A 72,089-nucleotide genomic window follows, 5' to 3' on the forward strand; every position below is an offset into this window, starting at 1 on the left:
CTTAAACACTGCCATCCCTTCCTCTTGATACACAAAAGTCTTGTCTTTCTCATTGTAATTGGCTATAGGCACAATTGCCCTAATCCGAAAGCCACAGCCGCACCTCTTCGAAGCATAAGGCTCCCGCTTCAAAGCCCGTGCCTTTTTGGCCGAGGCAGGCTCCCCAGCTCGGTGACAAGCATAATCTTTTACCTCAGCCATAAATGGTTTGTACCGGATGTACTTCTGACGGATACAGAGCACCACCTTATGCTTCGCAGCCAACTGCTGCAATCTGCTAGGGACCTCCTTGGCGGGGACCTCAAATGACTCGGTGTATTCGAACCTCCTCCGCTTAGTACGCTGCGATGACGGAGATCCGTCGGAGCAGACCGGACAGGCAGCAACACAAACCCTAATAAAGGATTCCGGAATACCATAAAATTTGGCGCCGACAGTCCACACTTGCTTGATTCTCTCGAGAGTCTCCTTAAGCCCTAGGTGCTTGAGATCGGCGTCCCCATGGAAGCTCATCACTATATCCTGCCACTGGTCGATGTGAGAGACGTACTGGTGGGAATTGTTCTTGAAGTAAAGGACCTGGTTGCCATGCTCGTCGACGTGGGCGTTGAGCTTGTCCTGGATGCGTTTCCAAGCGGTCGTATATGCTGTGTCCTCGTTCCGGTCCTTCCAGACGAGGCGCCATGACTTGAGCACGGGGCGGGGCGTAGCGACCCGGATTTCAGCGGGAGTAGCCAGACGGCGCTCCAAGATACAGCGAACCATGAGGGCGTGTGAGTCACGGTTGAAAGTATAGAACTGGGCGGAGATATGGGGCCCCGGGTCAATGAAGGGGGTGGGGCCCTCCCGCCGGGCGGTTCCTGGAACCGGCGGTACAGAAGGGGGGCGGTCAGCGTCGGAGGAGGAGGAGTGATCACTGGGACCCGGGGAAGAATTGCGCTTCTCGTTCTCGTACTCGTCTTCCTCGTCATCGTCGTCGCGGAAGACAACGATTTCCGGTAAGAGAGAGAAAGAAGAGGGAGGGAGCTCCGGGCGCGGAGGTGTGGGCACCATGGGCGGCAGGAGATGGTGGTGGAGGTGGTTGAGGTTCATGGAGTAAAAGAAGCGAACGGAGTGAGAGAGCTGATTTGGGACAGGAAGAAGAAATGAGCGCCTAGGTTTTTCCTGGTTTATTCGAGGTGAGAGAGAGGGGACAGTGCCGTTTGTCCGATCTTTGTTGTGGCTGGAACCGGAAGAAATGAGCGCCTAGGTTTTTCCTGGTTTATTCGAGGTGAGAGAGAGGGGACACTGCCGTTTGTCCGATCTTTGTTGTGGCTGGAACTGGACCATCGAGTTCACCCGTCGAACGTCGAACGTCGAACGCCGAACCAGTAAAGCAGCTAAGCGCCTGCCCATACGTTCAAAGATGAGGATAAGCTTCTTTATATGCTGCGCCTGCGGGCCCTACTTCTATTTCGCCAATAAAACGGCTAATTTCGGTGCTATTTCTCTTCTTAATTTCGTATATATCCGTATAAACTAAAAATAAAACCTAATCTCTCTAAGTTTCAGATTTATAGGCAGTAGAGTGGGAATTTGGCCTCTACCTATTTTTCCACGTAGGGAAAAAGGATTTGGTCGGATTTACCCAGAGAGGACCCGCATGTCCTGGCAATCAATGAGAGGGCCTGTCGACACGACCTTTTTAATGTTTCTAAGGTGGGCCAGACATTGACCATGAGCTTTTCCTTTTTCTATTAGACGAAATGGATGATGAGCGCACACATCTTCCTTCGCTTTCTATTAAAAGACCATTGACAGTTAAGCGTCACGGAAAAAAATAAAATAATTAAAATTTAATTGTCTTATTAGATTTTTATTTAAAAATTAATTATTTTTCAACAGAAAACTATGAAACCCGAGATGGGAGTACTCTCTTACCGAATGACTAGATGTTCAACTCCACCGCCGAGTGTAGTGGCCTCTGATAGAGATCAAGATGATCACATTAAGAGAAGTTGAGAGTGTCTCAATTTCTACCTCTACAGTCATGTACATATGTAACTCTACAGTCATGTACATATGTAACTCTACATTCATGTAAATCCTTTTATCATTTTGTAACTATAAATATGTGTATCACTGAAAGTAATAGATCAGGAAATTATTCTTTTACCTTCTTCTATATGGTATCAAAACTTACGATCTGATATTTTTTTTCGCTCTCTCTGCTGCCCCTGCCATCGCCACCACCCACGATAGGTACCTGAGCCTCGGCATCCCGACACCGAGCTCAGTCTTTGGTCCTCTCTGTTGAGCCCCTCCACTCTGTCCCGGAAGGTCTCTGTAGAGCCCACCTGAGCCGTTGCTACGCACGCCGTTGCCGCCCCGGCGAACTAGGTATTCTTCCTGATTTTTATTTTCCTGCGACCTTCGGTTTAATCCAAGGTCGGTTTAATTTTCAGGAAGAAGGAGATCTACGCACGTGTGACATTTACGCATCTTCCAAGTGTGATTTCCACACGTGCAAAAAAGATTCTCGTATGACTATTCCCAATGCTCATTACCCAACCACACCGCTGACGGTACTCCACATCCACAACTCGGTCAAACTCACCTCCACAAATTATTTTAGCTGGAAAACTCATATAGAGGCTATTATTTTTTGTTATGATCTCCTCAAGTTCGTTGATGGTTCTTACTCTCTGCCGCCTGCCACAAAGATGTTCAATAATCATGTCATTCCAAATCCCGAACATACTACGTGGCTTTACCAGGATAAACTTATTTTTGGTGCTCTTATCAGTACTCTCATGTCATCTATTATTCCAGTTATCACTCACTCAAGTACCTCTCATGAAGCCTGTAATATTTTGGCTACTACTTATGTTTGCCCCTCGCGATGTCACATCAAACAGATCAAGGAGCAACTCAAACTTACCACTAAGGGATCTCAATCGATTTTCAAGTATATGCAGTATATTAAAACGCGAGCTGATGAACTTGAGACCCTAGGCAAACCCATGAATCAAGAGGATCTCATTGAGATAATTTTGGATGGGCTAGATGATGAGTACAAACCACTTATTGATAATATCAATGGTTGTGACACGCCCATATCTTTTGATGAGCTGCATGAAAAACTCATCAACAAAGAAGTCTCACTATGTGTTCTATAATCTCACTCCACTTTGGTTCCAACTTCTACAAATCCTGCTAGTACTCGGTCCAATTCCGGTAGGACCGATAATCGCAATCACCGACAGTAAGGGGCTCCTTCATCATGCTCACAACCAGGTACTACCTCCGGTCTCCACAATATAGTCACTCCAGATGGTTGATCTCAACCTCGACCTTATCTCGGTTGTTGCTAGTGGTGCCGAGAAAAAGGACACAACGTTCCACAGTGTCCTGTCTTTCGCCATATACAACAGTCTCAGATGCAACAGTCTCTGTCACCTACCCAGGCTCCTCACACCACCTCTCATTGGCAACATCGTCCTGCGACATCATGGCAATCACGTGCTCATCTTGCAACCACCACCGCTTCTACTGGTTCTCCTTGGCTTCTGGATAGTGGAGCATCGCACCATGTCACCACCGACTTGAGTAATCTCTCTCTTCCTACTCCTTATGACGGTTCTGACGACATTATGATTGGTGATGGCACGGGTCTTCCTATTACTCACACTGGTTACAAATCTCTCTCTACACCATCTCGTACATTTTTATTAAATAATATTCTTTGTGTTCTCACCATGCAAAAGAATCTTATTTCTATTTCTCAGTTTTGCCAAACTAATCATACTTCTATTGAATTCTTACCCACTTCTTTTCGTGTGAAGGATCTTCGTATGGGGGTAATACTTTTGCAGAGTTGAACTAAGGATGGTGTGTACGAATGGCTATCGTCCCCAGTTTAGTCTCCACCAATAATTGCTTTCTCTAGTGTCAAGACCACTTTATCTGTTTGGCATCATCGTCTAGGTCATCCATTGTCTCCGATTCTAAGGCATATCATGTCCACTTTTCAGTTAGACTCATCTCATCCTCTAAATTTTAATTTTACTTGTAATTCTTGTCAGTGCAATAAGAGTCACAAATTATTTTTTTCCCACTCCACACTTGTCTCTTCTTCCCCTCTTGATATTATATTTTTGGATGTCTGGACTTCTCCAATTTATTCTATTGATAATTTCAAGTATTATATCATTTTTGTGGATCATTTTATAAAGTATATCTGGTTTTATCCTCTCAAACAAAAATCACACGTACTTGATACCTTTATCCGATTTAAATCTATAGTTGAAACTTTCTTTGGTAAACAGATTAAGACACTCTACTCTGATAATGGGGGAGAATACAAAGCAATGTCTTTTTTTTTGGCGTCCAATAGTATCTCTCATCTTACGTCTCCTCCTCATACACTTGAACACAATGGGTATTCTAAACGCCGACATTGTCACATTGTAGAAACATGTTTGTCGCTTCTTTTGCATGCCTCTATACCTCTCTCTTACTGGTCATATGCTTTCTCCACTGTTGTCTATCTCATCAATCGACTTCCCACTCCCACACTAAGTCTTCTTTCACCTTATGCCAAACTTTTTGGCAATCCTCCCAACTATTCTAAATTACGTAGTTTTGGTTGTCTTTGTTATCCGTCGACCATACTCTTCTCACAAACTCACTCCTCATTCCACTCCGTGTGTTTTCTTAGGGTATTCTACTACTCAAAGTGCATATCTATGTCTTGATCCCACTACATCTTGCCTTTATGTGTCGCATCATGTTAAATTCATTGAATCTATTTTTCCCTTCACTTCACTTCAGTCTCATCTTGACCGCCCCTCATCTGACACACTCTCTCACTAGTGTTCCTCTGTGTCCCTCCCGACTACTGGCACATCATCTACAACTTTGATCCCTACGGCCCCAGCCAACCCTGTTCACGATCCCCCTCCTCAACCCTCTCCATCACCACTCCCCACTCCAACCCACAGTCCCACTTCGGCTGACCCACACCCATCATACCTATCTACTTCATCCCCCCCCCTCTCCCTCGTGTTATTGTCACTAGATCCAACAACAACATTTCCAAACCCATCCACCAACCGTGAACCTACAATAGTAACCCAAGCTCTCACCAATCCTGAATGGCGTCAGGCTATGTCTGATGAGTATGATCCTCTTGTTCAGAATGGTATATGGGAACTTATTCTCTCGGATCCCTCACAGAATCTGGTTGGTTGCAAATGAATTTTTCGTACTAAATATCATTTTGATGGCTCCATTGACAGGTACAAGGCTCGTTTAGTTGCCAAAGGGTTTCACCAGCGCCCTGGAGTTGATTATCATGAAACATTTAGTCCTGTTGTCAAGCCTACCACTATTCGCATTGTTCTTAGCCTTGTAGTAAGTCGTGGCTTGTCGCTTCGCCAACTTGATGTTAATAATGCGTTTCTCCAAGGCACTTTATCTGATGATGTATTTATGACACAACCACCGGGTTTCATTGACCGTGATAATCTGAATCATGTCTGCAAACTTCGCAAGGCTATCTACGGTCTTAAGCAAGCACCTCGTGCTTGGTATCATGAGTTGCACCAGTTTCTCATTATCTCGGGCTTCTCCAACTCTCATGCAAACTCATCTCTATTTATCTCACACACATGTTCAGATGTGTTGTATATTCTGGTCTATGTTGATGACATTATTATTACAGGAAACAATGATCAAGCTATGACGACATTCATTCACCTACTTGCTCAGAGATTCTCACTCAAGGATCTTGGCCCTTGGATTATTTTCTCGGTATTGAAGTTGTTCCTCATTCTCACGGCCTTTTCCTCTCTCAACGCCGGTATATCTGTGATCTCCTTGCTCGTACACGCATGACCAATGCAAAGCTTGTCGCTACACCCCTTGCCACATCATCTAAACTCACACTGTAGTCTGGCACGACACTATCTGATGCATCTGAATATCGAACGGTTGTTAGAAGTTTGCAATATTTGTCTCTCACTCATCCTAACATTGCTTATGTGGTAAATAAGTTATCACAGTTTATGCATTGCCCCACTACTGATCATTGGGATCCTGTCAAGCGTTTGTTATGATATCTCTGTGGGACTTTGGATCATGGTATTGTCTTACATCGACAATCTACTTTGTCCCTTCATGACTTCTCTGATGCTGATTGGGCAGGTAACAAAGATGATTTTACTTCAACCAGTGCCTATATTATTTACCTCGGTCACAATCCTATCTCTTGGAGTTTTAAGAAACAACGAACTGTGGCTCGATCCTCTACCGAGGTGGAATATCGATCTGTTGCAACCGCTGCTGCTAAGATTCGTTGGATTTGCTCTCTTGTCACTGACCTTGGTGTTTTTCTTCCACAAAAACTGGTCCTTTATTGTGACAACATCGGTGCTATCAATTTATGCTCCAATCCAGATTTTCACTCGCAAATGAAACATGTATCTTTGGATTATCACTTCATTTGAGAACACGTTCAGAGTGGTGCTCTTTAGGTGACTCATGTATTATCTGCTGATCAATTAGCAGATGCTCTTACTAAACCGCTTCCCCGACAACTCTTTCTCTTCATGAAGACCAAGATTGGAATCTCGTCTCGGAGCTTCATCTTGCAGGGGCATGATAGAGATCAAGATGACCACGTTAAGAGAAGTTGAGAGTGTCTCAACTTCTACCTCTATAGTCATGTAAATGTGTAACTCTACATTCATGTAAATCCTTTTATCATTTTGTAACTATAAATACGTGTATCACTGAAAGTAATAGATCGGGAAATTATTCTTTTACCTTGTTCTATAGCCTCTTGTATAGAAGTACGTATGAAGAGGAACGAGGATGAGCACATTAGCTGTCCATGGTCAAACACATCTAGTCATTAGGTGAAAAGAAGATAAATGATACAGGAGAGAGAGAGCATAGGAAAAGAGCAAGGATCCCTCACAAGTAGGAGTGGCATCGAATCGAGCCAACCTTGAACTTGCCTATGTTTGAGGTGGGCTTAATTTAAATATTTCAAATTCGAGCTCGCCTAAAATTGTAATCGAACTCGAACCCAATAATTTTAATCAAACTTGGGATCGGAGCTCACCGATCCCAAACCTGCCTATGTTTGAGTTGGGTTTGATTTAAATATATCTAACTCAGAGCACGAGTCAAGCCTAGGTTTGAGCCTAAAATTGTAATCGAGCTTGAGCAAAATAATTTTAATCGAGCTCGAGTCGAGTTCGAGCTCCAACCTATATTTAAAACTTTGCATAAAATATATGTCAAATAGACTGTACATAAGATAATGCATACATTTTACATAAAATTAGACATGAGCTCTGCCTAAAATTGGGCATAACCACTATACATTAACCCTATATAAAATTATTTATATACTATGCATAAAATGGATCAGAAACACTGTATAATATTATGCATAATCTTAATTCAATAATCTAACACAAAAACATCATTGAAATATCAATATCAATTTGTAATCACTCAAATAAAAACTATAAATCTAGTATAAATTTATAAACTCTAGCTCTCTCTCTTTGTGCTAAAAAATAATATACGAAGTCCCCATTCGCATGAGCAAAATCTTCACATATGACAAACAGAAAAGAATAAAACTTATTATTGTCTGATAAAATAATACTCTTCCACTACTAATTAATTAATGCAGTGAAAAATATTAAAATTATGAAGATGACAAAAAGATGAAAAATCAAGTAATTGGTAGCATTATCTCCACTATCTTCTTCTTAGGCTGTAATCAGCAAACAAAAATTTAATAAATAAAACTTAAAATATACCAAAAAATATCATAATAAATAATTATTCAAAAGTAGTTCACCTTTCAATTTTTTTTGACACCGTGAAGAGCCCGAACGCAATCACTACTACAAATAAAAGTTTGAACTGTATTTGGTGCCAAGGAAGAACGATATGAGTCTATTACTCTACTTCTAGCACTAAAGGTAGACTTAGAAGCTACTATGGATATGAGAATTATAAGGATGTTTGCTACCATCTTAGATAATACCCGAAATTTTAAATTATTCACTTTCCACCATTCTAAAACATCAAAATCATATTGTGAACTTTCCTCACAAATATATTGACCTTGGTGAATTCACTACTTTCACTTGTTTCACGTAAATCATTAATTTTGACTAACTAGAACTTGATGAAGAATGTAACCTACGACTTGTGGAAACACCTGTGGAGCTAATACATGAAGCAATCCCTTCATTACTAATCTCCACATTATATATGGATACATATTCATCATAAATCTCATATAAGGTCCGTCGAGCTAAGTTTATATTCATCGTAGCTTCCTCTTCATAATATATCTCTGGAAAACACATTTCAATCAACTTTAATTTGACCCTTGGATCCAAAATTGAAGCAACAATCATCAACAAATTGCGTTCACCCTTGTACTTCTCAAATTTCTCTTTCATTCTACAAACCATTGTCTTAATGAAAACAATTTCATTTGTAGAATAAAAATTTAGAACTTGTTTTACCCTATGTGCCTCACTAAGGTACAAATTAGAAGTAGGGTAGTCACTCCCAAAAATTATATCAGTGGCTACATTAAAAACTTCTAGAATCCCATACCATTTTTACCCTTTCCCATTCATCAAGACTTGGCTAACAATTATAAGTTGGTTCTCTATCTTGAAATCTAGAATATGCATCTTTGAATTTTAATGCAGAAGACGACATGTCATAAGTGGAGTTCCAATGAGTTGGACAATCAATAACCAACCTCTTTTCACCTAGTTGTAGTTGTTGTACAATTTTTGAAAAAGTGTGAAGTTTAACCTCAGAACATTATGAATTTGACACTCTCAGACACACCCCAATGATATCCTTAATCTAGTCAAGACCATCTTGGACTAATAAGTTTAGGATATGAGCAAAACAACGCACATGAAATAACTTTCCACCACAAACCAATTCTTTTATTGAAAAAACATCTTTTAAAACTCTTAGACAAACATCATTATATACAAAATTATCAACTGAGATACTAAATACTTTATTTTTGATTTCCCAATCTTTTAAATACTTGTAAATAGCATCTACTATGTCTACACCACAACGATGAGGAGGAACATGCACAAAACTCAAAACTCATTTTTGTAGCTTCCAATTACTATCAATAAAATGCCTAATAATAACCATGTATTCGATCTTTTAATTTTAGGACTTCCAAAGATCCGTGGTAAGACTAATCTTCTTAATCTCTTTTAATCAAATTTTCAATTTCTTTTTCTCTGACTCGCACATCTCCATGCACTCCTTCTTAATGGTGTTACAGGATGTTTTTTCATAATTCACATTTTCCATTTTCATTACAAAATTAAATCCCTCTTCTTCTACTATAATGAATGGATGCTCATGCATAAAAATCTAATGAGCAATGAGTACTCTCATTTTAGCCTGATCATATTTGCCTTCAAAATTCATAGAAGGAAGTCCAAATAGACTCTAATCAACACTAGACCCCAGTGGTTGAAAGTTTATGGTTCTTTATTTTCTCATTTCCGCTTTTCAACTAGGACAACGTTTCAAATGTCGACTCATATGTGTGGTCACTCTACACTTAATAATACTCAAATTGGTTTTACAATGAATACATTGAACCTTTTTTGTACCATCTACAAGTGAGACATCTTTGAATTCCAACCACACATGAGACCTTTTTTTGTCTTTTTGAACTATGGATAAAGTTACCTTCTTCCTCATTTAGCGTACCTTCATCCAAGCTCACTTCTGTTACATTAATATTTCTAGAGGGATATGACTCTGGTGGATTTGAGTCTTTATCTATGGCCACACTAGAACTAGTGTTAACTACTAATGTCAATTGAGCATGTTGGAAGATAGGGCCCAAGCCCACATGACCAAGGAAGACCCACATATCCAAGTGTATTAGAAGATGGGCCCAAACCCATAAGACCAAGGAAGATCCATACAACCTAGAGATATAAAAGATGGGCTCAAGGCCCACAAATCAAGGAGAAGGCCCATAGGCCTACATACAAGATGGCAGTATGGTAAATAAAGGGTCATCTCATAGAGATGGCATTGATGTAATTAAGTTAAAATTTTAGGGTTAAAATCCTAAACCCTAAACCCTAAGTTCAGGGGTATTATTGTAATATAGTAGTTTCATAAATCTATAAATAGAGCTTTAGGGGGAGGGTTAGGAATCATGTCCATAACCCTTCTTCCTCTAGTTTTCTTCCAATGAGTTTCTCTCCCTTTTTCTCCATGAGCTAAATTCATGGAGTCCTGGAAATCAACATGGTATCAGATAATTGATTTTCAGGACTCGTAGTATGGTTTTCAGAATTCCAAGAAACCCATTATTTTTCTTTTCTCATATTGATGTTCTTTTTTTTTATAGTTGTTGAATTTAGTTTTAAATTTTTTTACTTGTTTTCTTCTTGATAAGAAAAATCAAAAGTGGAATTAAGTTTACTTTATTCCTGTCGTGAGCTTAGTGAAAAGTGTTTGATAATACCAAGTCAAGTTCCGATCATGGGTCTCTTGGCTCAGTTCAACTCGGTTGTGGAAGAGTTCTGTTCGGAAGGGCAGCCCATGAGGAAAGTCCAAAGGCACGTTCCTGAGAGTCGGGGAGGGGATTGCCACTGCAGAGCAGGATGCAACCAAGTTTACTGATAATAATTGACACTCAGATCACGTTCTCTATTTGGTATCTCTGTTCTACTCCAGCAATCAGAAAATTATCAAAATTCTTCGCCTGTCTTCACTCTACTTTGCTGGTAGCTGTTATGCACGCAATAACATTATTATTTTATTTTTTTCTTTAATTTACTTTATTTTATTTCAGTTAAAGAATTAATAGGCCACAAGGGTATTTTTGGAATATTTTATTTATAAGGGTATTTTTATAATATGTTATCTTAAACCTTGTAAAGGTGAATCCTATTTAAAGGGTAAGAGTAATGAGAAAGACAAATATTGATTTAGAATAAACAAAGGTTTTGAGTTCTCCTTAACGAGCTCAGGGGTGTGCGTTCTCCTCAAAGAACCTAGGGTTTTCAAGCTTCCCTTTGGCTTGATTTTCTTCTTTCTTTTCTTTTTCCCTACGAATCCATGTGTCAGATTTTGAACCGTAATAGTAGCCTCTGCTGCAAATAGAAGTATTTTTTTTCGTTGCTCCAGAGAAGACAACTTCTTGGTGAGGAAGTCACCAAGCGTTCCTTCCGATTGCCGTCCAACTATATATTTTTTGGTGCCAGAAAATTTTCTGCCCCATCAACTTCGATAATCTTGCAATATCTCCACCATCTTGTTTTCGTTTTGTATTGTTTCCGCCTAGAGTCCATTACAGCTTCGGCGTCAGGGAAGACAACCCACTGTTGCCGAAGAAGACGCACTGGAAAATATATCTTCTACGGGATTGATTTTCTACTTCGGAACATTCTTGAAAACTTTCAGCTGGCGGGAGTTATCATCGGGCAAAAATTTTCCTTTTTCAGCTGTCAGGATTTATCATGGGGTTGGAAAGTCTCCTTCTGGTTTTTTCCGTTCTGTTCGGAAGCGGGGAGGAAGACAAAGTTATTGTTTAAAAATTGAACATTTCCTAACTTAGGAAACGTATTAAAGCCGGTTCAACACCTACTGACCCGCTTTGTTCTGCCGAGACCCGGACTTGCCTGAGTCAATTCAGCGAACCAGCAACCCGAGGGTCTTTGTTCTGGCCAGACCAAGTCAACCCCGATCACTTATTTTCTACCTCGGTATACATGCCCAAGTTTATACATATTTTGGCGTGACTCGATAAGTGTTTCTTTGGCTGGATTATTATTTTTGAAGCATTAACAGATTATTTCTTGGTCAACATATTATTTATAACAGATATGTGCTTTGGATTATTTCATTGGTTATTTTACAAGTATTATTTTGGTTCGTGTTAAATGGGCCCAAGCCCATTTCAGCTGCTACTATTGTGTCTCTTTTGATGAGACATTATTATTGAAGAAGAGGTAGTCTCATACCATTATTTATATGTTCTCGTAAAAAATATCAAAATTATTTGTGGTTGGGAGTCCATGACGCAGGAACTTCATCCCCGTCAAAAATATCAAAATTATTAGTGGTTGGGAGTCCATGACGGACGAAGTTCACCCCCATCAAAAATATCAAAATTATTTGTGGTTGGCAGTCCATGACGGAAGAAGTTCATCCCCGTCAAAAATATCAAAAATATTTGTGGTTGAGAGTCCATGACGGAGGAACTTCATCCCTGTAAAAACTTTCAAAAATATTTGTGGTTGAAAGTCCATGATGGAGGAACTTATTATTATATTGATGCCCCTCCCCATCAATATCATATATTACTCTACCACTTGAGAGTCGTTGTCTTGTGGAGGGACACGGTGGTGGAGGTGGGCACTTCAGAGCAATGCCGATAGACACTGTTACAATGTGGGACCCACCATGGTGCACGAGTTGGTGGGATTCCAAGAAGAGTCCTCACCCAAACTAGTATGAGTTAAGAAGATAATAAGCATAAGCTGAAATGAGTTAGAAGACTTGAAGATCAAGTGGGACCCACAATGATACCACAAGTTGGACTCTGATCAATATGAGCTCGAAGATCACGTGGGATCCACAAGGATAAGGCCACAAGCTCACCTCCTCCATTATTTCCGCGTTATTAAAGAAGAGTTATAGTTCAACTTATATTAGAACTTTATTAGATTGTGTTATCCTTTCAAGATAGACTTTACTTAGAGAGTTAGAGTTGGAATTTAATTAGGATATTTAAAGGTTAATTGTATAAGGACTCTATCACTTCCTCTACTATAAATAGAGGTGTTGTAATTCGGAATTAATCAAGTTCTACAATTCTCTCTTGAGTACATCTCTCTCTCTTTACTTGGCACACACCTTGTTCCTCTTCTCTTCTTCTCTCTACCTGAGAGCCTTTTTCCCCCTTTCTCCTTTTTCTTTCTCTCTTCCCTTGCTCGGAATATTGGAAAAGGGATCCTAAATTCAACAGAAGATAGCGTGTGCCCTACATCCAACATGAGTTATGACTAGAGTATGGAGCAATGTCTTAGTGGCTAGGAGTGATTTACTCTCACTGATATTATGCCAGTTGGGCCTCATGAACGAGAGCACCAGCATGAGGGGGAGTGTTGGAAGATGAAGGCATATTGGAAGATGTTCCATTTTATACAAAGATTTTATACATCATTTGTAGCAAGCTTGAGGGGGACTATTGGAAGATAAAGCCCTATCCCACACGACCAAGGAAGGCCCACATATCCAAATGTATTAGAAGATGGACCCAAACCCATAAGACCAAGGAAGACCCATGCAACCAAGAGATATAGAAGACAAGCTCAAGACCCACAAATCAAGGAGAAGGCCCATAGGCCCACATACAAGATGACAAGATGGCAAATAAAGAGTCATCTTATAGAGATGGCATTGATGTAATTAAGTTAAAATTCTAGGGTTAAAACCCTAAAGCCTAAACCCTAAGTTTAGGGGTATTATTGTAATACAGTAGTTTCATAAATTTATAAATAGAGCTTCAAGGGGAGGGTTAGGAATCAAGTCCATAACCCTTCTTCCTCCAATTTTCTCCAAATGGGTTTCTCTCCCTTTTTCTTCATGAGCTAAATTCATGGAGTCCTGAAAATCAAAAGAGCAGGAGGTATGGACATTCTTACTTCTACCAAAAAATTACAAATTAAAAACATAAAGAAAAAATAAATCCAAAAAACATTAGTAGTTCTATGCAAGCTGGGTTTAAGCCCCAATTGAATAGGATAGATACAAAAAAAAATGATTAATACTAAAAACTGCTAGTTATTCTTCCTAGTTTAAATTCATAAATGTACACTATCCTAAATCTTGATTCTTGATCACTAAAAATGAAGATCCTTTTAAAAAGTTAGTAAATACCTTCAAGCGAGTGGTAATTCAGCTTTGAAGCTTCAACCAACAAATTCAAGAAAACAAAAACTTCTGCCTTCTACCACCTCTGCCCCGATATCTCCAAGGCTAAAACACCACCACCAAAAAAAAATTTGATCAAGTTGCCTGCCTTTCTTCCAATTGACAAATCGGGTACTTGCCCAAAAAAATACAGTTAATTAATCAGTAGCCTCAACACCCCCTCTTCATGGGGACAAATACATTCCAAGCAAAGACATTCAAAAAATAAAGCAATTAAATATTAAGACCATAAAGAATTTCAGAAATGGGATAACTAATAGTGGCAAGAATAAAAAAAATGAAAACTTAATCAATCAATACCTGAGGGTATTTTTCCACTTTAGTTTTAAAATCAAGAAAAGAAATGTGTTTTATTGGCCTTGAGTGGATTTTGAGCAGTTCATGTTTAGATTGGAAAACTGTTTACATATTAGACTATGTTAAAAAATGTGCATTTAATCCATCATGCACACTATTTTTTTTATGAAAAAGAAGTGTGTGCATGACGGGTTAAATTACACACTGTGTTTCTTTTTGTATATAAAAAAATGAAGCTCTTTTACTTGTAAAACATTCTACATGTGAAAAACTGTCATACCAAATAATTAGTCTTGTATTGAAAAAAAAATAACAACAGAAAAGAAAATCAAGTATTGGCTAAAATAAATGAAACACTCTCTGACCCCATGACCAATATGTGCAAGCCGAAGTTCAAACAATTATAGCTATACGTCGCCATCTTAGTAAGCAAGGCATACTCAAACAAAACAATACAATGGAAAAATAGAAAAATCAACAAAATAATAAGAGCTAAAAAACTGAAAAAATCAATAGAATGGTAAGAGTCATTACCTCCAAGAAATGAGTAGGAAGAATCTCCTGACAGCATGAGGGATTCGTCCATAGCAGTTTTAATGCAAGATCGAAGAAAAATAATGGAATACAACATATCCATAGCAGATACAAATGGAAAAAAACCACTGTTTCGTCGACGATGAAAAAACCCAGAAGATAAAGAATAAAAGAACTTACCTCTGTTCCATCACTTCCTTCGGCGAGGAAGAAATCGAAGAGGAAGAAGATCAGAGAGGATGAAATTGAAGAGGAAGAAGATCAAAGAGGAGAGGAAGAAATCGAAGAGGAAGAAGATCAGAGAGGATGATATTGAAGAGGAAGAAGATCAGAGAGGAAGAAATGGGAGAGAAACAATGAAGAATAAGAAGACGAAATCGAATAAAAAACCAAAACTTACCTAAAGGAGCAGATTGCACTCCGATTTTTCTTGCCACCATTCAATTTTCTTTCGATCTTCTCGAGCCCCAAATCCCCATTTCCGCTCATGAACTTGATGTTGTCGAATCCCGAGTATCCTGATTCCTAAGAATGAAACGAAGAATCGCTTCGTGACTCCGTCGCTAGTCGCTCGGGCCTTCATAAAGTTAACAAGCCAGCTCACGAGCTTCTAAACCGAACCATGGTTCGCTCAAGGTCAGCTCATTAACTTATACAAGCCATATCTCGATCTCGAATTAAGTTCCAGATTGAGATAAATCGAATCGAACCGAGCCATATCCGAGTCGAGCTCAAGTTGACAATCGGTGTTCATTGATATTAATTATAAAAATAATGGTCTATTAAAAATATAACAAAGTAAATACGAAATAAAATTCTTGTGACCAGGGGTGGCATCGAACCAAGCTGAGCCATTATTTTTTATCATTAATATCAATGAAAACCAATTGTCAATGTATTGGAGAAGAAAAATGTAAAATGAGAATAAATTAAATTTAAATAATTTAATTCAAGTTTGATTGTGAATTTAAACATTGGGTGAATCCAACTTGGATGAACCTAGGTTTCTATTGTTGCATTGCAATATAATTGAAACAAAGAAAAAATGCTAAATTTTACATGTTCTGGCTATGAAGACTTACACCAAGGATGGAAAAAAGGAGAAATTTTATTGAATCAGTTGATCTTGATATTAATTGGAGCCTATTTATAGGCGGGCCATAGAAGAATTTGAATCATCAATCAATGCTCCAAATTTCCTTGAATTTGGCAATCGAGCCAATCAATAATTCCTTAAAACAAATATGATTTTAAAGGATTTTTTAAAATTAAAAATGATAAAAAAATTGTTAAAGTGGGAAAGAAAGAAATAATATTGTATATTTACGTGGATTAAATATCTAAATATATGTGAAAGTTGAGTAAAAATAAAGGAAAATTGGTATAACTGGACTCGTTTGTTGTTGAATATCAAATTTGGTTAGGTTGGATAAGAAATAAGCTGAAAAATAAAAAAAAATAAATAGATTAAATTGAATTCCCTTTTTTGGACCATGCAATCGGATATGCAGATCAATATTCTTGGAAGAAATGAAAATGGCAGTGTGGATATGGTGCTACACATTGGGCTACACATGCGAATTTGAACCATCCAACTTTTGGTTTTGTATTGCTGATTTGATACCGTATTATGTAGTGCTAGACTTGGTTCTTATAGCAAATTGTAGCAAGCCAACATGGCTATTGTGTGAGCCTTGCTAGTTCATCTTCTACCTTTTGATGTTCAGTGAAGCAACACCTAAACAATGTATATAAAACATATAATTAGAAAAACTACCATAAATATTTTAACTAACCCACAAAAAAATTTATGATTCATTGTTATTTTCTAACAAATTTCCCTTAAACAAGAGACATTATTTTTTTATGCAAAGTAAAGATGGTACTAGCAAGATCTCAATTGAAATAATTTTGATGATAACAAATATTTAAGTTAACAATGACATGCATTAAGTTTGTTATTAGATAAAAAAACCATAGGAGGAAAGTTCGATTGGCCAAGGATTGTCCAAATAGCTTATACAAAAAAAATGAACAAGCAACTCATATTAGAAAGTACAACTTTGCGTCACCATTTGACCATACCAGAGAGCTCGACATAGCAATCAAGTCAGAGTCATTCAATCTGACATCCCTTGCTTGGTCAAATAGAAGAGAAGAAAAGGCTATGAGAAATCTATTTGTACACACATCTAAATGATGAGCATAACGAACACATACTTTTATGTTTTTGAAGAGCTTCATAATCTTCTTCTATATGATTGCTCTAACTAGTTGTGGTTGAATACCAACAATTGCTTTATTCTCTAGAACACCAACAACTTGATTCATATTAATTGGTTTCCCTTGTAGATTTGAACAATTCTCAACAAGGTGGTTTATTTATTTCACAATAAGAACAAATATGAGGGATAGAGAAGTGTCTAGAGGTGGAATAATCTCTAAAAACCTCTCCAGAGCTACAACCTCTGTCCCCTACCACTACTAGTACTTTGCCTCACCATCTACCTGAATAAGTTTGTCCTCTATCTTAAGTAAGCATGGCTGATGTGTCAAGAGTTTTAATCTTCAACTCTATTGACTTGGTTGGAATTTGAAGCATTGTAGCATATATATATCATCAAACAAGGGTTTGGTAGAAGACATTAAATTTTGAGTCTTGGCAACATCAAGGCAAATAGCTCCACCTAATTCTTTTCTGTCTTTCTTGGACAATAATGTTTGTGGAATATGGATGAACTAGCTTCCATTCTTGTAACCTAAAAAACATCTTATGGCCTTTGTAGACCTTCAATGCTAGAGTAGAGATTGATGAATTTATCCCATATAACTTTGGCAGTCTCTAATTGCACAACATTGCTAGCCATAAACTCTTACATACTATTAATCGGTCAATTAAATACTAATATGTCTTCTTTGGCCACTTTTTTTTAGTTAGTATCCTCCTCATTAAGAAAAAGAGGAGACTTTGTGAGATGACCATCAAAGTCACAAGTAATGAGAAATATTTTGATAGATTGAGACTAAGACAAATAATTGGAGACACCTTTTAATGGAATTGTAGTTATTTTTAAGACAACATTTTCCCAAAATTCAGAAGGAGAAGGTGACATTTCATCCATGATTGAGGATGATAACAAGAGTATTCAAAAATTAAAAAACTCAATAGAAGACCAGGGATTTAACTTATGTAGTCCCACTATCATTGACAAAGACAATTACTTATGATAGGAATTAAGAACTACTTGAAAACAAGCATGTAAGAGCAAGTATATATGTAAAATTCAAATTCCCAAGTATCAATATGAAATTCATGTTTTTTTAACTTAGGAGAATATTCAATTGATGCAAAAAATATCTAGGAACTCGACTAAATCAACAAGATAAAAAACAAGAGCTCTTACATGGACTTAATGGATTATTCGATGGCTGAAAGTCTTGAAACCCTAAATTAGGGTTTCAAGCTACTAATGATGCTAAAACTCCCAAGTCACAAACAAGATTGAAGACCTATTCAAAGGAGTTGTCAAGACTTTAATGGCTATGCAATAATATCAAAACAAGCCTGATCTAAGGTCACCTAATAATGAACAAAAAATGAGTTTATATGGAGTAAAACCCTCCTAAGGAGCATGAAAAAATTAAAAAAATAAATAAAGCTTGATAAACATAATTGGGACATTTTTTTAATCAATGGATGATGGTAGAAGGATGATTTTATGAAGTCTTATCTACTTGAAAAGGATTTCTCTACATCAAGTTGTTCGTGTAGGTCGAGCTATATACTCGACTTCTATGTTTTTAATGGCATAAAAGTTGAGTGTTTTATATGCATGAACAACTTGAATAGCTAAAAAAAGTTAAACCATAGATTCCCTACTCTGATACCATTTATGTTCTAGAGTTTAATTCATAAAGGTGTACTTAGTTGTGAAGAAGGAAAGAGAAGTGGAAAGAGAGGAAGAGAGAAGAGATGGAGTTAGCGAGTGAGTGTGAGAGAGAAGGAAGAAGATGAAAGAGAGCTTGAAGAAGAACTCCAAGAAGAGCTCTTCCTCACGTCATAATTAGGGTTGGCTCATCCCTTTATAATATTTATAATGAAAATTTCAAGAAATATTATAAGAATGCCCTTGAGGCTGCTTAAGGAAAGGAAAAAATCATGAAAAAAAAAAGACAAGCTCAACTTATTACTCTATAATCTTTAACATAACTATGATTACACTTATGTATGGTTCTTTAGTTCGTTCGGTCTGCCCATATTGTAACTAATGAGTAATCCTAAATTACTCAATCTTAGAGCAATTTTAACCTACAAATTTTAAAATGCAAATGTGAATGTTTTACACTAATAATAAAATAAAAAAGATATTTTTTTTAAAATACATATCATCTCCTCTCAAATGTTCATAAATAACTCTGTTCCTATGGTATGTCAACATATTTTTTTTCTAACAATTTTAACATTTACTCTAGATGTCTCTGCAATTTAAAATTAAAAATTAGTGAACAAAAATAATTGAAATTTTTGTATACAATTTTATTGATTCTAGTTATTTGAAGCCTCTCTCCTAAAAAGACATCTAACATAGCCACTGCCAATCTTGAAGGGAAACCTCTCCATAGGGGGTGGACTGTGCAACATGGTGACACCTGTGCTTCCTATACCTGATGTTCATGTTGGTCTAGTACTATTGAACACAACACCCCATATCGAGTGTATGGCGACATGCGCCTCCACATTATTTTGAATATCAACATCAAAGTTTTCCTTCAGATAAATAAATAACATAGAACAAAATTATTAGCAAACATAAACAATAAAAGAAGTGTAAAAAAAAGTTAATTGTCAAAATTTTAGTATTTTCCTACTTTATCGATATAGACCTTGAAAGTATCCACCCTTAGGTCCATATAGTTCATAAGCACATGACCTACCCAATGGATGAAGAGGGGACTATAACTTACAAATGCCCTCGTCTATGAATCCCTAAACTCCATAGTGGTCTTCCTTCCTTGCTCTCTGATAATGTTGTCTACTCTGGAGCCCTTCGACTAGCCACTTCCTCACTTGAGAAATGATGTGGATAGAGAGACATCTACATGCGTATAAATTATTCACAACGTAAATAAATAAACTACAATCAAAAGATAATTTTAAGTTAACAAAACAAACTTGTGTTGACTTTAATACCATGGATCTCTAAGACATGATTGTCCTTCCTAAGAAGCTCATTGTCATGCATCTCTAATAGAGGATTTATGAAGGAACCATCATTAGATGATGTAAGATGTGTGGGTGGTAGCCTAGGTGGATTGGAGGTATGAAATAAGATGACTTGCATAATGTTAAGTTGTGGAGCCTAATTAAGGCTTACGCTGAGTCGGTACGCAGGTCGACCTTCGTGGTAAGGTCTTCGTGGGGGTTTGAGGGGGTGGGGAGCCCCCCTCCTGGGGGTGTGGGAGCGGAGCGCCCGCCAAGTCCACAATATATTAACTATTGTTTCATTGTGGGCAGTTTGGGAATTTTACTCTTGTATCGCGGTTGCCCTAATTTTTCAAATCGGAGTTATCTACAAAGAGAAATCGATATTTTAATGAGCAAAGGTCAGATTGCAATAGAGGTTTGAGCAGCAGCAGAAAGCTTCAACTTCCGAGGTCAAGAAGGAGACTTTATATGGAGATATATATATATAAAATTAAATATCTATAAGTCTATTTTCTTCAGTATTCAACCAATTTTCAATCGAATTTATCTTCACAGAGAAATCGATATTTGAAACAGCGAAGGTCAAATTGAAAAAAAGGTTCGAGTAGTAGCAGAAAGCTTAAACTTCCGAGGTATTTTATGCTATCAAGAACGAGACTTTATATGGAGAACTATATATCAAAAGAAATATTTGTAAGTATATTTTGTTACCTATTCAACCAATTCTCGATATGAGTTTTTTTTATAAGGAGATATTGATCTTGGAATTATCAATGGTCATGCTGGGAAAAAAAGGAGAAACAATGCTTAGTTTGGCCAGATGACACAGAACGAAATCTTTCAGATTATTTTGTTGAGGTCTCAATAGCTCACCCAATCACCCAAAGGAGTCGGCAATGATTCACTGAGTTAATTACTTTTAATTTCAAATTTATATTGCTTTAAGTATAGTTTTTCATTAAGTATGTAAGGATGCATGTCGCAAGGGCAGAATTGTCAATTTTAAGCCCTAAACTCTAATGACGTCAAACCCTATTTAGGGGGGAGAGGAGTAGAAGAGAAGTAAGCATTGAATTAGGTTAAACAGGGTTTGGAGTTCCTTGATGAGCTCCAGGTATAATCTCTCTATAGATTTTGGGTTTATTCTTTCCCTTGTGAATTTTGTATTGCATTGATCTTACCGAAGCCAAGGGGGAAGGTTTGTTCCTTGTTTCCAAGTTCAATCAGAGGCTATAGCCTCCCATACATCCACAGAAACAATTTGAGGGCTTCTCTCCCTCATTCCGAGCAAGGGTCGGGGCTTTCTAGCCCAAACCGAGAGCAACCTCTAAGAGAGGTGAGTCAGCCTCTAATCCAGCAAGGAGCAGAATTAGGGATACCTAATCTCTCAGACGTGAATAGAAGCAATTAGCCGAGAGGGTCGTAACCCCTCTTAGAAGTGAACAACCAAGGGTTCAACCCCTTCCTCTCCGAAACCAGCAAGAGTGCTCAACCCCTACCGAGAACAGCCAAGAAAGGAGATTCCTTTTCATCCTTACTGAGAACAGCCAAAGAAAAAAGACTCCTTATCATTCTTACGGAGAGCAGTAGCTCTATTACAGTGATGGATTCACAAATCCCATGCTAAGTTACTCAATCCATGGCTAGGGATCATAATAACTTGGTAGTAGAGCAGGGTAACATGGGGGATCCCAACAATGGTGAGTTAAAAGAGTTGACGATCAGAGTGCAACAGGCACAAGAAGAAAAAAAAGCAGAGAATGAAAGAAAGTTTGCCCTAATCATGGAGAAGTTGGAACAACTTCTAAATATTAATCTCCAGATTGATATACTTTCTAGAATGATGGGAAATATTACGGTTGGAAGAAATTCAACCGTAGAGCAAAGAGTAGAGGACAACTCGCACAACAGAAGGGTAGACTAGTTTACAGGGCGCACTGCCTTTCTTGACCAGACGAGAAATTTCAACCAAGGAGGAGGCACTGTACCAATGTATACAAAACTTGACTTCCCTACTTTTAATGGGTCAGATGACCCCTTGATTTGGTTACATAGGTGCAAAATATTTTTTACCCATCAGAGAACATAAAAAATTGATAAGGTGGGACTGGCTGCCTTCCACATGCTCGATGAAGCACAACTCTGGTTTCATCAAGTAGAGTTGGATAAATTGGTGCTGGATTGGGAAGATTTTAAGGAATTATGCACTATACGGTTCGGTCCTCCAGCCCATAGTAACCCCTTGGGGGATTTGGTGTTGTTACGACAAACTAGCCCAGTGGAACTATATCAAAAACAGTTCCAAGAAACATTGGCATGAGCCAGTCGGATGGTTCACATAGACTAGCAGGTCAATTTATTTACAACTGACCTTAATGAGTCATTAAGGTTAGAGGTGGAGCTCCACACACCTGATGACTTTGCTCGAGCAATGAATCTAGCTCGTGCACTGGAAACTCGACAAAAATTTTAAAACAAGAGGACAGCTTGGCCAGGGGACCGGAACACTTCCAATAGTTGGCAAGGGAGGTGCAACACTAACCCTCAGATAACTTTTCCAATAGGGCAATAGGTCAGAAATCATCCCAGTACTACTCCTGCAGCAGATACACGACCCAGCAACCCGCCCGCCTAGTATATTAAAAAAACTACTAGTGTGGAGATGGCTGACCGCAGGGCAAAGAACTTATGTTACAACTATGATGAACCATACAGAGTAGGCCATCAGTGTAAATGGTTGTTCTAGTTAGAGGTTGATGAAATCATAGAATCACAACAAATTGATGATCCTATGAGGAGGATACACCAGAAATTTCTCTGAATGCCATTATAGGACTAAAATTCGCCTAAACTATGCAAGTCCGGACTCGGGTGATGGACCAGGACCTTTTCAGCCTTGTGGATTCGGGAAGTACACATAATTTTCTCAGTTTGATCGCTGCTCAACATCTTCAACTACAGATACTTCCACACTCAACATCAACAGTATTGGTTGCCAATGGAGAAAAATTTCCTAGCCACGGCATCAGCAAAAACGTAAAATTCTCAATCGGTACAACTTTCTTTCATTCAGAATTTTTTGTCATACCTCTAGCTGGGTTCGATATGGTATTGGGTATTAAATGGCTACAAACATTAGGCCCTATTTTATGGGATTTCACTACTTTAACTATGAGTTTTGAAACTAGCAGACAACAAGTACTATTACAAGGCAGTCACGTGGACAAGCCAACATTCATACGCTTCACACACAAGACAATCCGAACAACAATATAGAACATCTTGTGGATGAATTCTCTAACTTGTTCCAAAAGCCCTCTGGGCTGCCTCCCTTGAGGCACTATGACCATCGGATATGTTTAAAACAGGGCTCAAAAGTGGTGGTTGTTCGACCTTATCGATACCCACACCTCCTGAAAGATGAAATTGAACAACAGTGCCAAGCCATGTTACAACAAGGCCTTATTCGTGGCAACCATTCACCATTTTCATCACCAGTCCTCCTCGTTTAGAAATATGATGGTACATGGTGATTTTGTGTCAATTATCGGGATTTGAATGACCAAATGGTGAAAGAAAAGTTCCCTATTCCTATGGTGGAGGAGCTTTAAGATGAATTGCACCGGTCATATATATTCACAAAATTGGACTTGCTCTTCGGATATCATCAGGTTCGTATGCATCCAGATGACATCAAGAAAACTGTCTTCCACACTCATCACGACCACTTTGAATTTGCAGTCATGCCATTTGGGTTATCCAACGCACCATCCACAATCCAGGCGATAATGAACGAGGTATTCTGCAACTCTCGTCACAAATTTTTACTTGTTTTCTTTGATGACATACTCATTTATAGCAAGTTCGGACCTCAACATTTAGAGCATTTAAGATTGGTATTTCAACTGTTATGTGCCCATCAATTATATTTAAAAAAATCTAAATGCTCATTTGCAACATCATATGTGGCCTATCTCAACCATATTATTTCCCATGATGGGGTCACTGTTGATTCCAGGAAAATTCAAGCTACTGCCGATTGGCCGCAACCTATGAATACCTCTGCTTTGAGACATTTTTTGGGATTGGCAGGATATTACAGAAAATTTATCAGGAACTATGGACCGTTAGTAGCACCATTGACAAATCTCCACAAACAAACGACCAAACCGAGGTAGTTAATAGCACTATGGAAATGTATCTTCGATGTCTAGTGGGCGATCGTCCTAAAAATTGGGTTCATTGGCAACCGCGAGCTGAATATTGCTATAACACTTCCTTCCACACTGCACTATAGTCTACTCCCTTCAGCATTCTATATGGCAGAGATCCTCCTCAGCTTCTCTCATATACTTTGGGGTCCACCTGAGAGGACTCTATTGATCAAGCACTCATTAAGCGGGACCAGGTGCAACAAAATATTTCGGCTTGCCTCCTCAAAGCACAAGTTTGTATGAAGGACTTCTACAACAAGGGACACCAGGATATCGCATACAAAGAAGGAGACTATGTCTGGTTACAACTCCAACCTTACCGCCAACACACTAGTGGGCCAACACCGTCATAAAATTTCTCCAAAGTACTTTGGACCTTTCTCTATTATTCGACGCGTCGGGCCAATCACCTATCAATTGTAACTTCCCACAATCGCTAAACTTCATGATGTGTTCCATGTCTCCTTACTTAAACCCTTTCAAGGTCCACCTCCTTCGACAATCCCGTCACTTCCTCCAGTGAACAATGGATGGGTTATTCTTACTCAAGGTACATTATTAGGTGCCCATCGTACTAATGACCAGTGGGAGATTCTAGTTCAATGGAAGGACACCGAACAAGAGGCTACTACATGGGAACAACTGGCCAACTTCAAACAGGTCTACCCAACTTACGAGCTTGAGGACAAGCTCTTTCTCCATGGGGGGTAGGGGGGGAGGGGGGGGTTGATGTTGAGGACTCAATAGCTCACCAAAGGAGGAGGCAATGACTCACTGAGTTAATTACTTGTAATTTTATATTTTATATTGCTTTTAAGTATTGTTTTTCATTAAGTATGTAAGGATCCAGGTCGCAAGGGTTGAATTATCAATTTTAAGCCCTAGACTCTCATAACGTCAAACCCTATTTAGAGGGGAGAAGAATAGAAGAAAATCAAGCATTGAATTAGGTTAAACAGGGTTTGGAGTTCTCCCTGACAAGCTCTAGGGTTTCGGAGTTCTCCTAGATGAGCTCCAGCTTTAATCTCTCTCTTGATTTTGGGTTTATTCTTTCCCTTTTGAATTATATGTTCTTATCGAAGCTAGGGGTGAAGTTTTGTTCCCAGTTTCTGAGTTCAATCAGAGGCTATAGCCTCCCCTACGTCTGCAACAGCAAGTTGAGGGCTTCTCTCCCTCATTTCGAGCAAGGGTTAGGGCTCTCCAGCCCCAAACTGAGAGCAACCTCTAAGAGAGGTGCGTCAACCTCTAATCCTGCAACGTGCAGGATTAGGTATACCTAATCTCTCAGACACGAATAGAAGCACTTAGCCAAGAGGATCCTAACCCTCTCAACTGTGAGCAACCAAGGGTTCAAGCCCTTCCTGGCCGAGAGCAGCAAGAGTTCTCAACCCTTACTGAGAATAGCCAAGAAAGGAGACTCCTTTTTATCCATACCAAGAACAGCCAAATAAAAGAGACTCCTTTTCATCCTTACTGAGAGCAGCAACTCTATTATAGTGTTGGATTCACAAATCCCACGCCGAGTTACTCGATCCATGGCTAGGGACCATAACATATTTATCTTCTGATAATTATATTATATGAAGAGAATTTATACTTGGATGAAAGTATTTAAGTCTATTCTTATATGGAGAAAATTTTATATCAGTCTGATCTATATTTAAAGATATATTCACATTGGAAGAATCAAAGGTCATGTTGGTATTCTGTTGCATTGAAAAATTCGAATTTAAACCCATTGTTTTTGAGTAACTTTTTGAGTTGCTATATCAGGAAAATATCTAACTTCTCCCTGGTTTGGGGGTTATTTATACATCTATGTTATTTGAGCTTATTACTACATCTATGATATTTGGTTCAAGCTGGGATCATTGCCATTACCTCCCAGCTTGACGGGGAAAAGTAGAAGAATTACAAGAAAGAAGTATTTTATATGTTGTGGATAAGTTTTATGTGACCAAAATATTCAAGAAAGGGGGGGGGGGGGGGGCGGGGGGGGGGGGGGGGGGCACAACTTTTGCATCTAAGAAGAAATATTTATAACGGATTATGATTAATTCATGGGTCCTTTTACAAGTTTATTATTTTGATTTGTGTTATATGTGTTGGAAGATGATCGTGTTATATTTTAGCTGCAACTAAGTCTCTTTGGATGAGACATTATTATTGAAGAAGAGGTGGCCTCAATATCCTTTCTCATACCATCATTTACTTAATACGCCGTAAAAAATATAAAAAATATCAACAGTTGGGATTCCATGATGGAGGAAATTAATAGCCCATCAAAAATATAAAAAATATCAACGGTTGGGATTCCATGATAGAGGAACTTAAAAATACCAACGGTTGGGACACCGTGACAGAGGAACTTGATACCCCATCAGAAATATCTACCAATGAGAGTCGATGCCCGGATTGGGACACCATGATGGATGAGCTTATTATTACATCTATGTTATACCCCCCTTGAATTGGCTAGCTAAGCCTCATGGAAGAGAGCACCAATATGAGGGGGAGTGTTGGAAGATATTGAAGACTACCATTTTATACAAAAAAAATCTTATACATCATTTGCAACAAGTTGGGAGTTCATGATGTTGTCTCGCCCCCAACTTGAGGGGGAGTGTTGGAAGATGGGCTCCAGCCCATACGACCAAGGAAGGCCCACATATCTAAGAGTGTTGGAAGATGGGCTTAAGCCCATAAGAAGTAGGACCCAACATGATTACCACGAGCAGGCATCCGTATCACATAAATTGGAAGATCAAGAAGGACTCACAAATATAACCACAAGCTGGTTGGAAGATAAAGAAGGATTCAAAAAGGCATCTTTATCTTATGGTCATGTTTTAGAAGAGTTTTAGTTTGAGTTATGTTTGTCTTTTATCTATATTAATTTATTTAATTATGCTAGGACTTAATCTTTAAGTGTTAGAGTTTGGGTGTAATTGGGACAAAGGTACTTTTATTGTAATTGGACTCTACTACTTTCTTTTATTATAATAGAGGTTCATGTACTCTTATATTAATAAACCAATGAAGTATTTTTCTGTTCCATAAATTCAGGTCTCTTTATATTTTGGATGCCGCTATTAGGGTTTTACCATCATTCATCCGAGGAGCATCAGTTGCGGCTGAGAGAGATTAGTGAAAAACAACACCTGTAAGTGTGTGTGATCTCTCTTATTTCATCTTCATAGTGGATTACAATAGCGGCAGAAGACCGGATTTAGTCTCACCTTGAGGCGAACTTGTATAAATCTTGTTATGTTTTATTGTGTTTGCTTTTCCTTTCTTTGGGCATTATTATTATTGATCTCGTTAGTTTGGAATTAGGGTATCTAAATCCTAACAAGTGATATCAGAGTTTGGGTTCATGATTGAGAGCAATGGCTGGCGAAGAAGGATTTGCACTTGGAATCAACAAGTTCGATGGAATGGATTTTGCGTTCTAGAGCATGCAGATAAAAAATTATCTATACAATAAAAAGGTGCACTCACCACTTCTGGATATGAAACCAGAAGGTATGAAAGATGATGAGTAGAATCTTCTCGATAGATAAGTGTTGGGAGTAGTCCAGTTAACACTGTTGAAGAACGTTGTTTACAACGTGGCGTTGGAGAAAACCACAACGGGGATGATGAAGATTCTATCGGATAATGTATAAGAAGCCTTTCGTAAATAATAAGGTACATCTCATGAAAAAAACTCTTCAATTTAAAGATGACAGAAAATACACCAGTATCATCACATTTGAATGAGTTTAGCATGATTGTCAATCAATTGACCTCAATTTGATGGTGAGGTTTGTGCTTTAATTCTTTTGGCGTCTCTACCAAATTGTTGGAGCTTATGAGGCATGCGGATAACAACTCTGTAGGCAACGAAAAGTTGATCTTTAATGATGTTCGGGATACCATTATGGGGGAGAAAGTTCATAGAAAGGACTCTGGAGAATCGTCGACATCTAATTCTATCCTAAATGTCGATATTAGGGGAAAAAAATTCGAGATGAATTCCAACAAGGTCAAGGGTAGAGGGAAGTCAATGAATGGTAGAAGCAAGTCAAAATTTGGAAGGAATGTGGAATATAGGAATTGTGGCAAGTCTGGTCACATAAAGAAGAACTGTAGAGCACCAAAGAAGAATGAAAAAAAAGTGATGCTGCAAATGCAGTGACTGAAGAGGTACAAGACGCTTTACTCTTGTCTGTTGATAGCCCTTATGACTCTTGGGTGCTAGATTCATTGAACTTCTTTTCACACCACTGCACATCATGAAATCGTGGAGAATTATGTTGCTGGAGATCACGGGAAGGTGTATCTTACTGATGGAGAACCTTTGGATATTGTCGGTATTGGTAATATCAATTTGAAGATGTCAAACAGGTCAGTGTGGAAAATTCATAAGGTGAGACATGTACCAAAAGTGATGTGTAATCTGATCTCAGTAGGGCAGCTTGATGATGAAGATCATAATGTGACTTTTAATGTTGTTGCCTGGAAAGTCACTATGGGAGCCATGGTTGTTGAACGAGGAGCTAAAACTGGAACTTTTTTCATCACTTCTAGTTGTAGAGACATGGTTGTAGTTGCTAGTGCTGTTACTGATTTTGACTTGTGGCATTATAGGCTCGGTCACATGAGTAAGAAGGGAATGAAAGTGCTTCAGTCCAAAGGGAAGCTACAAGGGTTGAAAACTATAAATAACAATTTGTGGGAAGGCTATATTTTTAGCAAGCAGAAAAGGGTTAGCTTTTCAAAGGCTGGAAAGGAACAATAGATAGCAAAATTGGAGTTGGTTCACACAGATGTGTGGGAGTATTCAACTATTACTTCCCTTGGTGGTTCTAACTACTATGTGACATTTATTGATGATACAAGTAGAAAATTATGGGTTTATCTCCTAAAAGAGAAATCTGATGTCATTGACACATTCAAGAGATGGAGAACAACAACTGAGAATGAGACAAATTTGAAGGTGAAGTGCTTGCAGTCAGATAATGTAGGAGAATACATACATGATGATTTTAATCGGTATTGTACTGATAATGAAATCAAGATGAAGAAGACCAATCTTAGAAAACCTCAACAAAATGGTGTGGCTGAGAGGATGAATAAAACTTTGAATGAGTGTGCTAGGAGCATGAAATTACATGTGGGATTGCCAAAGATGTTTTGGTCTAAGGCTATTAGCACTGTTGCCTATTTAATCAACAAAGGTTCATCAACACCATTTGATTCCTAAATACTAGAAGAGGTCCGGAGCGGCAAAGAGGTAAACCTTTCTTTCTTGAAAATTTTTGGTTGTGTTTTTTATATTCACATTGATTCTACTGTTAGAAGTAAACTTGACGCAAATCTAAAATATGTTTTTTTATTGGCCATGGTGGTATTGAGTTTTGTTATCACTTCTGGGATGACCAAAGTCTTAAGGTTATCAAGAACAAGAACTTAATCTTCAATGAAGGTGCCTTGTATAAAGATAGGTTGAAAACAGAGTCCAAGAGCACAAGTGATGAAGCCAAGAAGTTTGAAGTGAATCAGTTGAGAGATCTTTCATTTATTGAGATGGAGAATATTGCTCAGGAAGACTAGGAAAACATACCCCCAAAGTAAATCAAAACATTCTTGTGGCTGCCAGAACTAGTAGACCACCATAGAGGTACTCCCCTACACTGAATTATATTCTATTGACTGATAAAGGTGAATAAGAGAACTATGAGGAAGTCGTGCAAACTGATGAATCAATCAAGTGGGAGTTGGCCATGCGGGATGAGATGAATTCACTGTTATCCAATTAGACATAGCAGTTGACCAAGTTACCAAAAGATAAGAAGTCCTTGCAAAATAAATGGGTATACTGAATAAAAGACAAACATGATGGCAGCAAACGGTACAAGGCAAGACTGGTTGTAAAGAACTTTCAACAAAAAGAAGGCATTGACTACACTGAGATTTTCTCTCCAGTAGTAAATTTACAACTATTAGAACAATGATTGGACTAGTGGAAAATGGAGACTTGCACTTAGAAGTTGGATGAAAAGACAACTTTTCTTCATGGTGTTTCAGATGAAGAAATTTACATGATGCAACCACAGGGTTTGAAAGCACAAGGAAGGGAGAATATGGCGTGCAATTTTCAAAAGAGCTTGTATGGTCTTGAATAGGCTCTAGGACAATGTGTTATGCATGCAATAACATTTATGTTTTAACTATTTTTTTAATTTACATTATTTTATTTCATTTTTAGGCCACAAAGGGTATTTTTGGAATATTTCAATTATAGGGGTATTTTTGTAATATTTTATCTTAAACACTATAAGGGTGAACCCTATTTAAGGGGTAAGAGTAATGACAAAAATAAACATTGATTTTTAGGTTAAACAGGCTCGAAACTCTCCTTGACGAGTTTTAGGATTTTCAAGCTACCCTTTGGCTTGATCTTCGTCTTTCTCTTCTTCCTCCCTACGAATCCCTATGTCAGATCCGGGACCGTATAAACTGGTATCAGAGCGGTAACACAATGAATGATTCTTTGTTCCAAGAATTATGGCCCAACGAATTGGAAGCCCTACTTGCATTGTATAGAGCATCTGACGAAAGATGGCGAGCATCTTCCATTGAATGTTTTGCAATGGAGAAACTCACGACAGCAAGGGAGAACTCGACGCCACAGGAAAGAACACAATGAATGATTATTCGTTCCAAGAATTATGTATTGCCATGCACAATGAATTGGAAGCCCTACTTGCATGGTATCGAGCATCTGACGAAAGATGGCATGCATCTTCCATTAAATGTTCTGCAAGGGAGAAACTTGTTGCCGCAAGGGAAAAACTCGTTGCAGCAGAAAATAAGGTCATACGACCTAAATTCTCCGAGCATAAAAAATTTACAGAAAGAGAGGCTACAAACGCTCTCTTGGATGGAAATCTTCAACTCATCGTTACGATAGACAAAATCGTCACTGGAGACACTCTCTCGGACGAACAGAAGACGTATGAAATCCGATGGCTCTCTGTCTCAGACAAGCTCCCCAAACTTCCGAAATCCGACAGCGGGGACACCGATGTTTGGAAATCGGAGGGGTATTCCACAACCCCTTTCTTACTGGAGGCCACACATCTTCCACAGGCGACGCAAAAAATGGAACTGGACAATTTGGCAACTTCAAATCCAAAGACCAACTCTGCTGTAGCAGAACCAAAAGACCTGTTCATCGTTGAGCAGAAAGGTTCTAAATTTTGAACACGATTTGCTGTTATTCCCCACCGAAAAAAGAGGAGGCACCGACGGTAACAAATCCGCGGGTCTTTTGCTTTTAGATTCTCATTCTCACTCCCAATCTCGTTCGCGGCAGCCCAGTGGGGAACCATCTTCAACAAAATTTGGGGTAAGCTTCAGAAACTCCCTCGAATTTTAGGTCAAAATGAGTCTTTCATGGCGTTGATGTGGCTAAAAGGGGCAGACCAACAGCAACGCTGCACTCAAATTGGGGACGAAGGTTCTCTATTTCGTGAAGCAGAGAAACAGTGCCCAAGTGATCGAATTTCGGCTTGGGTGTATGCATTTCGAGATGAAATTTTTCAGAGGATGCTAGGATCCATAAAAATAATTTTTTGGGGATGTCTGAAATTTTTTTTCTGGTGGCTTTGTTTTTCTTTGGATGAGCACAGTACCTGTGCGGATGTGAGTTGTCAAATTGAAGATGTGGGGTTTAATTTTCTGGATCCCTTTTATGTTGCTCGGCCACGAACTTCAAATTCGAATTCCTGGGAAGCAGAGAAACAAAACCATTTTGACAAAATTCTGGCTTGTGTGTCTACATTTCGAGATGGAATTTTTTTGGGGATGCCAGGAGTGATAGAATTTTTTTTTTAGATGTTGTTTTCTTTTTCTATTATTGAGAACAACGGTTGTGAGCCTCTTCAAATTTCTACTGCACGCATAGATGAAGGACTAGTTTCAAATTCTTTGTTGTCTAACCTTGATAAACCGATTGATGACATTCATTATGAAGAAGATTTCTATCACTCCTGGCAGCCCCAATGCCTTTCAAGCAAGCGTTCACTTATCAATTGCCTTTGCAGTTAGATCTTCTTTATGGAGTAATGAGTCAGGAGAGGATTCTCAGATTTCTACTCAACAACTTCAGAGACCTCCTGATGTGAACTTGAGAAATGTGTTGAATGGTATATATGCTATCATAATAGGTAGTTCTAAGGGCACTGTTGTGATAGGAGATTCACGGGATAGTAAGTCCAATTGGTCATTTCTGGGTTCTAAAACGAATGGCAATGCCATTTTGTTGGGTATTCAGGATAGGGGTGAAGATTTGATGACAATATTTGGCGCGTATGGAAACATTACAAGGGCTCTAGTAATGAGAAAAGGAGATTGGAAATCCCAATGTTTTGGATTTGTTCATTTTAAGAATGCAGAAGTATGCATGAGTGTTGTATCTAATGTTATGGATGCATTCGTGCTAAATGATTATGCTATTCGTGTTGCAACTACTGATGGGTATGCTGGGAAAGGTGAATTAGTGCTGCATGGTTCTACTATTATAAGTGACTCAACTGAGATTGAAGAAATAAAGTCTAGTTCTATTGTAGATGTCAAACCTGTAGTTGAACCTGAAATTGAATTTGGCAATCTTTGTGTTGGGTTAGAATGCAAAGATGACGTTGCAAATGATGAAAGTTTGCCGGTTTGTTCTATTATTGAGGTGAAATCAGGGGTTGAAGTTTTGACAATAGAACATGCACAAAAATTTTCTACAACAACAAAAGGATAAAAACTTAAAGCCACCGTACAAAATGTTGAAGGATACGCTAATATAATTGTCATGAGGCACTTTGACAGTGACGCTGCCAGAAAAGCCGCATCAACAGCAGGTATTCCTGTTCTTAATGATGGGGATGGTCCAGGCCAACACCCTCCATAGGTTCTGTTGGATGTATATACGATCGGAAGAGAGATAGGCAAATTGGATGGCATTCGTGTTGCCTCAGGTTAGAAACCCGACGAGTTTGACAATGAATCTTCCTACACCATCATATTGGGACCCGATAAATGTGGGTCCAATAACAAGTTGCATTTCATCCTCAAGCATAAGAATCCCAAGACTGGGGAGTTTGTTGAACATCACCTTAAATTTCCTTCTTCTGTTCCATCTGATAAGCTAACCCATGTTTACGCTGCAATACTAAAACCTGGCAATGAATTGTGGATTCTGGTGGATGGGGAGGTAAAGGAAAAGATCAATTTTCTATATGCTGCTGATTTTGAGCCTCCACTTATCCCACCTAAGACAATACAACATCCAGATGATAGTGAGGATGGGGATGAGAGAGCTAAGATTTCAGATCCTAAAGCTATAAAGCCTGACGCTTGGGATGAAGATGACCCAATTGAAATTGAAGATGAGGAGGTAGAGAAGCCAAACGGATGGTTGGATGGTGAACCAGAGGAGATTGACGACCATGAAGCTAAGAAGCCCGAAGATTGGGATAATGATGAGGATGGTGATTAGGAGGCACTGAAGATTGATAATCCTAAGTGTGAGTCTGCTCCTGGTTGTGGTGAGTGGAATAGACCTATGAAGAGTAACCCGATTTACAAGGGTAACTGGCATGCATCATTGATTGATAACCCTAACCATAAGGGTATCTGGAAGCCAAGGCAGATTCCTAGCCCTGAGTACTTCAACCTTGATAAACTTGACTTTGAGCCCATTGCAGCTATTGGAATTGAGATATGGATGATGCAGGATGGGGTACTTTTTGACAATATTTTGATAGCCTGGGATGAGAAGACTGCAACATCTATCAAGGTGACTGCATGGAAGCCTAAGTTGGAATTGGAGAAGGAAACGCAGTAGGAAGAGGAAGTTGCAGCATCTGGTGGACTTTCTGGTGTTCATAAGAAGGTCTTTGATGTGCTCTATCGGATTGAAAATATTCCTTTCTTAGCAGCATATAAGTTCAAGATCATTGATGTCATTGAGAAGGAAGGGAGTCATCCTAACCTTACTATTGGCATTCTAGTCTCCGTGGTTGTTGTCCTTGTAACAGTCATTTTTAGGGTTATTTTTGGTGGAAAGAAACAAGCTCTTGTTCGAGTATTGCCCAAGGAAAAGAAAAGCTTAGAAGCTAATGGTGACACACAAGGAACTAGTGGTGACAAGGAAGATAAAAATGAGAAGGAAGATGTTGTTGCACCGCGACCAAAGAGGTCTAGAATGGACACATAAAACTCCAAGTGGGAGATCCGAAATTTTGAGGAGAGTCGGTTATGTCGTCTTGATGTTAAAAAAAAAAAATTGCTTCTCTTGTTGGATGCTCTAGTTTTGTAGTCCAGAGGGCTGACACAGATACTACGGTTGACAGTTGCGAATGGATGGCGATGTCGGCATACGGACCCTATTTTTGAGCTTGAGGAAAAGCTCTTTCTTCCAGGGGGGTGTAATGTTATGCACAAAATAACATTAATGTTTTAACTGGTTTTCTTTAATTTGCATTATTTTATTTTAGTTTTAGGCCACATGGTATTTTTGGAATATTTCAATTATAGGGGTATTTTGGTAATATTTTATCTTAACCCTGTAAGGGTGAACCCTATTTAAGGGGTAAGAGTAATGAGGAAGACAAACATTGATTTTTAGGTTAAACAGGCTTGGAGCTCTCCTTGACGAATTCTAGGGTTTTCAAGCTTCCCTTTGGCTTGATCTTCGTCTTTCTCTTCTTCCTCCCTACGAATCCTTGTGTCAGATCCGGGACTGTAGCACAATGATATAAGAAGTTTGACACCTTTATGAGTATTAATGGTTTCTTGAGGTGCCATGTGGATCATTGTCATTATGTGATGAAGTTTGATGACTCCTACATCATTCTACTACTATACGTTGATAGCAGGTGCTTGAAAATAGGAAATAGATAAGTTGAAAAGGGATTTGTCCATGAAGTTTGCAATGAAGGATTTGGGTGCTACAAAAAAAATCACTGGGATGAGGATTACTAGGGACTTTGATGTCTTGAAACTATCATAAGAAGAATTTGTGAAGAAGGTTCTGTGAAGATTTAACATGAATGATGCAAAACTAGTGAGTACTCCTCTGGCTAGTCACTTTAGGCTATCTAAGGAGTAGTCACCTTCTTTAGAGTGGGAGTGATTATACATGGCTAATGTGCCTCTTGCTTCTGTTGTTGGCAGTCTTATGTATGACATGGTGTGCACTAGACTAGACATAACTCTTGTAGAGAGAGTTGTGAGTAGATATATGAGTAATCCAGGTAAACAACATTGGAAAGCAGTGAAGTGGATTTTCAGGTATTTGAGAGGCACCGCACACTCAACCTTATGTTTCATAAAGTGATACTTGGGATTACAGGGCTATGTTGATGCTGACATGGTTGGAGACATTAATGGCAGGAAGAGTACCACTGAATATGTCTATACATTGGGTGGTATAGCAGTTAGTTGGATCTCTAAGTTATAGAAAATAGTTACTCTTTCCACTACAGAGGTAGAATATGTCGCTGTGACCGAAGCCAACAAAGAGATGGTATGGTTGCAGTCTTCCAAGGAAGAATTAGGTCTCAAGCATGGGAAGAGTGTGTTGCATTGTGACAATCAAAGTTTTATTCATTTAGCAAAGAATCATGTTTATTATGCCAGAACAAAGCAAATACAGGTGCATTATCACTTCATTAGATTGGCTCTTGAAGATGGAGTATTAGCACTTGAGAAGATTCAAGGGAGTCAGGATCCGGTTGATATGTTGACAGAGACTGTTATGATTGAGAAACTAAAGTTGTGTGCAGCTTCAATTGGACTTCTCTCTGAGGATTGAGAATTTTTTGTTGTTGTAGAGGAGATATTGATGATGGATTAGTCTCCAAGTGGGAGACTGTTAAGTTGTGAAGCCTAATTAATGCCTTACACTGAATCAATACACGGGTCGACCATCTCAGTAAGGAGCTGAGTCAGTACACGGGTCAACTTTCTCGGTAAGGTCATTTTGGGGGTTCAAGGGGGGAAGCCCCCGCCAGGTCCACGATATATTAACTGCTATTTTATTAAGGGTAGTTTAGGAATTTTATTCTTGTATTGTAATTGCCCTAATTTTCTCTTTATATTTGGAGCACCGCTATTAGGGTTTTACCATCATTCATCCGAGAAGCAGCAATTATGACCAAGAGAGATTAGATAAAAACAACACATATAAGTGCGTGCGATCTCTCTTGTAAACTATTTCATCTTCATAGTAGATTACTGTAGTGGCGGAAGACAGGATGTAGTCTCACCTTGAGGCGAACTTGTATAAATCTTGTTGTGTTTTTCCATGCTTGCTTTTTCTTTCTTCCGTGATTATTAGTATTGCTCTAGTTAGTCTGGAATTAGGGCATCTAACACATCAAATATATTTCTCGTAACTACGTTCTGAAGTATGCGCTACTTTCCACCATTTTTTTAGTCCTTCATATAAAAAACCTATTTTGCTTGAAATGCAATGTGAATGGATTGTCATTACCCTTTGTTCATGAGGTATTGACACTAGTAAACTACTAATCCATCTTGATACCTTGTCTTTTATCACTTACATCAAACCACTTTCACTGAGAACATAAATATAATTATTTTTCAAGTATCATAGTTTAGTTATATAAGTTAAAACCTAATAATAGTCAAGGTAATTGTCTTCATAATACTTCTTTATAATGATGCCACTGTTTTATGTCCTATGATTTACCTACAGTTGCTCAATGTAGATGTGGATGCCTTTAAAAATACAACTCGAGTAATTGCTACTTGATATAGGACCTATAGCAAGGTAGTAAATATCATTGTTTACTTCAAATTGACCACAAGCCACTAAATACACAACAAACTGTATATTTGACCCCATAGATAATTAATTGACACAATTAACCTTATGTTTAAACCAATCCACAAACTCTTCTTCATGTTGTTGATCCAAAGTAGTTGTACCCTTGCTTTGCAAAACTTCTTTGTGTTAACAGTTTAACATAAATGCTAAATAATGAAAAGTCATATTCTATAACCCAAGGACAAGAAGAAATTGACAAAGACTTATAAGAGATATTCTTGAATTTCATTATAGTTGTTTAGTAAAAACCATAACATCTTTTATACAAAACTATGTCGACAATTAATTTGGTTCTTCCACTTAGCTCACAGGCTGTGTGCGTACAAACTGATATTTTGTCCTGCTTAAATCTTATTTCAACTCCATCTAAGTACATAAATAAAAATGCCAAAACATTATTATCACAATGATTGAATCTTTCAAATGAGCTTTATTAGTACCAATATTTTCAATTTACAAAGAAACTCTTCAATTGGGTACATCCATTGATACTGTAAAAGACCACATAATAGTGTTTTGAGGGGTAGATGAATTGCTAGATAGACCATCACAACAAAAAATGATGATGGAAAAATCTTTTCTAATTTACACAAGAGAGGAAGAAAAAAAGAAAGAGGAAAAAGAGGGAAGTCTAGAGAGAGATGGAGCTCGAGAGAGCTTGGGAGAAGGAAGAAAGGCTAGGGATGAATTTGAGAGAAGAGCGAAAGACTTAATGATCTACCCCTTACCTTGAGCCTCTATTTATACAGTTCCAAGCCCAATATTCATAAAGAAAGATTGTGTATCACTGTCTTACTAAAACAAATTATTTATTATTACAGTTTTTGTATTCTCCCTATAGGTAGAAACAGCCCATTGAGACTCAACTTCTTTTATTTATGCTACGGAAAGTCAATAGTTGATGCAGCTAGGGTGGATCAAAGCCGAGTTTTCTAGGCTCAAGGTCAGCTTTGAGAACTTACAACTTGGCTTGGATCTGAGCTCAACTTCAAGTTCAAACATCATACTCGAGCTCGACTTTCACTTGAATCAGCAAAAATCATGGCTCAGCTTTGCAAAATTATGGATCCTCTATAAAAAAAAAAAGACATAATTTTTAAATTATTTTTTTATTCATCGGTTGAGCTATTAATTTGAAGTTAACACAAGTTAACAATTAATTATTTTGAGCATTTGAACTGGAAATATCAACGTAAGATAGACCTTTAACTACAATGTCTCTCATTTTTGAGTCATTATAGCATAATAAGCACTTCTTTCCTTTTCTTTATTTTATTTTCTACAGTATAACCTTGATATATCTTTTACTTTGGAAAATGGAAAACTAAATGTCCTAAGATATCTTTCCCTTAAGTTACATAGTGATTGTTGTAAATGTCACTTAGGCCTACTAAGAATTAATCCATGAAATCTCATCAAATGTAGTGATGAGAATATGACTTTTATTTTTTCTATCATCAAGAAGCTTCACCGTTTTTTAGAAACTCTAAAAATGAAGGAAGCTTCTATAATGGATCAAAGGGGACACTTCTACCATGAATGTTGGAATCGTGGACTAAATCTTCAGTGACTTTTTTTTGAATATGGTTGACCTTCTAATAAAAAACTTAACCACATGAGCTACAATTGAATGCCCAATCACATGAAATCAGCTCTAAAATGAAGAACCCTTCTGCTAGTGACTACCCAGTAAACAACAATCACTAGATATGTAAGGATCTACTCTTGGAATAATGGTATCCATTGTTATTTGATACATGGGTTGGCCACAATGGTAAATTAGGTGTAGGTCAAATGCATGGAAAGAAAATGATTCAAACCCCAAGTGAACCAAAGCCTACATAGTAGTTCTAGTGCTATGCCTTGAACCATTTGGCCACCTTTCCTGTAGAATATTAGGATTATTGCAACCCAATGAATAGTGAGTCATTCAAATTATTGAATTGTATTATTCCAATGAAGTTAAAACCGGTCAATTATGAATTGAAAACTTTTTTAAAGCATAAGCAAGTTCCAAGTAGTCAACCACTAACCTTGTAGTAGACTACTATCAAACAATTTCAAATCCTCAACTTTCACCTTCAAAACCAGACTTTGTAAGTCTCTAAAATTTGTAAGTTACCTTCCACAATAACCAGTTGCTGAAAACAAACATTTTGAAATTTTCTAAATTTTTGAACATTGTTTTGATTTTCTTTTGTTAAATGACAAAGGCTTCTGAGTAAAACAATGAGTTTTTAGAATGTTAAAATTTGGTGTTTATATTGCTGCTTAGCCTTACTTTCATTGTGTATTAATGGAAAACTAACCAGCAAGTGATCCAAAGCATTCCAAATTCTGAAACCATCTTTGTAAATCTGAGATTATACTTAATGTTTTTGTTATTGAATTAGTGAATTATACTTTCAAATCAATTACTTATTTGAAACAAATCATATTGTGTCCTTGTTTCCTATTTTTGCTTACTCATCAAGTTTGTCTTTACATGATTCAATTACATTAGGCTGTTGATTGTAAAATTATTATGTACTTGCATGATCTTATAATGAAAACTCACCACTTGCCTTGAAATCAACTTTTGTGAGGTACATGATGCTTGAATTAATCATTTACTTCAATTAGATACTAGGGCTATATTTTTAGATTTATTTGATTTTTCTCAAAGGACTGTTTTTTAAGATTGATTTGATTTTCACAAAGGGGCTTTTTACATTGAAATCAAAATTATTTGGGAATTAAATTGAAAAACTGTGAAAAAGTATAAGGGCACATAAGAGCAGAGTATGCTTATGTATGACTATATATATAATCCACTTATTTGAAAGGTATTATATTTAAACATCATTATAAGAAAGTAAACCCTTGGTTGTGTTAGTCAACCCTTGTGTAGGTTGTTCAAGAAACTCAAGTGGTATATCATGTAATTAAAAGAATTAAGATATTTTTTATTTCCGCATGTACTTCCGAATTGAAGCCCCGCATATATAAATAACATAGAGAGAGGGAGGAGGCTCTCTTCTAAACCCTAAGTTTCTTATTCTCCAACTCGTGCCCTTGCTACACCACACTTCCACTCTCCTTCTTCTTCCTTCCTTGTTCCCTTACCTTCTTCTTCTTCTCAAACTAAGTTACCTATAGATTAAACCTTAGAATTTAACATGATATTAAAGCAGGAAAAGAAAGATTCTTAACAGTTTCTCGACTGACTATTCTTTGTGCCGACTTAATGAATTATCTCTCATTATGTAGCTTGTATGGTCATTCGTGAGGTTTGATGTCATTGGCTTCATTCCTATCTATCCTATGCATTTGTTAGCGTAGAAAACAAGTCTATCTTCCCAATATCTCAACGCTGTTATTTGACTGATTTCCTACCCTAGTTAACAAGGGGTTGAGTTCAGATTTAGCGTCAAGACCTGATGGGTCCCTTTTTATTTTGAAGAACCGGATTCCATCCCATTATTAGTCTTCTAAAGTATATAAGACCTAACCTGAACTAATTGTTAATTCGACTAATTACTAAAGGCCTAGTAATAAAAAAAATATAATTGATCAATAGAATTCCATCTATTAACTCAATCTGCAACTAGACATAAAGGAGGAATATGTAGACCACTATTCATTAAGATAACTATTTGATAAGAGTTCGATGGGTAATTCAACTAACTGACAAATAGGAGTAATAGAAATTTATCTATTTTCTAAGTGGAGTTACTAGATATGAATTGATACATGGATTGCTATCAATTAATTGGGATTTTTTTCTTTTATAAAATATAGTTATGTAATTCAACTAATCAATAAGACTCCAAGTAGTTAGAAAAGTATGAGATTTGTTTTTATATTTTATATTTTTTGTTTTAAATTTCACAAGGAAAGCCAACAAAGTGAAAAAAAATAAAATAATTTTAACGATAAAAGAAATTTGTCATTAGAAGTTTTTTACAGAAATTTTATTTAAATACAAATTTTTAATTATTAAAAATAATCTATATAAGCTGATTACAAGGCATAAAGCTTCTTATACTATTATAGCATTGAATCAACTGACAAGTAATTGGTGTCTCACATCACATTCCTCATAGGTTGGATTGTTAATGGAGAGATTGACGTTGTCATTGACAAAATAATGTGGTGGTGTGAGAGATTGTCAATGAATCCCATTAAACATTGAGATCTCAAGACTGGAACCCACTAGCTTGTCCAGAGTACATAATTGGTGGATATGAGTCTCATAGAGATGAGGGTAGTGGTAGAAGTAATAGACATGGGTGGAGTGGTGGAAGGTGTTTGCGAGAAGCTTGAATTCATGGTGGAGGAGAGAAGAAGAATTAAGTTTAGTGGATGTTGAGAGAGGTTTGAAGAATGATGTAAGAAGATTTGAGAGTTTCTCTTTTTTGAATGAAAATGTTGTAATTGCCCTTGGATCAGACCATAGCTCTAATACCATGTGAAAATTCATTTCATGAAAAATTGGATAGTCACTAAGAAAATTCAATTGAAACTTGAATGAATGGAATGATACAAGAGTGTCCTATTTATACAAGAAATTCCAACATGTGATTAATTGGATGTGGACATGTAGAAATCTCTAGAGAGAGTAAAAAATAAACTTGCCTATATGATGTGTAAAGTTAGGAAACAATTCAAAGTTACAAGCTAGACTTGTCTTTCTTACAACTAATTTAAATATCTTGATTGAGAGGAATTCTTCCCTTAAGTTGTAGGATTGATTGAGAGAATCATGGCTTCCCTTGTTTTTAGGAACTTGTTAGAGAATATTTTGATTGAGAATCATGGAGAGCATCTTGGCTTGTTAAACATGTGAGAGAATGACCTTTCAATAGACATACACTTGGCTTGCCTTGTAGGAAGCCAAGTGGACATGGTGGAGGCTGAGTTGGCTTGCCATGCATGAAGCCAAGTGAATGTGGTGGAGGCTGAGTTGGTATTTACCTAAGCATCATAAAAGTTGCATCTATATGTATATAATTATATATTTATATGTTGTTGAATTTAGGATCCCATGATTGAAACCTTGAGCAAGAAGAGAGAAGGAGAATAAAAAGAGCAAAGAGAGAGAGAGAGAGAGAGAGAGAGAGAGAACTTGGGTAGAGAGGAGAGAAGAGAAAAGAGAAAAATATTTTAGGCTACTGCGAGATACTTCCGCAAGTTGAGAAGTAGAGAGGAGAGAAGAGAAAAGAGAAAAATATTTTAGGCTACAGCAAGATACTTCCGCAAGTTGAGAAGTAGAGAGTTTGATCAAACACTCCAATAAAGACCCCTATTTATAATATTTCCTTTACATATTTAGGGAAACTTTAGAGATAAGTTAGGATCCCTAATATCCCTAATTACATCAATCATGATTATCTAAATCTACATAAATCAAGGGAAGATAAATCAATTACATTAATCAAGGAAAATTGCCAAATCTTCCAACTCATGTGATAAGGATTCCAGCTTGTGTGATGACTCATCATGCCACCTCATGTGGTGACTCATCATGCCAGCTCGTGTGGCCATGGTGGGTCCCACCTTGTAATACTCCCCTTCAAGCTGGGGGTGAGAAAATATCGTAAATGCCGAGCTCACTGCAGATGGTGGACAAGATCTTATGAGTGACTGGTTTTGTGAGAATGTCGACAACTTGCCCTTGTGAGGAGATATGTTTAAGAGTCAATATGCTGGCTTGGAATTTTTCTCGCATAAAATGGCAGTTTACCTCAATGTGTTTTGTTCTCTCATAGAAGACTGGATTTGAGGTGATATGTAGTGCCACCCGATTATCGCAATGTAGATCTATAGGGGCTTCTTTATAAAATCCTAGTTCGGTGAGAAGGGATCTAATCCATATAGAAGCTCACTAACTATGTGTGCCATTGCCCTGTATTCTGCTTCTACACTAGACCTTGTAACTACATTCTGATTCTTGCTTCTCCATGTTACCAAGTTTCCTCCAACCATTGTACAATATCCCGAAGTAGATTTTTTGTCATCCGGCGATCCGACCCAATCTGCATCTGAGAACCCTTCTATGTTGAAGTGACCATGGTTCTTATAGAGAACCCCTCTTCTTGGAGTTCCATTCAAATATCCCAATATTCTTTCTAGTGCTTGCCAGTGAGTAAGTTGTGGTTTGGGCAAGTATTGACTCACAACACTTACTGCATATGATATATCCGGCCTTGTTACATAGAGATAAATGAATTTCCCCACAAGTCTTTAATATTTTTCGACATCCACATCTTCTCCAGTGCATGCATATAATTTTGTATTGGAATCCATAGGGGTTTCTGCTTGTCTATACCCCATCATTCTTGTCTCCTCCAGTAGATCAAGGACATACTTCCTTTGAGATAGTATAATCCCATGTTTAGACTGTAGAACTTTAATACCTAGAAAATATTTAAGTAGTCCAATATTTTTTGTCTTGAATTTTTCAGATATCTTTTCCTAGGTTTTCTGAATGCCCTCAGGATCACTGCCAGTTAAGATAATATCATCAACATATGCGGCCAAAATCACTTTCTCTTTGTGTGCCTTTAAAAAAAATGGAGTGATCTACATAACATCTATAAAATCTTGCCCGTATGAGTGCTTGGCTAATTTTATCAAACCATACATGAGGGGACTGCTTCAGAGCATAAAGGGATTTCTTTAATCGACATACCGATTCCCCCTCAACCACAAATTCAGGTGGTTTTTGCATATAAATTTCTTCCTTTATATCCCAGTTGAATTTATGGGAAAGAAAAATACTTCATTAAATTCATTAACTTATTATAATTAGAGTACATGAACCTCTATTTATAATAAAGGAAGGTAGTAGAGTCCAATTACAATAAAACTACATTTGTCCCATTTACACCCAAACTCTAACATTTAAAGATAAGTCATAGCATAATTAAATAACTCAGTATAGATAAAAGACAAACATAACTCAAACTAGAACTCTTCTAGGACGTGACCATAAGATAAAGATGCCTTTGTGAGTCCTTCTTGATCTTCCAACTTATGTGATAATGATGTCAACTTGTGGTAATCATGGTGGTTCCTACTTCTTATGTGCTTGGGCTCATCTTGTGGGCCTTCCTTGGTCGTGTGGCCCATCTTATAATACTCTTAAATATGTGGACCTTCCTTTGTCGTGTGGGCTTGAGCCTATCTTCCAACACTCCCCCTCAAGTTGGGGTGAGAGAACAACATGAACTCCTAGTTTGCTGCAAATGATGTATAAAATCTTCTTGTATAAAATGGCACTTCTTCCAATATGCCTTCATCTTCCAACACTCCCCCTCACGCTGTTGTGTCCTTCCATGAGGCTCTGTTGGCATAATATAAGTGAGAGTAAAAATCACTCTTTGCCAACAAGACAATGCTCCATACTCCAGTCCTAACGCTGGATGTAGGGCACACTCTGTCTTCTGTAGGTAGTGTGTCTATCGGCATTGCTCTGAAGTGTCCACCACCGTGTCCCTCCACAAGTTAACGACTCTCAAGTGGTAGGAGTAATAAAATCCATTATGGGGGGGTATTGGGTTTATTTATAATGGTGTCCTAATCCGGACACCAACTCTCAAGGTATCCCAACCGTGTATTTTTTAGAGTTAAATTTATCATGGTGTCCCAATCCGGGCACTGACTCTCATGGCGTCCCAATCGTGATATTTTTTAGAGTCAAATAAAATATGGTATGAGAAGTACTGAGGCCACCTCTTCTTCAATAATAATGTCTCATCCAAAGAGACATAATAGCAGCAACTGTAATGTAACATGACCATCTTCCAACACATATAACACAAACCAAAATAATAAACTTTGTAGAAGGACCAATGAAATAATCATATTCCGATGTAAATATTTTTCTTAGATGCATAAACTTCATCTTTTGTGGTCCCCCTTTCTTGAATATTTTGGTCACATAAATTTATCCACAACATATGAAATAAAATACCTCTTTCTTGTACTTCTTGTACTTCTCCCACTCAAACTAGGAGGTAATGGCAGTGATCCCAGCTTTGACCAAAGATCATAGATGCAGCAATAAGCCCAAATAATATAGATGTAGTAATAAGCCCTTAAACCAATGAGATATTTTCCTGATATAGCAACTCAAACAATGATGCAAAACAAAGGATATAAATTCGAATTTTTCAATACAACAGAATACCAGCATGACCTTTAATTCTTCCAATGTGAATATATCTTTCAATATAGATCAGATTGACATGAAATTTTCTCCTTCTAAAACTAGACTTAAATATCTTTCATCCAACTATAACTTCACTTCATAAAATATAATTATCAGAATATAAATAATCTGATAGATTTCGGTTTCTTGATCTGGCCGAACTAAGCACTGTTTGTCCTTTTTTTCCAGCATGACCATTGACTCTTCCAAGATCAATATCTCAATATTAAAAACTCAGATCGAGAATTGGTTGAATAGGTAAGAAAATAGACTTACAGATAATTATTTTTGTATATAATTCTCCATATAAAGTCTCATTCTTGATAGAATAAAATACCTCGGAAGTTGAAGCTTTCTGCTGCTGCTAGAACCTTTTTTTTCAATCTGACCTTCGCTGCTTCAAATATCGATTTCTGTTTGTAGATAAATTCGATTGAAAATTGGTTGAATATGTAAGAGAATAGACATACAGATATATATATCCATATAAAGTCTTGTTCTTGGTAGCATAAAATACCTCGAAAGTTGAAGTTTTCTAATACTGTTCGAACCTTTTTTTGGCAATCTGGCCTTCTCTCATTGAAATATCAATTTCTCTTTGTAGATAACTTCGATTGGAAAAAAAATCATTTTTCTTTGGAAAGTAGATTCAAATATCTTTCAGTAAATATAAAATTTGAAATATTAAAATCTCAGTATAGCGGTAAAAAATACAAAACAAATACGGGTGTAGGGACTGAAAAAAATAATTACGAACCTAAACTTAGGGTTTAGGGTTTAGAGAAAATGATCTCATTATCTCTATGAGTTGACCAAGTTAACTCACAGAACCTACTCTGATACAGAGTTGAATTTATGGAAAAGAGAAATACTTCATTAACTTCATTAACTTCATTAACTTATTATAATCAGAGTACATGAACCTCTATTTATAATAGAGGAAGGTAGTAGAGTCCAATTACAATAAAACTATCTTTGTCCCAATTACACCCAAACTCTACACTTAAAGATAAGTCATAGCATAATTAAATAACTCAATATAGATAAAAGACAAACATAACTCAAACTAGAACTTTTCTAGGACGTGGCCATAAGATAAAGATGTCTTTGTGAGTCCTTCTTGATTTTCCAACTTATGTGATAAGGATGCCAGCTTGTGGTAATCATGGTGGGTCCTACTTCTTATGTGTTTGGGCCCATCTTGTGGGCCTTCTTTTGTCGTGTGGCCCATCTTATAATACTCTTAGATATGTTGACTTTCCTTGGTTATGTGGGCTTGAGCCTATACGTAGGGCTTGGCAACAAGGCAGGGCTTAAGGCTAGCAACTGACCCATTCGGATTGTGTTTAACTAAAAAGACCCACTTATAGCCGATAGGTTTTTTTCCTAATGGAATAGGAACTAGAGCCCATGTCTGATTCTCATAGAGTGCTTGCATTTCTTCGTCCATCGCCCTCCACTCTGGATGTTTCAGAGCCTCCTGATAGGACTATGGGACTAAGATGGAGGAGATAGACACAAGAAATTGACAACATGAAGAGGATAAACTATGGTGAGACACAATATTGGATATGGGGTGAGAAGTAGAGGGCCTAGTGCAAGTTCTTGGTTATTTTCTGAAGGCAATGGGTCGAGTATCATATTGTGGTCCAAAAGGAATAGGGGAAGATGAACTTACCTCAATGGGATCCACAAACTCCGTAGGTGTGGTATCAGCTAACGCTTCAAGGGGTTGAATAGTTTCTGTAGCACGGGGCACAACCAGTCAAAGAGAGACTAGTACAGAAGAGAGACCTGGAGGAGCATTGTTAGAGTAGCATGAAGAGTCTTCAAAAAAATTTCCATCCCTAGACACAAGTAACCTTTGGAGAGTGGGATTGTAGAAAATATAACTTTCCTACGTGCGAGAGTATCATAAAAAGATATACTTGACAGATTTTGGATCAAGTTTACTATGTTGTGGGAAAATAATATGAATAAAGCATGTACAACCAAATACTTTCAAGGGAAGCGAAAAAGGATCACCATGTGGAAATAATAAGAAATATGGGGATTTATGACCGAGAACGGAAGAGGGTAGCCTATTTATAAGAAAGCATGCAGTAATGATGACATGTAGCCAATAAAAGTATGAGACTTTCATGGTATACAATAAGCTACGAGCTACCTCAAGAAGGTGATGGTTCTTCCGTTCTGCTACACCATTCTGTAGGGGGGTTCTAGCACAAGATCTTTGATGGATAATGCCATTCTCTTGACAAAAATGGTCAAGATTTATAGAAGTATATTCTTTGGCATTATCAGACATAAGTACTTTGATTTTCTGACCACATTGAGTGACAACTGTAGCATGAAAGAATTTAAATATGGCCAGTATTTTAGATTAAAAAGAAATAGCCATGTGGTACGAGTAAAATCATCAATAAGGGTAATAAAGTACTAGACTTGGGAAATGTTTGAGACGCTCAAGGGTCCCCATACATCTGTGTGGATCAATGAAAAAGGATCAACACTTTTAGGTTCTGGATGAGGTGAGTATTTGGTCCTCAGATGTTTGCTCAGTTGACACACTTCACAATTTAAATTTGATCTATCCTTAAAGATAGTAAAAAGAAGATGAAGATTGTGTGGATGGATGTCCCAACCGATTGTGCCATAGACTTGTCTTAGTTTCCTTGGTTGAGACGTCATTTATTTGAGGCACGTCCAAGTAGTAGAGCCCCCCCTTGTTCACGGCCTCCACCAATCACCTACTTCTTATAAGATCCTAAAACACACACAAAGTGGGTGAGATTGTAATTGAGATTTTGAAATATTGTGTTAGCTGAGTAACAACTAAAAGATTCAAGGGAAAGGTTGGAACAAAAAGAATATCTGTGAGGGGAAATAATGGTGCAACAGAGGAAGATCATTTGCCGAGAACTTTAGTTTGGGAGCCGTTGTTAGGAATTAGATGCCCTAATTCCAAACTAACGAGAGCAATAATAATAAACACGAAAGAAGGGAAAAAACAAGCACAAAAAAATACAACAAGATTTATATAGGTTCGCCTCAAGGCGAGACTACGTTCTGTCTTCCTCCGCTGCAGTAATCCACTACAAAGATAAAATACTTTACAAGAGAAATTACACACTTATAGGTGTTTCTCGCTAACCTCTCAGGCTGCAACTTGAGATGCTCCTCAAATTAAGATGATAAAACCCTAATAGCGTGCACCCTAATTTAAAGAGAAAATTAGGGTAACCGTGATACAAGAGTAAAATTCTCAAACTGCCCTTAATGAAATAATAGTTAATATATCGTGGACCATGCGGGGGCGTTAATTAGGCTCCACAACTTAACATCCACGACCAGCTCAGCGTAGGGCGTTAATTAGGCTTCACAACTTAACATCCGATTACAATTAAACTACCTTTATCCAGTTGTTAAGTTGTGGAGCCTGGTTAACGCCTTACGCTGAGTTGGACGCGGATTGACCAAGAGGATTATGTTTGCTATAATCTTTATCTTCGGAAGATATTTATCTCTAGGGATGTTACTTTTTTCTAGGATGCATCTTTTTATTCTTCCAAAAATGCTCCTCCGTGTCTTTCGACCAAGAATGATGGAATGTCGACAAGTAGATACTCATATGGATGCTAACACCAAGTTATGTGCAAGCTCCGACAAAGATGTGGATGTAGGAAAATATTAGATGCCTGTTGAGAAACTTATTTATCTTATAGTAATAAGAACATATTTAGAATATGTCTTAAGGATAATTAGTCAGTACATGCATAAACCACAAGTTATTCACTAGCAAACTCTGGAAAGAATCATTCGATATTTAAAATGAGCTCTCGGTAAGGGACCAGCTCAGCGTATATCATTAATTAGGCTCCACAACTTAACAATCTCCCACTTGGAGACTAATCCATCATCAATATCTCCTCTGCAATGGTAACAAATTCTCAATCCACAGAGAGAAGTCCAACTGAAGCTGAACACAACTTTAGTTTCTCGATCGTAAAGATCTTTGTCAACATATTTTCCGGTTCCTTACTTCCTTGAATCTTCTCAAGAGCTAAGACTCCATCCCCTAGAGCCGATCTGATGAAGTGATAACACAGATGTATGTGCTTTGTTTTGGCATGATAAACATGATTCTTTGCTAAATGAAAAACACTCTTACTATCACAATACAACACATTCTTCCCATGTTTGAGACCTAATTCATCCCAAAAAGACTAACCATACCATCTCTTTGCTGGCTTTAGTCATGGTGACATATTTTGCCTCAGTGGTGGAAAGGGCAACTATCTTCTGCAACTTATAGACCCAACTAACTACTGTACCACCCATTGTGTATACATATCCAGTGGTACTCTATATGTCATCAATGTCTCCAGCCATGTCAGCATCTACATAATCTTGTAATCCCATGTCTAACTTTCTAAAACATAAGGCTGAGTCTGCAGAGCCTCTCAAATAGTTGAGAATCCATTTCACTGCTTCCCAATGTTGTTTACCTAGATTAATCATATATCTACTCACAACTCCGATTGCATGATATATGTTTAGTCTAGTACACACCATGGCATACATGAGACTGGTAATAGTAGAAGCATAAGGCACATTGGCTATGTTGGCTTGCTCCTACTCTATAGAAGGTGACTGCTCCTTAGATAGCCTAAATTGACTAGCCGAAGGAGTACTCACCGGTTTTACATCATTGATGTTGAATCTGCTCAACACTTTCTTTACATATTCTTCTTGTGATAGTTTCAAGACATCAATATCTCTAGCAATCCTCATCCTAAGAATTTGTTTTGCAGCACTCAAATCATTTATTGTAAATTTCTTTTACAACTCCCTTTTCAAATTATCTATTTCCTGAACAATTTGCCCATCTGCAAAGAGGAGGGCAAGGGCTACGTTGATCAACTGAAGCATGAAACGAGATGCAAAGAACAGAGGCAAGCAACGAAAGAGCTCTATTGCTACTTTGGCTCGCCCTTACACGCTTATGGGGGCTTACGCACTTCACTCGCTAGGGGATGGGATTCATTCACTTGCATTCCTGCTAGCACTACAAAAAACTCCGGTCTTAACGCCCTGCAGCCTTCCTCGGGTTCGTAGAGTCGGGTTTCCCGTTTACCCACAACGGAGGACCCGCCCCCACCAGGCGGGCGGCCACGGGTCATAACGCACTCTTCGCAGAAAAAAAGGCGCCCTGACGCTTGAAGCGTGTGCGCTCCAGCAGTGCCCGCGGTCTCAAGTCAAATAGGCCTCCGCTGTAGTAAAGGTGCTGAATAGCCCCCCTCTCACGTCAGGCTGGCTCGCTTCGCTTTGAGCGCTTCGCTCGCTGGTTTTCGCGCAGGCCCCTACTCACTGCCTTAAGCGCCCACCTTGATATGGCACTACGTATGTCGCATAATTGGGAGCTAACAGCGGTGGAACGTCTAAAAAAAGACGACGGCCGCGCGGGCCTACGGTACGGAGAATTCGGCCAAAATATGGACACCCGAAGGGCCCGGCACGCACAATCCTATCCTATCCGAGTCCGAGTTTACCCCGTCATTGCACTTCGGACAGCTTTGATCCAGCCCCGCATCATAAGGAGCACCCCCCTTTCGAGAGGTACCCAAATGGTACGGTACATAGGAGCTTGGTCTTTCTCAACGTGGTGTATAGCACGAAAAACCATTCGATACTAGATAGGGCCGTTCACATGAAAGAAGAGAATCAATCCTTTCTTCTTTTCTTTCTCTTTCTCGAGGGCGGAAAGAGAAGTAGGGTATTATGGAGGGAGGGGGACGTTCTTTATGCAAGATACCTAATTGGGAATATAAGAGGATTAGCCGAACTAGTTCGTTTTTTTGATAGGCGACTAATTGATGGAATTACAAATGCAATTGGTGTTGCAAGTTTCCTTGTAGGCGAGGGAATCAAATATGTGGGAGGTGGCCGAATTTCTTCTTATCTTTTCTTTCATTTATCTTCAGAATCTCAAGTTCAAAAAGTAATTTTAGCCAAACAAGCAAAGGAATGAGCGCCTCGCCTTTACTCTAATAAGGGCGTTAGCGCAGTGCGAGTTACGGAACACATTTTTGCTTTGCTATGCTACTAATATGCGTATTTGCTCTGCTATTCTGCCCTCACCTCTCCAGCTGGGCGTAGACTCTTATGGGAAGAACTGCTATCCGTTTGAGTTGGATGTTCGAGCAAGCTCCGCCTTCAGTGCTCTACGATTAGAGTTCTATTCTACGGCTAATTGTGCTACTTTCAATCGTTAGTATTATCTTGTTATATAACTCTCTGCGCTTTAACGACACCGTAGTGGCAGTTTTAAAGATAGGATAACGAGGCATTCCAGCTTTCTGCTATGCTATTAGAGGAGAGTTACTGTAAACATACAACTTCCACCCTGTTGGCTGTAGTTTTAGCTTGTATATGTGAGAAATTAACAAGAAAAAACCAGATTGAACAAATAATGAAAATATTCAATTCTTCTGCACAGGGAAAGAGAATGAACTAGAACAGAGCAGATTTTTCTTATTCCATTGTGTATGGTATGGAATTTATGGTTTCCATTGGTGCAAATCCAATCACCTCAATTCGAGATGAAAAGCAATTCCCCATTGGTAGCAAGTGGTATCCATTAAGCGGGGAAATTTGATTTTAAAAACAGAATAATTCTGTTCCTACTCTTGCAAGAACGGACTAACAGGGTCAGCTACCTAGCCAACCTTCACAACTAAATGCCGCTATTCCATGATATTGGAAAAAGAAATGGCAGCGTAACTATACTTATAGTAGAGAAAGCTGGTCGCCTTTTGAGGGAGGGAAAGCCTTTCAATAGGAGCCTGTGAGCGGAGCGCGGATGCGCTCGCTGCTGCCTTCAAGAGCTAAACAAGGTAAGAGGACTGCCTTTCACGGAGCTGCTGCTACAATAAGGCCTTCGGTAGCCAGAGGTAGAGTTCTTCCATTCAAAAAGAGAATTATCCCGCTTTGAACAAGAGGCATGCTTACTGGTATTATCGATGATTGGATGTCCCAAAGGTGCTCTCCACGGCGAGAAACCTAGGGAGTGATGAACGGCTTGTTATCAACAATTGAAGAATGGCTTTGCCAAGGACAAGAAGAAGAAAGAGAGTGGGTGATGTCGCTTCAAGTGGGGTTCTCCCTCTAGAATGAGCCCTTTGACCGCTCCCTTCGCTTGTGATTGAGGTCTATTGCCAGCTATAGGGTTTGGTCTATCCACGGATCCTAGATCGCCTTTCTCCTTTTAGTGAAACCAACCGTCCCTTAGCTCGTGTTATCAGAAGAACAGCGCCAAGTCACTTCATCCAGTGAAAAAGAAGGATAGGATTCGAGGGCTTGAATGAGAGACTACGAAACTGTGGAAAAGAAATGAGTGCAGCGGTTTCTTTAAAATGCTCGACCATAGGTTGAGGGGCTAGGCGATGCTCCAGTAACCAGTAATAAGGGTGGTCGTAGATCATGGATTGGGACTTACTGCTCCCCACCGAGGACTTACTAAAGAGCCGGCTTCAAGCCGTACGAACTTAGTCGAGGATCGCTATGGACCAGACTAAGACAAGTAAGCAAGGCAGCTCTCTACCGGTTTCAGTCCAATGGGCAATAACATCTTGAGTGATGGGCTGGTCCAATCCGCAACGAGGATTGAAGCGACCAGTGCGAACGCAGCGAATGAGTCTACGAATGCAGCGAGTGAGTTTGTTTTCTTTCTTTCGATTTTGATATCTTGTTTGTGTGCAGTGAATCCGCAAGGGGGTACTACATGGGCTTTCCCCCCTCTGTAAGTACTCCCCCTCAGGCTCTGCCATTTGGGGCGCGGCTATTAACAACGAGCGAACAAAGGGATTCTCCTCAAGAGAAGCCCGAGTGAACGTAGCTAGGTAGGCCGAAGGTATAGTGAGTCAGTGATCTCTACTTGTTTCGGTGAGTAGAAGTAGAGGGAGGAGCGAGTCAAGTATACGTAACGAGCTAGAACACCTGCTATCAACATGTCATCAAAATATAATAATAGAATGATGTAGGAGTCATCAAGTTTATTCACATAATAACAATGATCTGCCTGACACCTCAAGAAACCATTACTACTCATAAAAGTGTCAAACTTCTTATACCACTGTTTTGAAGCTTGTTTAAGACCATACAAGCTCTTTTGAAGTTTGAACACCATTTTCTCCTTTCATAGTGATTTGAAACCCTGTGGATGCATCATGTAAATTTCTTCCTCCAAATCACCATGAAGAAAAGTGGTCTTTACATTTAACTGCTCTAAATACAAGTTTTCATTTGCCACTTGTCCAAGCATTGTTCTAATAGTAATCAATTTCACTATTAGAGAGAAAATCTCAATGTAATAAATGCCTTCTCTTTGTTGAAAGCTCTTTACCACCAGTCTTGCTTTGTACTGCTTGCTGCCTGTTGAATTTATTGAAAAGAGAAATACTTTATTGACCTCATTAAATTATTATAATTAGAGTACATGAACCTATTTATAATAGAGGAAGTTAGTAGTGTCTAATTACAATAAAACTACCTTTGTCGCAATTACACCCAAACTCTAACACTTAAGGATAATCCTTAGCATAATTAAATAACTCAATATAAATAGAAGACAAACATAACTCAAACTAGAACTCTTTTATGATGTGACCATCAGATAAATATGTTAGCTCATGGTTATCTTTGTGAGTCCTTCTTGATTTTCCAATTTATGTGATAAGGATGTCAACTCATGGTAATCATGGTGGGTCCTATTTCTTATGTGCTTGGGCCCATCTTGTGGGCCTTCCTTGGTCATGTGGCCCATCTTATAATACTCTTAGATATGTGGGTCTTCCTTGATTGTGTGGTCTAGAGACCATCTTCCAACACTGCCAACATATTCATCTTTTATTCGGTACACCTATTTATTTTGCAAGACCTTTTTTCCCTTTGGTAGCTCGGTCAACTACCATGTCTGATTGGATAGAAAGGACTCCATCTCATCCTGCATGGTCAACTCCCACTTGGTTGATTCATCAACTGGCACAGCTTCCTCATAACTCTTTGGTTCACCTTTATCAGTCAACAAAATATAATTAAGTGTAGGGGAGTACCTCTGTGGTGGTCTGCTAGTTCTAGCAGATCTCCTGAGTTCAGTCATAGGAATATTCTGATTTACTTTTGGAGGTATGTTCTCTTGATCATTTTGAGCAATATTTTCCATCTCAATAGCTGGAAGATCTCTCAACTGAATCACTTCAGACTTCTTAGCTTCATCACTTGTGCTCTTAGACTCTGTTCTCAACCTGTCTTTAAACAAGGCACCTTAATTGAAGATGATGTCCTTGCTCCTAATAACCTTATGACTTTGGTCATCCCAGAAGTGATAACCAAACTCAGTACCATAACCAATAAATAAACATAATTTAGATTAGGCATCAAGGTTACTTCTAGCAACAAAATCAATGTGAATATAAGAAACACAACCAAACACTTTCAAGAAATAAAGGTTTACATCTTTACCGCTCTAGACCTCTTCTAGAATTTTACAATCCAATGGTCTTGAGGAACCTGTATTGATTAAATAAGCAACAGTGTTAATAGTCTCAGACCAGAACATCTTTGGCAATCCCGCATGTAATCACATGCTCCTAGCACGCTCGTTCAAAGTTCTGTTCATCCTCTCAGCCACACCATTTTGTTGAGGTTTTCCAAGAATGGTCTTCTTCATCTTGATTCCATTCTCAGCACAGTACCACTTGAAATCATCATCTATGTACTCTCCCCCATTATCTTACTACAGACACTTCTCCTTCAAATCTATCCCATTCTCAACCATTGTTTTCCATGTCTTGAAGGTATCAAAGACATCAGATTTCTTTTTTAGGAAATAAACCCATACCTTTCTACTTGCATCATCAATAAAATGTCACATAGTAGTTAGAACCACCAAGGGAAGTAACAGTTGAAGGCTCCCACACATCCGTGTGAACCAACTCCAATTTGTTGTCTTTTGTTCCTTTTCGGCCTTAAAAAAGCTAACCCTTTTCTATTTGCCAAAAATACACAAGCAGTTATTTATAATTTTCAACCCTGGTAACTTCCCTTTGGACTAAAGCACTTTCATCTCCTTCTCATTCATGTGACTGAGCCTATAATGCCACAAATTAGAATTAATAATAGCATCAACAACTACAATTGTGTCTCTACAACTGGAAATGATGTAAAGAGTTCTAGTTTTAACTCCTCATGCAACAACCATGGATTCCTTTGTGACTTTCTAGGCAACACCAGTAAATGTTACATTATGACCTTCATCATCAAGTTGCCCTACTGAGATCAGATTACGCATCAATTTTGGTACATGTCTCACCTTGTGAATTTTCTACAATGTCCTGTTTGACATCCTCAAACTGACATTACCAATACCGAAAATATCCAAAGGTTCTCCATAAGCAAGATACACCTTCCTATGATCTTCAACAACATAATTCTCCATGATCTCACGATGTGCGGTGGTGTGAAAAGAAGCTTCTGAATGTAATACCCAAGAGTCAATAGGGCTGTTAGGGACACCATAGCAGGACAAGTTGTCCAAAGGTGACGTGGGCGAGTCGGCACAGGAAGCTCAACAGGATCAACAACACGTGAGCAGTAGCAGTAATTCAAAAGTATGTTTTGATTCAACATGTGAACAACAACAGTAATTCAATGTTCAGTGTTACCATGCAGCAGTAATTCAGAAGTATTTTTGATTCAAATATATGTTTTGATTCATCACATGAACAGTAGCAGTAATTCAGTGTTCAGTGTTAGCGTGCAGTAGTAATTCAGAAGGTGCTTTGATTCAGTATGTGAGCATGTATGTCACTTAATTGCTGGCGTGCAACAACAACATGTATGTATTTTATTTCCTAAGTTTAGCTTGTAAGCCAATGAATGGCGGCGTTGTAAAAAGATGAAAAAATAGAATCTTGGCCAAATTGTGAATGGCTTAAGAGGAGTTCAAAAAGGAAAAAAGGGCAAGAATGATTTTATCAATTGCAGGGTCGCTGTTCTCCTCCTCTTAGGAACCAAGGTTTCAGACTCTCTTAGAGCCGAGTTATCCCCTTGATTCTCCTTCACGCTCCTTCTCTGTTTCTTGTCTTCACTCAGTAACAGAGCATCATAGGTCGACCAGGGGCATCACGTTCCCCCGGTGCTGAACCAGAGCTGGACGAAGACCTCCCCTTCCGTAGGGTTACTCGGTCCATGGTTAGAGCACCTAACATGCTGGTATCAGAGCAGGTGATTATGGGGGAGACTTCAAACCAGGAAAAACTATTAGCAAGATTCATGGGAATGGTTAACACCAGACAAGAAGAAACAGAGGGTCGCTCAGCAGCCCTCATGGACAGTCCAATAGCTCAGACGGTCTCTCAGCAAGTGTCTCAGCAAGTCGAAGAAATTACAAATCGAGTCTATGATAGACTCTCAGACTGCACACCCACTTTGAGAGAAGGGGACAGAGCACCTCTAAACGGGGACGTTTTGGTCCGAATGGGGGACTTCCAGACACAGGCCAGAGCAATGGCACCATTCCAAGGTACACCAAACTAGATTTTCCGGTATTTAATGGGGCAGACGACCATTTACTATAGTTATATCTTTGTGAATTTTTTTTTCCAATCAACGAACTACTCAGCAAGACAAGGTTGGGTTGGCCGCATTCCATATGCTCGATAAAGCGCAAATGTGAGGCATCAACTTGAATTGGAACATCCGGACATAGAGTGGGAAGAATTTAAGGAATTGTGCACCATATGGTTTGGACAGCAGGCTCACAATAATCCATTGGGCGATTTAGTCCTGTTACGCCAAACCGGTAGTGTAGCCCAGTACCAACGAAAATTCCAAGAGAAATTGGCACGAGCTAGCAAGGTGGTACAGGTAGACTAGCACGTCAGCTTATTCATAGCCGGTCTCACTGGGTCCCTTCGTCTGGACGTGGAATTCCTTGGGCCCACAGATCTGTTCTGAGAAATGAATTTGGCACGCGCATTGGAAGCAAAACAGACATTTCAGAACAGACGGCATGTCTGGCCAGGGGCAAAGACTAGCTCGCAAGTACCTAGCACAACACAGCCATGGAAAACTAATGCTGAACAGCCATGGAGAACCAATGCTGCTCCCCAGCCTCCTCAGGGTGCTGCTCCCCTACGTCTACAACCCCTAAATCTGCTCCAGCCACTCCAACCTTTATCCGCAAATTAAACCAGTCTGAAATGGAAGCACAAAGGGGGAAAGGGTTGTGTTATAACTGCGATGAGCAGTATACATTTGGGCACTAGTGCCCAAAATTATTTTGGTTAGAACTCGACACTAAGGAAGAAGAAGCACACTTTGAATCGGAACAACCAGAGGTCAAAGAGCTTGCCATTTCCTTGCATGCCATCACCAGGCTTCGGTCCACACCCACAATGCAAGTTTCTGCCTTAGTCAATCAGCAACCCCTCCTCAGTTTGGTGACTCCGGCAGCACTCATAATTTTTTGAGTTTCACCGCGGCTAAGTCTTTACAGCTTCCAATTCAACCACGACCAATAGCTTCCATATCTGTTGCAAATGGGGAACAAGTGCCCAGCTATAGGGTCAGCAAGGTCGTGTTTGTGATTGACGATCGGCACATCTCCGCAGAATTTTTTATACTCCCCTTGATAGGGTTTGACATGGTCTTAGGAATTAAGTGGCTCCAAACTTTGGGGCCCATTTTGTGGGACTTTGCAGCCTTGATGATGAGCTTCAATGTTGACCACCAAAAGGTCACCTTCCAGGGCCGTACACGTGAAGGGTCAGTCCAATTACACGGACAGTAGTAGCATCCAACAACGGACAACAAGTTCGACAATTTGCTTGAGCACTTCAAGACCTCTTTCAGGAACCAGTTTCTCTACCCCCACTGCGTCATTGTGACCATAGGATCAGTTTGAAGGCTGGATGGTTGAGCCAATTAATGGGCTTTGATTTTCAAGTGGAACATAAAGCGGGTACTTTGAACAAAGCCGCTGATGCACTCTCTCGGCGCACGGAAGAACAACTGAAGCTGGCTACTATCAGTCACCCCACTCCGCTTTTATTCGATTCCATCCGGGAGGCTAACCAGCACTAATCAGAATTACAAACGTTGTTCCACCAGATTGTTGCGAGCACCAAATCAGCACAATGGGTTGTTCAAGACCACCTTATTCTCTAAAAACAACATATATACTTGCCCTGCACTTCTCCATTGATCGTTGTTGTTGTCTCATCTTATCATGACAACACACACGAGGGACTGTTGAAACCACTTCAGTGCCTTTGGGATGATATTTATTAGCCAGGGATGAAATCCACCATTGCACAATATGTGGCTCATTGCTTGGTGTGTCAACGCAACCAAGCTCAGCATTTGCATCCAACCGGGCGCCTTGCACCCGCTCCATCTTCCCACTCAGGTATGGGCAAACCTTTCCATGGATTTTATTGAAGCGCTTCCTAAAGCTTCAGGCAAATCAGTTCTATGGGTGGTGGTAGCCCTTCTCACTCGTGACAAATTGCTGAAAGCTACTGCACACCACCTCCGGCCCACTCAAGCTCACATGAAACACTATTATGATTAGGGACACTGCGATGTGCAGTACAGTCCGGATGCCTTAGTATGGCTCCGCCTCCACCCTTACCACCAGAATTCCGTTGCAGAGGCCAAACTCCATAATGTTTTTCAAGTCTCCTTACTCAAGCCACTCAAGGGCCCCACCCCCTCCATCTATTCCAGCATTGCCACCAATTGAAGATGGTAAGGTTTCTCTCATGCCTGCTAAACTATTGGGTGCTCGGCAACATGACGAGAGCAGAGAGGTCCTAGTCCAGTGGACCCACACAAATACCACCGCAGCCACGTGGGAAGATCTAGATGTTTTCCAGCACACTTACCCCGACTTCGAGCTTGAGGACAAGTTCTTTCTTCCGCAGGGAAGTGATGTTAGGGACAAAATAACAAGACGAGTCGTCCAAAGGCGAAGCGGGCGAGTCGGCACGGGAAGATCAGCAGGATCAGCAGCACATGAGCAACAGCAGTAATTCAGAAGTATGTTTTGATTCAGATATATGTTTTGATTCAGCAAGTGAGCATGTATGTCACTTAAGTGCTAGCATGCAGCAACAACATGCAATTTTATTTCCTAAGTTTAGCTTGTAAGCCAATGAATGGCAGGGTTGTAAAACAGATGTAAAAAAAAAACTCTTGGCCAAATGGTGAATGGCTTAAGAGGAGTTCAGAAAGGGAAAAAGGGCAAGAATGATTTTATCAATTGCAGGGTTGGTGTTCTCCTCCTCCAAGGAACCCAGGTTTCGGACTCCCTTAGAGCCAAGTTATCCCCTAGATTCTCCTTCACGCTCCTTCTCTGTTTCTCATCTTCACTCACTAACAAAGCATCTTAGGTCGACCAGGGGCATTACGTTCCCCCGGTGCTGAACCAGAGCTGGACGAAGACCTCCCCTTCTGTAGGGTTACTCAGTCCATGGTCAGAACACCTAACAAGGGCTACCAACCGACAAGAGTAAAATATCTTGTACCTCTTCAATCACCACATTTGCAACATCATTTTTCCTTTCACCCTTCTTTGGTGCTTTGCAGTTCTTCTTTATGTGACCAAACTTGCCACAATTCTAGCATTCCACATTCCTTCTAAATTTGGACTTGCTTCTACCATTCCTTGACTTCCCTCTACCATTGCCCTTATTCGAATTCTTCTCGAAGTTCCTACCCCTAGTATCGACACTTAAAGCAGAATTAGATGTCGATGATTCTCCAAAGTCCTTTCTATGAACTTCCTTCGTGAGAATGGTATTCCAAATGTCATTAAAAATTAACTTCCAATTGCCTAAAGAGTTGTTGACGACAACCCTCATAGGCTCCCAAAAATTTGGCAGAGACGCCAAAAGAATTAAAGCACAAACCTCATCATCAAATTTAATTTGGCTAAACTCATTCAAATGCGATGCAACTGATGTATTTTATGTCATCTTTAAATTGAAGAGTTTTTTTATGAGATGAACCTTATTATTTTCAGAAGGCTTCTCATACATGTTAGACAAAATCTTCATCATCCCCGTTGTGTTTTTTTTTTTTACACCATATTGTGAGCAACGTTTTTGGACAGCATTAACCGGACTACTCCCAACACTTGTCTATCGAGGAGATTCCACTAATCAACTTTCATACCTTCTGGTTTCATATCCAGAAGTGGTGCGTGCATCTTTTTACTTTACAGATAATCTTCAATTTGTATCCCCCAGAATATAAAATCCATACCATCAAACTTGTTGATCCCTAGTACCGATCCTTCTCCACTAGCCATTGTTGTCAATCACGAACCAAAGCTCTGATACCAATTGTTAGGAATTAGACGCCCTGATTCCAAACTAACGAGAACAATAATAAAAAACGCGGAAGAAAGGATAAAGACAAGCACGAAAAAACACAACAAGATTGTTCACCTCAAGGTTAGACTACGTCATGTCTTCTGCCACTGTTAGTAATCCACTATAAAGATGAAATACTTTACAAGAGAAATTGCACACTTACAGGTGTTTCTCTCTAACCTCTTGGATTACAACTCAAGATACTCCTCGGATTAAGATGATAAAACCCTAATAGCGGCGCCCCCCAATATAAAGAGAAAATTAGGGCAACCGTGATACAAGAGTAAAATTCCCAAACCGCCCTTAATGAAATAACGGTTAATATATCGTGGACCAAGCGGGAGCATTAATTAGGTTCCACAACGTAACAGTCGTCTGCTATGGTAAAAAAATTATTCGAGAGACAATGAGAAATTGAGTGGAGTAGATTTTTGTTACCTATGAGATGCTCGGAGGCCCCCGAGTCAATTATCCAGTATGAAGAGGTGGAAGTGGCAGAGAGCATACCCAAAGTGGTGGTGGTAGCAGCTGTTGCGGAGGAACTTGGAGGAGAGACCATAAAAGTTTTCATTTTTAGGAATAAGTTATACTCATCATAGGTATGGGTTTTCTTTTCTATTGGTGGGGTAGACCAGTCCTCCTACGTATCACTTACTAAGGCTTGATTAGCCTTAACCCAATCCGTTTATGCCATGTATTTTAAAACACTGATCAATAGTGTGGCTATATTTCCCACAATGGGTGTATTCTCTGTCGTCTGTTCTGACAAAACCATTCCTTCCACCTCTTCCTCATCCTCCTCTATAATTTCTTCCAAGGCCTCAGTCGTGGTCAGTTGATGTTCCCCTATGCCCGGAGTACATAGCGGATGACACTTTAGTAGGAGAAGGAAAAGAAGAGTCTAGAACGCAGAGTAATATGGCACATACATCATCAAAGGTTGGAATAACAAAGGCATTAAGGAGTTGACTTTTAGCAACTTTGAGATATGGCTTAATGTTTGCTAGGCAAATAGCAGTGGCTAAGGCTTCTTCTGCTTGTCTTGGACAAAGACATTAGTGGAGGTAGGCTGAGCTAGCTTCCATTATTGAAGAATGCTTCTAAAACGAGCCTAATATTCATAGATATTTTCTCCTTGTTTAGTGTTGAACATTCTTTGGAGAATATCATATGGCATGTGTAAGTTGTCAGAGCTAGAGTACAACTTAGTTCTTGTCTCCCAAATTTGTTTGGCGGAGTCCAGGTGCATAACATTGTTGGAGAGAGGTTCTTCCATGCTATTTGTTGGAAGATATGGAAGACTGTTATTTTATATGAGAAGATCCTATACATCATTTGCAACAAGTTGGGAGTTCATGATGTTCTCTCACCCCTAGCTTGAGGGGGAGTGTTGGAAGATGTGCCCAAGCCCATAAGATATGGAGTATCTCTTTGACTGAGATATTATTATGGAAAAAGGACTCCTCAGTTGCTATCTATTGTTAGCATTGGTTATCCTTATGAAGATTTGAATAAGAACATTGTGGCCCCTTCATCTTATCTTCCTTTGATTCCCATTATCATGTTATTTTTATTTGGCAGACTTACTCCTACCGTCCTTTATTTGACTCACTTACCCCTTTGGCCAAACCCTTTTGAAGCATTCCTTTGGTTGGTACTTTTTATTTATATGGGTGTTTAAAGTCCATTGAGACTTTTTATTGGTCCTCGTGGGTCTTTTATCATCGTCTTTTGAATGACAGACATTACCCACTTTAGTGATTATTATCACTATATTTATTCGAAATCCTTTGAGTTTGGTTTCGACTTATGTTTTATCATCCATTTCTACCTTGAGAGTCGGTGCCCGGGTTGGGACACTATGATGGAGAAGATTATTGCTACGTCTATGTTATTTGGTTCAAGCCAGTATCACTGCCATTACCTCCCAACTTGAAGGGGAGAAGTAGAAGAAGAAGTACAAGAAATAGGTAAATTATTTTATATGTTGTGGTAATTTTAATGACCAAAAATCCTGATTCACAATAATAATTGTGGTAATTATTGGTGATACCTGACTCAGCTTGACTCGATTCTATTTCTCCGGTTGGATTATTATTTTGAAGTATTCACAACATATTCCTTGGTCAACATATTATTTGGTGCAGATACTCGCATTAGATTATTTCATAGGTCATTTTACAAGGATTTTTATTATTTTGGTTCGTGTTATATGGGCCCATGCCTATTTCAACTGCAACTATTGTCTCTTTGGATGAGTCATTGTTGGACTACAGTGCCCAAGTCTATACGACCAAGGAATGCTCACATATCCAAGTGTATTAGAAGATGGGCTCATGCCCATAAGACCAAGGAAGACCCATGGAACCAAGATAAATAGAAGACGGGCTCAAAGTCCACAGATCAAGGAGAAGGCCCATAGGCCCACATACAAGATGTCAGGATGGTAAATAAATGGTCATGAGATGGTATTGATGTAATTAAGTTAAAGTTTTAAGGGAAGGGTTAGGATCAATCAATTCCGAGCTTTGATTTCAGGACTCACATTTATGGTTTTTGGATTGAAAAACCCATATTTTCTTTGTTCTACCGTTGCTTAGTTTTATTTCTCATCATCTTGCTGTTAGCTTTTTATCGATTTTTATCGATTCTTTGATTAGTTTTTTCCCGTCATCTTGTTAGTTTTGATTTGTTCTTTGATTAGGTTTTTTCACAAGACCTCCTTTGTGTCTCGGTTGCCTTCCGTTGGAATCTCACCACCAGAGCTGCTCTGCTCTTTGTGATGTCTGGTTTCATTACGGTGCCATATTTCTGCATGAGCCTGCACGGTCGGATAGGAAACAGAGATTGGCATCTTGTCCATTTTTTTGTCACGCTGCCGGAGAACGCAAGTGGCCACTGTTTGTGCTACCATAGAACAGAGAAGGGTCTTCTTCCCTTCCAGCAGTGCTCGTCTTCCTCGGCATTGCTGCCCTTCAGCGAGTCCCGTTTCTGTTTATCAGGAGTTTATCATTGATCGTAAAGTCTCTTTCGTTGTTGTTTCGAAGTTCAGTTGTCCTCCTGATTTCTGCTGCATATTTTTTGTTTCGCTGCTGCCTCTCCGAGATTGTCTCTACCGAATTAGTTTAAATCTGGAAGTGCTCATGCTGCTGCTGCGTTAACCAAGAGCTCCTTTGCTATTTCCGGAAACTCCTCTACTGATTGATCTTTAGTCCACTGCTTCTCCGTGATCTCCTGCCGTGTTGCCGTTTCGGAAGAAGAGATATAAGTTGCCTTTTCGGAAGCTTCGATCGTCTCTGTCGGCTAGTCTATTTTGGAAAGATTCCCGTTGCTGTTCCGCTCTTTTCGGAAGCCGGGATCGTCGTTCTTTCCGTTTTTCGTTTACCTTCAGAGAATCCAGAATCCAAATTTTTTTTATGAGCAGAACAGCGCTCTGTTCGGCGCCGAAGTGAGGAAGAAGACGACTGCCAATTTCATAGTTTCCTAACTTAGGAAACATGATTTATTAAAGCTGGGCTGAGTCAACTCAGCGCGCCCCAGTCAAGCCAGCCAGATTGTTTTTATCGACAGAATTTCGTTGTTGTTTCTGGCGTGAGATATTATAACCTGTTTCTTTAAACTTCTTGGAAGGTTTCCTTCGCTGGCTCGTCATCATAATACCTGCACGTAGCTGATTATTCAGCAAAGCTTAAGCTTCAACACGTTGACCTTGGTTTTTTGGAATTCCAGCATGAGGTGTTCTAGCTGTTATTGATTGTCTTATCCAGCTGGTGAATCATCTAAGCAAGTCACGTTGCTGTCTTTCAGGGAAGTCTGGCTTTTGATATTGGGAAGTTGCTGTTTCATGCTATTATTCAGCTACTAATTGATGATTCCAACACCACACTTATCTTCATTGCTGGTCACGGTCACGTGCCTTTTTAAACCAGGAACCTTCCATTACTGAAATAAGAAGACTATGTAGACTATAGCATGATTATTCCCTCTCCCTTCATGCCTATCAACATGTGGTTGTTTTCTGGCTCTCACTCACAAATCCAGTTCAATGATTGACTGGAATTCATGCTTATAAGCTAAGGTTAGAATGGTATTTCTGACCATTGAATGCTGCTCTGCTATTCTTGCTACAGATCACTGGTATCTCAGTTTTAGATACATATATTCCTGTTGCTATCCACTGCTGTCAACTCGGTCTTGACTCAGCCCAACTCGAACCGAGCCTGTTCTGACCGAGACCCGAACCCTGCTGAGTTAACCCAATGAACCAGGGACTCATGTGGGTTAACGGCTTCTACTTTTGTCCCGCTTGGGTTAACTCGAGTCAACCCGGACCAGTTCAACTTGGGTCTGGGTCAACCTGACTCGGGCTACTTATTTTTTGCCTCGATATACATGCCCAAGTTTTCTACATATTTTGAAGTAACTTAGTAAATTTTTTCTCTTGGTGGATTATTATTTTTGAAGAATTGACAGATTATTCCTTAGTCAGCACATCATTTAGAACAAATATGTGCATTGGATTATTTTATGGGTCATTTAACAAGGATTATTTTTGGGTCGTGTTAAATGGGCCCAAGCCAAGCCCATTTCAGCTATTGCTAATGTGTCTCTTTTGATGAATCATTATTATTGAAGAAGAGTTAGCCTCATACCATTATTTTATGTCCCCGTCAAAATATCAAATTGTTGTGGTTGGGAGTCCATGACGGAGAAACTTCATCCCCATAAAAAATATCAAATTTATATGTGGTTGGGAGTCCATGATGGAAGAACTTCATCCCCGTAAAAAAATATCAAATTTATTTTTGGTTGGGAGTCCAGAATGGAGGAACTTCATCCTTGTGAAAAATATCATATTTTTGTGGTTGAGAGTACATGACGGAGGAACTTCATCCCCGTAAAAAACATCAAAATTATTTGTCATTGGGAGTCCATGACGGAGGAACTTCATCCCTATAAAAAATATCAATTTTTTGTGCTTGGAAGTCCATGACTGAGGAACTTCAACACCGTAAAAAATATTGAATTTTTGTGGAAGTCCATGACGGAGGAATTTATTATTATATGTATGTTTCATGCTATTATTCAGCTACTAATTGATGATTCCAACACCACACTTATCTTCATTGCTGGTCACGGTCACGTGCCTTTTTAAACCAGGAACCTTCCATTACTGAAATAAGAAGACTATGTAGACTATAGCATGATTATTCCCTCTCCCTTCATGCCTATCAACATGTGGTTGTTTTCTGGCTCTCACTCACAAATCCAGTTCAATGATTGACTGGAATTCATGCTTATAAGCTAAGGTTAGAATGGTATTTCTGACCATTGAATGCTGCTCTGCTATTCTTGCTACAGATCACTGGTATCTCAGTTTTAGATACATATATTCCTGTTGCTATCCACTGCTGTCAACTCGGTCTTGACTCAGCCCAACTCGAACCGAGCCTGTTCTGACCGAGACCCGAACCCTGCTGAGTTAACCCAATGAACCAGGGACTCATGTGGGTTAACGGCTTCTACTTTTGTCCCGCTTGGGTTAACTCGAGTCAACCCGGACCAGTTCAACTTGGGTCTGGGTCAACCTGACTCGGGCTACTTATTTTTTGCCTCGATATACATGCCCAAGTTTTCTACATATTTTGAAGTAACTTAGTAAATTTTTTCTCTTGGTGGATTATTATTTTTGAAGAATTGACAGATTATTCCTTAGTCAGCACATCATTTAGAACAAATATGTGCATTGGATTATTTTATGGGTCATTTAACAAGGATTATTTTTGGGTCGTGTTAAATGGGCCCAAGCCAAGCCCATTTCAGCTATTGCTAATGTGTCTCTTTTGATGAATCATTATTATTGAAGAAGAGTTAGCCTCATACCATTATTTTATGTCCCCGTCAAAATATCAAATTGTTGTGGTTGGGAGTCCATGACGGAGAAACTTCATCCCCATAAAAAATATCAAATTTATATGTGGTTGGGAGTCCATGATGGAAGAACTTCATCCCCGTAAAAAAATATCAAATTTATTTTTGGTTGGGAGTCCAGAATGGAGGAACTTCATCCTTGTGAAAAATATCATATTTTTGTGGTTGAGAGTACATGACGGAGGAACTTCATCCCCGTAAAAAACATCAAAATTATTTGTCATTGGGAGTCCATGACGGAGGAACTTCATCCCTATAAAAAATATCAATTTTTTGTGCTTGGAAGTCCATGACTGAGGAACTTCAACACCGTAAAAAATATTGAATTTTTGTGGAAGTCCATGACGGAGGAATTTATTATTATATGTATGTTACTCGCACCCCCCCCCCCCCCCCCCCCCCCCCCCCCCCCCCCCCCTTCTTCCCCATTAATATCATATATTACTCTAACACTCGAGATTTGTTATCCTGTGGAGGGACACGGTGGTGGAGGTAGACACTTCAGAGCAATGTCTTAGCAGCTAGGAGTGATTTACTCTCATTGATATTATACCAGCTAGGCCTCATGAATGAGAGCACCATTATGAGGGGGAGTGTTGGAAGATGAAGGTAGATTATACAAAAAATATTTTATACATCATTTGCAACAAGTTGGGAGTTCATGCGGTTCTCTCACCCCCAGCTTCAGGGGGAGTGTTGGAAGACAGAGCCCAAACCCACATGACCAAGGAAGGCTCACATATCCAAGTGTATTAGAAGATGGGCCTAAACCCTTAAGACCAAGGAAGACCCATGGAACCAAGAGAAATAGAAGACAGGCTCAAGGCCCATAGATCAAGGAGAATACCCATAGGCCCACATACAAGATGGCAGGATGGTAAATAAAGGGTCATCTCATAGAGATGGCATGGATGTAATTAAGTTAAAGTTCCAGGGTTAAAACCCTAAAATTTAAACCCTAAGTTCAAGGGTATTATTGTAATACAATAGTTTCATAAATCTATAAATAGAGCTTCAGGGGGAGGGTTAGGATCAATCAATTCCATAACCCTTCTTCCTTCAGTTTTCTCCCAATGGGTGCTAAATTCATGGAGTCCTGAAAATCAACAAACATTATTATTGAAGGACTTCTCAGTTGCAAATTTTTTGGCTATCTTGATGGATGACGAAAGCCATTGTGGCCCCAGAATATCATCTTTCAGGTAATTACCCGTTACCCCCCTTAATTGGCATTTATTACTCCTACTACTTGAGAGTCAATGTCTAGGGTTTAGTCACGGTGATGGATAATTTTTATTACACTTCTAAGCATTGCTTATAGACCCACTACCTACAAAAGATAGGAGTGTGCCCTACCTCCAGCATGGGTTATGACTGGATTATGGAGCAACGTCATACGACTACGAGTGATTTTACTCTCACTTATCTTATGCTAGCAAGACCTCATGGAAGAGATTACCAGCGTGAGGGGGAGTGTTGGAAGATATGGAGGACTGCCATTTTATACGAGATGATCGTATACATCATTTGCAGCAAGCGGGGAGTTCATGATGTTCTCTCACCCCAAGTTTAAGGGAGAGTGTTAGAATATGGGCCCAAGCCCACACGACCAAGGAAGGCCCACATATCCAAGAGTGTTGGAATATGGGCCCAAGCCCATAAGATATGGACCACCATGATCACACGAGCTGGTGAGACCCACCATGATCACATGAGGTGGCATGATGAATCTTATACAATAAGAAGTCTTACAAAGGTAAAATTATTATGGAAGCAGGTCTCACAAAAGAGTTTCAATTTAAAGGTATTTTAGTCATTCTAGTCTTCTATTTATACTGGGTTATTTAATTACGTTAGGACTTATCTTTAAGTGTTAGAGTTTAGGTGTAATTGGGACAAAGGTAGTTTAATTGTAATTGGACTCTACTACTTTTCTCTATTATAAATAGAGGTTCATGTACTCTGATTACATCAAGTCAATGAAGTATTTCTCTTTTCCATAGATTCAACATTGTTGATTAGCCAACTAATTACCAAAGTGTCATTTTTTAACCACTTATCATAAACAACATTTTCTTCATCAATGGGTGGCCCAAGTTTGGTGAGGTGACAAAATAGGTCCCCTGTTATAAGGAACCGTCGAACCGATATGGACCAGCTCAAGAAATTTGATATCCCTCACTAGGGTATGGTAGTAATCTTGAGAATATCATTCTTGTTACCCATGTATTTTTCAGCCATAAGAGGCAATTCAAGGGTAAATATGTACTCAAATTTGAAATAGCCTAATTAAGCGGCTTGGAGATTCAAGTGCAGCCAAGGCTAGTTTGGGTAGATGGGAGGAGAACCCAAGCTTATCAAGTCTTTAGGCAAGGAGGGAACCCTCTTAGGCAAGTCAATTTGCTGGCCAAAAAAATTTATAATTAATTCTCTAGTCTTCCTTGTAGAGAATAGAAAAAATCAATCAATAAGCATGAGATCAAGTAAGGTAAGGTAGCAATTCCGATTTAGATCTTTCCAAGATCATTCCAAAAATATATTTGACTACAACTAGGGATAAACCAGTCTAAATTTAGTTCCTCGTGAATTAAGCAAGATATGATTGATCGTAAATCAAACAAAATCACACCTAATCAAGAAGATATTGTGAGATCTTAAAAAATAACAATCTTTCTTCAAATGGATTGGCGTCAACTAGACTTTCAAAGGACTACTTCCTTTCTTATTTTTTGCTTGATTCATTTTATGTAAAATCCAATATTCTATTCTTGATTTCCAAGAACAATTAGCCAACTCGTGGATCTAAAAAAAATCTCTAAAAAATCACAAAACCAAGTAGAGTTCTTCAAACAACTCGATTAATGGAAAAGCTTAGCATAGAAGCTAAATAATTAGATTAATGGATAAAAAACCGCTCATAATAGGCTCAAGAATATTTTTCTTCATCAGGAAAATATTTTTCCCAAAAAATTATAACTTTTTATGCAGAAAATCTCAACATAAACTGATTTTGAGCCAAGAACTTGCAAACCGACAAAACTGCCTTGGTAAACTTCTTCTAATCTGAAATGCATAACTCTCAATAATTTCATAAGATGAAGACAACAACAAGATCATCACTAAACCATATTCGAAAGATTCAAAAACCAAGAGCATGAAGTAATAATAACAAGAATGAAAGACTTATCTCACAAGCTTTAATCTTGCTTCACAAAGAGCCTTCTATGAGTAACTTTGATCATAAGTTCTTAGAGCATTCTTTTGACGCGGGGATCCAAAATTTGATGGTTTGATACCATGTTGAATTTAGGACCCCATGATTGAGACCTTGAGCAAGATAAGAGAGGGAGAAGAAAAAGAGCGAAGAGAGAGAGAGCTCGGATAGAGAGGAGAGACGAGAAAAGAGAGAAAAAGACTTTAGGCTAGAGAGAGATTCTTCCACGAGTTGAGACGTGGAGAGTTTGATTGAACCCTCCAACCAAGATCCCTATTTATACTATTTTCGTTACATATTTAGGAAAACTTCATAGATAAGTTAGGATCCTTAATATCCCTAATTACATCGATCATGATTATCCAAATCTACATAAATCAATTACATTAATCAAGGAAGATTACCAAATCTTCCAACTCATGTGATAAAGATTCCAACTCGTGTGATGACTCATCATGCCACCTCACATGGTGAATCATCATGCTAGCTTGTGTGGTCATAGTGGGTCCCACCTGTAACATATGTGTATATTATTATAAAATCCTAAAATCTATAAATAGGGAAGGCATTAAAATTAGAATCACCTATTCAAGTCTTTGTTGTCTTTCGTCCTTTTTATTTTTGAAAGTTTTCATTAGCACACCAATGTGAAATGGTTCAACTAGAATTCTTTTATTCATAAGGAAAAAATATGTTTAGTTTGGGACATCTCCACTCTGACATCTGAGCAAAGTTCTTGATACTGAAAGTTTGCCATAAAAAAACACAAACACATGGTTATGACTTGTCTAGTACTCGAGATTTAACTCAAGACATATGGTATAGAAATAAATCAATGTATAATTTCCCGATCCGTTACCTTCATTGATATAGTTATTTATAGGTTACAGAATGATAAGATGATAAGCTCTAAGAGAGTTTACATGATTGTAGAGTTACAAGTTTATGTGACTGTAGAGGTACTAGTTGAGACAAACTCAACTTTTCTTATCCTTATCTTCTTTATCTCTATCATACCCCTGCAAGATGAAGCTCCAAGAGGAGATGCCAATCTTGGTCTTCAAGAAGAGGAAGCGTGTTCGAAGAAGCGGTTTGGTGAGAGCATCAACTAATTGATCAACAGATGAGATATGAGTCACCCAAAGAGCACCACTCTGATCGTGTTCACGAATGAAGTAGTAATCCAAAGCTACATGTTTCATGCGTGAGTGAAAGATTGGATTGGAGCATAAATTTATAGCACCAATATTGTCACAATAAAGGACCGGTTGTTGTGGACGAAAAACACAAAGGTCAGTGAGAAGAGATAAAATCCAACGGATCTCAGTTGTAGTGGTTGCAACAGATCAATATTCCGCCTCAGTATAGGATCAAGCCACAGTCTGTTGCTTCTTAGAACTCTAAGAGATAGGATTGCGACATAGGCAAACAATATAGGCATCGGTTGAAGTGAAATCATCCTTGTTACTTGCCCAATCAACATCAGAGAACACATGAAGGGACAAAGAAGATTGTCGATGTAAGACAATACCATGATCTAGAGTCCCACAAAGATATCATAACAAACGCTTGACAACATCCCAATGATCAGTAGTGGGGTAATTCATAAACTGAGATAACTTGTTTATCACATAAGCAATGTCCGGGCGAGTAAGGAACAAATATTGCAGACTCCCAACAACAGTTCGATATTCAGATGCATCAGAGAGCGTCGTGCCAGACTGAAGTGTGAGAGTAGATGATGTTGCAAGTGGTGTAACAACAGGCTTTGCATTGGTCATACGTGTGCGAGCTAGGAAATCAGAGATATACCGGCGTTGGGGCAAAAGTAGGCCTTGAGAATGAGGAACAACTTCAATACCAAGAAAATAAGCCAAAGGGCCAAGATCCTTGAGAGAAAATCTTTGAGTAAGTAGGTGGACGAACATCGCCATAGTTGATCATTGTTTCCTATAATAATAATAATGTTTTCAACATACTCTAGAATATACAACACAACTGAACCTGTGTAAGAGATAAATAGAGATGAGTCTACATGAGAGTTGGTGAAGCCCAAGGTAATGAGAAACTAGGGCAACTCATGATACCAAGCATGAGGTGCTTGCTTGCAACCGTAGAGGGCCTTATGAAGTTTGCAGA

At 38.8% G+C, this 72,089-nt stretch overlaps 1 protein-coding gene and 1 pseudogene across 1 annotated transcript in view; one reads left to right on the forward strand and one right to left on the reverse strand.

Moving 5' to 3' along the window:
* LOC137934681 (uncharacterized) overlaps window positions 1–1,359 on the reverse strand; it is a 2,359-nt gene extending 1,000 nt beyond the window's left edge. Inside the window, exon 1 of the mRNA XM_068779162.1 lies at window positions 1–1,359. This exon is cut by the window's left edge and continues 1,000 nt beyond it. Coding sequence (XP_068635263.1) covers window positions 1–1,092 — 1,092 coding nt within the window. The 5' untranslated portion in view covers window positions 1,093–1,359.
* A 30,922-nt stretch (window positions 1,360–32,281) lies between these two features.
* LOC137935329 (calnexin homolog pseudogene) lies at window positions 32,282–34,534 on the forward strand (annotated as a pseudogene).
* The last annotated feature ends 37,555 nt before the right edge of the window (window positions 34,535–72,089 follow it).

This window comes from Aristolochia californica, unplaced genomic scaffold (assembly GCF_029961685.1).
Source record: "Aristolochia californica isolate CCGP_79_NKW_82.1479 unplaced genomic scaffold, dmAriCali1.0.hap1 SCAF_6, whole genome shotgun sequence".
NCBI classification, from domain to species: Eukaryota; Viridiplantae; Streptophyta; class Magnoliopsida; order Piperales; family Aristolochiaceae; genus Aristolochia; species Aristolochia californica.